Genomic DNA, 72,089 nt, shown 5'->3' on the forward strand with positions numbered 1-72,089 from the left:
AGAATAAAAGATCTAGGCTGGTGATGGGTAGTAAGGAGGGCACGTATTGCATGGTGCACTGGGTGTTATACGCAACTAATGAATCATGGAACTTTACATCAAAAACCAGGGATGTTCTGTATGGTGACTAACATAATATAATAAAAAAAATATTATTATAAAAAAATAAGTAAATATTGAACCAGTTTTTAAAAATAAATTTTTTTTTCAATTTTTCTGTATTAAAAGAATATCCACAAATAAAGTTAAATGGCACATGAAAAAAAAAAGAAGAAGAATAAAAGATCTAAAACTAGTGGCTTTCCCAAGTGGTGATTACAAAGAATCACAATCAAAAATCTGAGCATCAGGGGCGCCTGGGTGGCACAGCGGTTAGGCATCTGCCTTCGGCTCAGGGCGTGATCCCAGCGTTGTGGGATCAAGCCCCACATCAGGCTCCTCTGCTATGAGCCTGCTTCTTCCTCTCCCACTCCCCCTGCTTGTGTTCCCTCTCTCGCTGGCTGTCTCTATCTCTGTCATATAAATAAAAATCTTTAAAAAAAAAATCTGAGCATCAGACTTGGGAATTGGCTAATAAGAGAAGGGTAACCTAAAGTTGGGTTAAAAGTCTATGACATTCCCATTCTTTAGAGGACACAGCTGCTAAACTAGCAATTGTATTTAAACCTCAGAGAAGCAAAGAAGCCCCTGACCCAACTACACATAGTAGGCATCCTCAGCAGGCAATAGAGCCCAGAGGACCAGGCTCACACACTAGAGTACCTACAACAGTCACAGCTAGACCTTGAAGCCAGCAGCACCAGAGGCCTGCCACCACAGCAGTCATGGCCAGTCCTCTTAGCCACACAAAGCAGGAGCCAGCCCCACTCACCAGCATGGCTGTAAACATTGCAGCCAAGCCTTACAGACTGCTGTGCCAGGGGATATCCCCCCACGCCAGAAAAACACCAGCAAATCCACACCAATTATGACCTAACCACAACAGTAGGGTGCAGGCATCCCTCATTGGGGATACCCTGAAGGCACCTGGCTGAGGTGACCAGGAGTATTTGTGCTACTGGGCCCCACAGGACACCTTCTACATAAAGTAACTCCTTTAAGACCAGGAGACATAACTGACATATCTAACACAGAGAAACAAACATAGAGTTAGGCACAATGATGACACAGAGGAATCTGCTCCAAAAAGAAGAACAAAAAACCTTCAGAAAAAGAACTGAACAAAAAAGAGATAAGAAATCTACCTGACAAAGAGTTCAAAGTAATGGTAATAATGATGCTTATCAAACTCAGGAGGAAAATAGATGAACACCGTGAGAACTTCAACAGAGAGACAGAAAACATACAAAATAACCAATCAGAGGAATACAGAGAAAGTATACAATAACTGAAATGAAAAATACACTAGAAAAAATCGTAGCAAATTAGATAATACAGAAGAATGGATCAGCAACCTGGAAGACAGAGTAGCAGAAATCACAGCTGGAACAACAAAAAGAAAAATAATATTAAAAATAATAGTTTAAGGAATCTCTGAGACAACATGAAGCATACTGACATTCACATTATACGGGTCCCAGAAGGAGAAGAAAGGGACAGAAAACCACTTGAAGAAATAGCAGCTAAAAACATCCCTAACCTAATGAAGGAAACAGACATACAAGTCTAGGGATCACAGAGAGTCACAAATAAGATGAACCCAAAGAGACCAACACCAAAACTGATTATAATCAAAGAGTCAATAGGTAAAGATGAAGAGAGAATTTTAAAAGCAGAGAGGAAAAAAAAACTAGTTATGTACAAAATAACCCCCATAATAGTACACCTGTAACAATGGCTATTATCAAAAAGACAAGATATAACTAGTCCTGTAAGAATGCAGAAAAAAGAAAATGCTCATGCACTGTTGGGGGAAATGCAAAAAGGTAAAACCACTATGAAACACAGCATAGAGATTCACCAAAAAATTAAAAATAAAACTATGATAAGATCCAACAATTCTATGTCTGTGTATCTATCAGAAGACAATGAAAACACTAATTTGAAAAAGATACAAGCATCCTTGCGTTCACTGCAGCACTATTTACAATAGTCAAGATACAGAAGCAACCTAACTGTCCATCAACAGAGAAATAAAGAAGAAATATATAAAGATATTTATATATAGATATATATAGATACACACACACACACACACACACACACACACACACAATGAGATATTATTCACCCAGTAAAAAGATTGAAATCTTGTCATTTGCAACAGCATGGATAAACCTAGATGACTGTGCTAAGTGAAATAAGTCAGACACAAAGAGACAAATACTGTATCATTTCACTTATACATGGAATCTAAAAAACAAAACAAAACACAAACAGGATCATAGCTACAGAGAACAAACAAGTAGTTCCCAGAGGGGATTAGGCTGAGCAGGGAGGGATAATGGTTGAAATGGGAGAAAAAGATTAAAAGGCTAAACTTACAGTTATAAAATAAATAATCAAAGGTGATGAAAGTTACAGCATAGGGAATATAGTTAACAATATTGTAACAACTTTGTATGGTGACAGATGGTAGCTAGATTTACCCTAGTGATCACTTTAGAATGTATATAAATGTTCAAGAACTATGTCCACTGTATTAGCAGTTCACTATATTAGCACTGAAGTTAATATACTATTGTATGTCAATGATATCTGGATAACAAAATAAAATAAACTAGAGGAGGGGAGAGCAGAAGATATTCATGATGTTGGGGTGCTGTGAGATACTGTCCTTTAGACAAATGGAGGCACTAAGGGAAAGTCCAAATCAACGCTTTACAGGTTCAAGGAAGAAACCAGACCCAGATGTTGCCTGGTACTCTATCCTCAGTGCTACATGGGACATACCAAGGTAAGCCCTCAGAAAGGTTGCAAGAGCCAGGGACAGAAAATTACTATCTATCATGGATGCCTCCACGAGGCTAAGCACATGTTACACTATGCCCAGACTGCTGAAGACAGGGATGTGGGGCCACTTGGGAAGGGAGAACATATGTAATTCCTCTGGATCCTTGGAGACAATCCTGCACAAAGTTAATGTGTGTTTTTCTTCTTATTCTCTCCCCCCACCAAACACCAGAGATTTAGTGACAAAGCATCAGAGGGTACTCCCACGAGGGAAGAAAGGGTTGTAAGTATCTATAGCTTGGGAAGGATGGTAAGAATACATGCAAGGGAGCATTCAAATTTAAGAACCACTAGATTTTCTGTAATCAGACACATTTTCTGTATGTTGCCTCTTGGCAGTTTGTCTTCTTTTCCACAAATCATTCCAGGGAGCAGAATACACGAGACAAGACTTCAATGTCCTTCCCAGGTAAGAAGCGAACTTTGAGAATGCCTGATCAGAAGGTGTGAATATTTTATCTCAGACTGATAATTAGTCATCACTGGACACAACACTAAGAGAACTAACTTATCTTTGAGCTAAATTTTGAGGTATAGATAGATAGACAGACAGATAGATAATTTTCTACAGTGGAATCTTTCTTTACCCAGTCTGCTTGTGAGTCACATTCCCCTGACCTCAGGATATGAAATATCAGCCAAAGAACATGAAAATTCACTCCCTCTCTTTCACTTTACCTTCTCCATCTTTCTTTTCCCTAGAACTATTTACATTCAATTCAATGGTTTTGTATGCCTTTCTTAGCAAATGACGTGGAAAGAAGCATCTTGATTGAAAAGAATGGTTCTTTTTTAAATTCTTCATTTAAATTCAATTTAGCTAACATACACTGTATATTAGTTTCAAGGGTAGAATTTAGTGATTCATCGGTTGCATACAATACCCAGGGCTCATTACATCATCTGCCCTCCTTAATACCCATCTCCTAATTATTCCTTCCCCCCACCCACCTCCCCTCAAGCAACCCTCAGTTTGTTTCCTAGAGTTCAGCCTCTCTTATGATTTGCCTCCCTATTTTCATCTTATTTTATTTTTAAAAGGATAATTCTTCATCAACAACAAACTAGGTGAAACAGCTATTTCATGATTATCTAGATGTGCATTAGCCAAGGATAATCTTTATGAGAAGCTAACCTGAACCTGATTCATAGACTGCATCTGTGCTTCCTGTGAGTATCAGCCACAGAGCAGGGAGGAAGAAAAGGGAATCAAGCCTTCTCTCTGCCTCCTCCTCCTTCTCCCTCTCACCTTCAATCTGTTTTCTTTTCTTTTTTCAGATTTATTTATTTATTTATTTGAGAGCAAGAGAGATCATGTGCACTGTGGGGAGAGGCAGAAGGAGAAGGAGAGAGTCTTTAGCAGACTCCAGGCTGAGTGTGGAGCCTAATGTGGGGCTGGATCTCATGACCTGAGGCAAAACCAAGAGTCAGACTCTTAATCAACTGTGCCACCCAGGTGCACCCCCATTCAATCTGTTTTCTATAGATCTCTATCTCAAAGATTCTAAAAGAACAAGTGAAAATACACCTTTGGCTCTGATTTGTTCATATTCAGGAAGAAAAAACCATTAGGGTAAATGCTCTATTAGAACTGCTCATTCTCACTGTAAGAACCAGATGGAAAGATGCATGTCCTAGATGACATAAGAACCATTAACTGACAGGACCTTTCATCTGTAGGTGCATTCAAGTCCATGGGAATGTCCAACCTGACAAGACTCTCCGAATTCATCCTTGTAGGACTGTCCTCTCGTCCTGAGGACCAGAAGCCACTCTTTGTCCTCTTTCTTATCATGTACCTGGTCACCTTGGTGGGGAATCTGCTCATCGTCTTGGCTATCTGCTCTGATCCTAAACTCCAAAACCCCATGTATTTCTTCCTGAGCATCTTGTCCTTTGCTGATATCTGCTACACAACAGCCGTAGTCCCCAAGATGTTAGTGAACTTCTTATCAGAGACAAAGACCATCTCCTATGCTGAATGTCTGGCACAGATGTATTTCTTCCTGGTCTTTGGAAACATAGACAGTTATCTCCTGGCAGCTATGGCCATTGACCGCTATGTAGCCATTTGTAACCCTTTCCACTATGTCACTGTGATGAACCGCAGATGCTGTATGCTGCTAGTGGCCTCCTCCACAACTTTCTCCTGCCTCCACTCCCTCCTACACGTCCTCCTGGTCAATCGGCTCACCTTCTGTGCATCAAATGTTATTCAACATTTTTTCTGTGATGTCAACCCTGTTCTAAAACTGGCCTGTTCTTCTACCTTTGTCAATGAAGTTGTGGCCATGACAGAAGGGCTGGCCTCTGTGATGGCCCCATGTATCTGCATTGTCATCTCTTACCTAAGAATCCTCATTGCTGTCTTCAGTATTCCCTCTGCGGCTGGAAAATGCAAAGCCTTCTCCACCTGCAGCTCCCATCTCACTGTGGTGACTCTGTTTTATGGGAGTATTGGCTATGTCTATTTCCACCCTTTGTCCAGCTATACTGTCAAAGACCGAGTAGCAACAATCATCTATACTGTACTGACATCGATGTTGAATCCATTCATCTACAGCTTGAGAAACAAAGACATGAAACAGGGCTTAGAGAAGCTGATAAGCAGGATGAAGGCTCAAATGAATATGCTTTCTACTACACAAGCCAACAAAATCTGTGGATCCTGACTGCAAAGTGTGGGTGTGGGTGTGTGTGCTCATGTATACACACCTGCACAAACTCACAGGTGCACGCACATGCACAGACACACACCAGCATGTGAGAAAAAAATTTTTGGAAGAATATACTCTTTGCTCAATTGTAGCTGCACCCTGTACTTTTTCAACCTCTGGTGTCTGTCATACCATAGTTGACAGTACCTTCCATGTCTTGGTATGTATGCTACAATGTAGATCACCTCCCTATCTCCCTATTCCAGAAAATCATATTCCCTTTATTCCTCTATATTTATATGGAACCTCCCATGTTTCCTTCATTTATAAATTCATCCAAGTTTGGTCACTTGAATTACAAGAGAATTTTTGTACATTTACGTAGAAATCTACATATGTGCAAAAATGTTTTGCATTTAGAACCACCCTGTTCTACCTGAAATAGAAGTTTTTTAGCAAATGGTTGGGTGTGTGTGTGTGTGTGTGTGTGTGTGTGTGTGTGTGTATTACCTCCCTATTGGACTAGGAGATTCCGAGCTTCCCAACTGCAGAGTCTGTGTTCTCTGATCATGCCATGATACAACTATGTCCTTTTTATTAATTCTCCCAACAGCTGGATATCCTGGGCTCTGGAGTCATTAGATTCACAAAATCTGACACCAATCACATAACTATTAGTAAGCCAGCTCTATGCCTCCGTATGTGTTCTGTTCTCTACTCTTCCTGACTTTCATAAGTTGAGGTTGGATTAGCAAACAACGCTTCCCGAAACTCCTTGGCTGTGTGCTCCTCTCACTAAAGATGCCTGCATATCCATGTATTTTCTATTTGTTCCTTTTTTCAGAATGAAGGAAAACTTCTTCTATGTAATCAAAAATGTTTCCTATGGCCGCAGAAGACAGAGTGAAAAAACCAATGGATGTATGTATTATATGTTGGCTAATTGACCATAATTTTAAAAAAAGAAAAAAAAATCAATGGGTGTAAACTACTACTAGTAAGACACTTTTGGTTTACAAAGCCTCATAAAAAAGAGGTTCTCAATTCAGTTGGAAAAAGAAATACATAGGAAAGCAGTCAGATAAATTACTTTATGCTTAAGTAAAGAAATTGTGCTTTTTTTGTTAAAGATTTTATTTGACAGAGAGAGAGAGAGACAGCCAGCAAGAGAGGGAACACAAGCAGGGGGAGTGGGAGAGGAAGAAGCAGGCTCCCAGCGGCAGAGCCTGATGTGGGGCTTGATCCCGGAATGCCGGGATCACACCCTGAGCCAAAGGCAGACGTTTAACAACTGCGCCACCCAGGCGCCCCAGTAAAGAAATTGTTTTACACTTAAGAACAGCAACATAGTGAGATTCTCTCTCTATCCAGGTGTTTGCATTTTAGAGATGGAAATGTCTAAGTCAATGAAATTAATCTCTCATGGTATTTCAGACAAAAAATAGATGGATAATTTTAAAGGTTTTTTTTTAAAGATTTTTTTTAAGATTTTATTTATTTATTTGACAGAGAGAGATACAGCCAGCGAGAGAGGGAACACAAGCAGGGAGAGTGGGAGAGGAAGAAGCAGGCTCCCAGCGGAGGAGCCTGATGTGGGGCTCGATCCCAGAACGCCAGGATCACACCCTGAGCCAAAGGCAGACGCTTAATGACTGAGCCACCCAGGCGCCCCAATTTAAAGTTTTAAATAATAGACTAAGGAGTCTTTATATCCCTTTGATTTTGCCTCAGTCATCCCTAAGCTAGGGCAAGGGAGATCCTGGGTGAGGATATATTCCTCAATTTTATTCCTTTATTCCATGTGTGGCAAATTTAACTTCCATGCCAATTCTCAACAATTGATAAGGACATCCTGTCTTGCTGTAGTGAAAAAACTTGTATCAAACTCTGGGCTGAATACAGGAGGATGAATAAAGATTGATTACAGTGTCTGCTATGGCTGTGGGTGCAAGAAGTACTGGTACATATATAACAAGTGAATTTTCACAGGACTGTAAGCCTCAGGCCTTGGGCATCTGAAAATGGAATTTTATTTCTGTATCTTCATTTCTATAGTTCAATTTATTTTTGGTTTTGGGCCCTCAGTCTATCTCATTGTATCCCAATTCTGACTTTTCTTAACCCAGTGTAGTACTATCTCAGTGAATTTTTATTTCTAATTGAGCCTCATTCATTCATTTCCCACATCTCATGGATATCATTGCTCCTTCCAAGTCCCATTTCTAAACTCTCAGAACTCACACAGCTTCCCCTTGATGTCTTCAAAGACAACAGGATTTTTCTTGTTTGTTTTTTGCTTTGTTTTGTTTAGATTAGTCTGTACTTTGGTACTATGCTGATTCAGTTGCTGACATCTGACTTTTTCCCATTCATTTGTCACCATGGGTGATGGCTAGGCCTTGCTGATGAGATTGATGACTGGCCCACATGACTTCTTATGCTCTGTAATGATGATGCAACGGTGATACCAGCCTTGGCCAACATGAAGGGTTCTTGCCACAGCCCTTTGATATTAGTCTAGTCTCTCCGTCAACTTGGCTTCTGTTTCTGTCACTCATCTATTTGTTTTTTTTTATTTACATTCAATTAATTAACATATAGTGTATTATTAGTTTCAGAGGTAGAGTTCAGTGATTCATCAGTTGTATTTAACACCCAATGCTCATTACATCATGTGTCCTCCTTAATGCCCATGACTCATCGATTTGAATGAGCCACTCTAGGTCCTTAAAAAACAATTTAAATAACCTACAGGAAAATACTAAGGGCAATGTCCAGTCTCTGCTGTCTACAAATATAATGCCACCATTTTCTATTTCTCTTTTTAATTTTGAGAGCAAAAGGAGCACCAGTACAGCCCTCACATTGGGATCAGGGCACATGTCCAATCTACTGTCAGATTCAGACTTAAAGGACCTTGCAAGAGACTCTCTAGTGTTATCTAAATGTGTTCCATTGCTTTGATTTCTCCTTCAACTCTTCCCTGGGATATATGTGGATCCCAAGTGAGAGCTCAGAATTTGGTGCTTAACACATTGGGGTTTTAGACAGAATTGTGTTTCCTCATGATTTCATAAGTTGACATCCTAACCCCCTCATCTCAGAATGTGACTTATTTGGGGATAGGGTCTTTAAAGAGGTAATTAAGTTAAAATGATGTCATTCAGGTGGTCCCCAATCCAAGATGACTGGTGTCCTTATAGGAAGAGAAGATTAAAACACAGAAACAAACAGAGGTAAGATCTTGCAAAGATACAGATAGAAGACTGCAAGCCAAAAACAATGTCCTCAGAAGAAACCAACCCTACGAATACCTTGGCCTCAGACTTCCAGCTTCCAGAATTGTGAGAAAATAAATTTCCATTGCTTAAGTCATCAAATCTATGGCACTTTGTTATGGCAGCCCCAGAAAATTAATACAATATCTTTGATAATTCTGCTGCTGAGAACTGAAAAGTACTAGGGCTTTTGGGCAGCTCAGTTGGTTAAGCATCCAACTCTTGGGTTTGGCTCAAGTCATGATCTCAGCGTTTTGAGATCAAGCCCCATATCAGGCTCCTTGCTCTCTTCTTTTCCCTCTGCCCATCCCCCTGCTCGCTAGCTCGCTCTCTCTCTAAAAGAAACAAATTCTTTAGAACAAAAATAAATGAGAGTAAGTGGTGCTTAATCCCCCAATTTTTTTATGAAACAAAAGAAATTTAATTTCAGAATATTACATGAATAACAAAGAAAGACAATGCATATGATTGTTTCTTTACAGTTACATATATATATATATCTGATAATAATATAGTCAAACAAAAAACGGTGAAACAGTTAAGAAACCTTGTTTCTCTTGTTGAGCAAGCTCAGGGAGAACCAAGGGCGACCCCTGCTATGAAGGGCCCCAGGCGGGAGTGTTTATCCCAACAGGCTCTGCCAGTCTCCAAGCGTCTGGGGGGAGTGCTCAATGGCTCTTCAGCCCCCCTGGCTGTGGCCTGCACACTCCAATTTCCATGACAACCCAATCACTCAGGCTATTATGTACTCGCCTCCTCACTAGCCCCTCCACTGACTCTCCACTAGTGGAAAGATGTCGGTTGGATTTGGCTGTCTAGGTAAGCTAGCTTTTCTGTAGTAATCCCCAAATTTTTAATTCACAGTATCTGCTTGCCATAAATCTTTCATTTTGGCAATGAAATCTGTTTTCAAAACCTGAAGGTCTCTGATTCATGGATTATCTCGGAATAAAAAACTGGGAACATAACCTCTCGCTCAACTAGAAATTAAGACCAAGAACTCAACTAGTGAGAGATGAGGGTGAAAAAGTCAACATTACAACAAAAAGACAAGGGAACACTAATTAAACTGAAGTCTCAAGTAGGTAAAGAATTACTGTGACCCAGGATCTTAGAAAATGTCCCTGCCATTGGTCTCATGAGTTATGTGGGAAATCTGAGAGGGTCTTACCTTCCTGTTAAGCTCTGAAAGAGAAGAACCTGTGACAGCTCCTTTTTTTTTTAAAGATTTTATTTATTTATTTGACAGAGAGAGAGAGACGGCCAGCAAGAGAGGGAACACAAGCAGGGGCAGTGGGAGAGGAAGAAGCAGGCTCCCAGCAGAGAAGCCTGATGCGGGGCTCGATCCCAGAACGCTGGGATCATGCCAAGCTGAAGGCAGACACTTAACAACTGAGCCACCCAGGCGCCCCCCTGTGACAGCTCCTTATCCTGCCTTCTTCTAACACAGGTGAGGTCACACCTGAATAGACAGTATTCTCCCTAGTAAGATTTTACTTGACCTGACTTGAATTTAACTAAGTTGCTTTTCCATTTGTTTCTAACATTAATAACTAGAAGTCAACTCTCAACTACAGAGAACAAACTGATGGTTACCAGAGGAGAGGTGGGTGGGGTCATGGTTTCAATAGGTGATGGGGATTAAAGAGCACACTTCTGATGAGCACCGGGTGTTGTATGGAAGTGCTGAATCACTATATTGTATACCTGAAACTAATATTACACTGCATGTTAACTAACTGGAATTTCAATAAAAACTCTCAAAAAAGAAAAAAATAATTAGTGCACCACCTTAATTTACAAGAAAAACAAAGAAAGAAAATGACCTTAGATGCACTGCTAGGTCCACAAAAAAAGAAGGAACCAATTACAACCAAGACTCAAAAAGAAGTTAAAGAAATAGCAAATCATTCTTCATACAGTGTAACTACTGTACTGGCAACTTTATGTCATACAAAGGAAATATAACCGCTTTGTATGAGTATCTGCTTAGGGTTCCTCTCTCTACAGGAGATTTCAAACAAGATCATTTTGCTCAAAAGAAAAACTGTGGGTGTTTCAGGGGCTCAAAATTTTCCCCAGTACATTCTTGATGAGTTTTAAAGGAAGGATGAGTCATGAGATGAGATGAGGCTGGGGACTGTGAGGCTGAGGGTGCCTATGGGAATACCTCCATGCTGGGCTGGCCAAAGTGCACCTAGAAACAGGACTTCCACTGGGAAGTTAATCTATTATGCCAGAATAGCAGATAAGCTCCAAAGCCAAGGATGAAGTTTCTAATCCCTATATTCTAAAGAATGTTCTAGCACTGGCAATCCAGCCCCCACCCTTCAGGGCTTTTGGAAAGCAACTAGCACAAGCACCAACCACCAAACCTCCTACTTCCATTTTGCCATTTTTCCTTGGGCACCATTTTCATTAATAACCTCACAGAAAGAGGCAGCTGAGTCTTAGAGGGGAACCCAAATTTTCTTGAGTTCCCTGGCCATCATGCCTTCATAATTTCCATCATCTCAGGAGCTAACATTGACCTTTTGGGTACAGTTTTAATAAATTTAAAAATGCCAGCCAATATACACCAAGTTCTCATGGTAATGTGAAGATAACTAGCATAAATCAATCACCTATAATTCTGACTGATGGGAATTAATGACCTCATTTTAAAGAAGAGGAAACTGAAATTCAAAGAGGTGAAGTGACTTGCCCAAAGTCACCAGCAGCTAAGTGATAAACAGAACTCAAACTCAGAATTAACTAACTCTGCATCCCAAGTGCCTACCCAAACAGCATGGGTAGAAATGGGAGCAATCTGTGACCCCACCTTAACTTGTGTGAGGGTATCCTCAAGAACAGCCATAACTTTCCCCAGAATCCTTTCTGGGCTCCTATTCCAGAAGAGTTATGAACCAGATGACTAATGTTCTGACCAGGACACCAACACTTTTATTCTCAATGTACAGCAGTTTCTCTGACTACACAATGAAATGGGTGTGCCTGGGTAGTCTGTTTCTTTGACTAGGGACAGTGTTGTGATCAGCTGTGGCCATGGTTACATTGAGAATGACTTGATGTGCTGAGAGGCTCCAGGCTTAATTCCCAAGCAACCATTCACAAGAAGACAAACTTTTACCCCAGAACTCGATTTAATTGGGCTGTAAGAAGCTACCCTCAGTGGTTAATTAGCATCAAAGTAAGGGATCCTAGAGGTTCACCAGCAAGATCTCCCCAGAGTCTCATTAAGAAAGCTGAGATTGAACTTCATCCCTCTGAGGGAGCTTCTACCATGATAGTCATTCAGAAACTTTTCAGGCACAATGTCATTAAAGAGTTCTCCGGCTTTCCCCTGGGTTCCTATCAAGGGGCTACATTCTTCTCTGATTCTAGAAAGGTAATTGAGGATGCCATAACTTTAAGGCTTTGCCTCCTCCCATATGAGCCCATTCATGCAAGGGCAACATTAGAGGAGCTACTGAGTAACCAGTTTTAGGGGGAAACAATGTTTAAGCCAGTTCTAGCCAGAACTTTTTCCCTTATGTGCTTTGAAGAACATAAGCAAAATAAGTCAAGCAGAGAAAGACAATTATCATATGGTTTCACTCATTTATGGAACATAAGAAGTAGGAAGATCGGTAGGAGAAGAAAGGGAAGAAGAAAGGGGGGGTAAACAGAAGGGGGAATGAACCATGAGAGACTATGGACTCTGGGAAACTGAGAGCTTCAGAGGGGAGGGGGGTGGGGGAATGGGATAGGCTGGTGATGGGTATTAAGGAGGGCACGTATTGCATGGTGCACTAGGTGTTATATGCAAGTAATGAATCATGGAACTTTACATAAAAAACTAGGGATGTACTGTATGGTGACTAACATAATATAATAAAAAAATATTATTAAAAAAAAAAGAAGGAATCTACCAAAAAAAAAAAAAGAACACCATCCTTGAGGTATAAAAATCAACTCCCCCATTCCTTTTGGTATCCTAATTAAAGACCTTTGCAATAGTGTCTACCTTATCTAAAGCAGTGGTTCTCAGCCTCCTCTGCGCATGCAGCATCACCTGGGGAGCTTTCAAAAAATCCTGATGTCCAGGACCGCATCCCAGACCAATTAAATCAAAATCTCTACGATGTAACCCAGGTATCAGTGGTTTTAAAGCTCAGGTGATTCCAAAGAACAATCAAGGTTGTGAACCACTGATCTCTTTAGGGGACCCCAGCAGGCTTGTGAAATTTGGTACCGCCACTGTTAGGATTTCACAGCTTAGCAAATAAATGACCTTCTTCCTCTGTCTCCTAGCTATGTTTTTATATATCCCGGAGTATTTATTTAAGGTTTTTATATGTCAATATTTGATGCTAAGAGAGGATACAAAGAAGGCACTGTGTTAAAAATAGTTTAATTCTATTTTTTTCACCTTCCACATTTCTTTCCTTTTTTTAAATTTTCCTTCTTTTTTAATTTTTTATTATGTTATATTAGTCACCATACAGTACATCATTAATTTTTGATGTAGTGTTCCACGATTCATTGTTTGTGTATAACACCCAGTGCTCCATGCAATACGTGACCTCCTTAATACCAATCACCGGCCTAGCCCAATCCCCCACCCCACTTCCCTCTGAAACCCTGTTTGTTTCCCAGAGTCCATAGTCTCTCATAGTTCATTCCCCCTTCTGTTTACCCCCCATCATTCTTCCCTTCCTTCTTCCACCCATCTCCTTGCTATTCCTTATGTTCCATAAATGAGTGAAACCATATAATTGACTTTCTCTGCTTGAATTATTTCACTTAGCATAATCTCCTCCAGTCCTGTCCATGTTGCTGCAAATGTTGGGTAATCGTTCTTTCTGATGGCTGAGTAATATTCCATTGTATATATGGACCACATCTTCTTAATCCATTCATCTGTTGAAGGGCATCTCAGCTCCTTCCATGATTTAGCTATTGTGGACAATGCTGCTATGAACATTGGGGCATATGGACCTTCTCTTCACTACGTCTGTATCTTTGGGGTAAATACCCAGTAGTGCATTTGCTGGGTCCTAGGGTAGCTCAATTTTTTACTTTTTAAGGGACCTCCACACTGTTTCCCAAAGTGGCTGTACCAACTTGCATTCCCATTAACAGTGTAAGAGGGTTCCCCTTTCTCCACATCCTCTCCAACAATTGTTGTTTCTTGCCTTGTCAATTTTTTTTATTTTCTGAGGATACAGATGATACATGAATACAGTCTAGTTGTGAAATTTAAACAGAACTTATAATGTACAAACTGAAAATCCCTCCTGAGCTTTACCCACAAACCTGTTAGAGAAAGATATCTTGACATATGCAAATATAAAGATTAAGAGCACCTGTGATGAGTACCAGGTATTATATTGAAATATTGAATCACCATATTCTACTCCTGCAACTAATATTACACTAACATTAACTAAGGTGAATTTAAATTAAAACTTTTTTATCTGTTGAAGGGCATCAGATAAAAAAAAGTTTTAATTTAAATTCGAGGTATTTAATGTTAGTGTAATATTAGTTGATGAGCACTGTTATACGCAACTAATTGAATCATCGAACACTACATCAAAAACTAATAATGTACTATATGGTGGCTAACTGAACATAATAAAAAAACTTTAAAAATTTTTTTTAAATACTCCTTATTTTTTTCTATTTTATTTTATTTTATTATGTTATGTTAGTCACCATATAGTTCATCGTTAGTTTTTGATGTAGTGTTCCATGATTCATTGTTTGCATGTAACACCCAGTGCTCCATGCAATATGTGCCCTCCTTAATACCCATTACTGGGCTAACCAATCCCCCAACCGCCCTCCCCTCTGAAACCCTCAGATTGTTTCCCAGAGTCCATAGTCTCTCATGGTTCATCTTCCTTTCTGATTTCCCCCCTTCATTTTTCCCTTCCTTCTTCTAACGTCCTCCATGCTATTTCTTATGTTCTGCATATAAGTGAAACCATATGATAACTGTCTTTCTCTGCTTGACTTATTTCATTTAACATAATCCCCTCCAGTTCCATCCATGTTGCTGCAAATGTTGTGTAATCATCCTTTCTGATGGCTGAGTAATATTCCATTGAATATATGGACCACAACTTCTTTATCCTTTCGTCTGTTGAAGGGCATCTTGGCTCCTTCCAGAGTTTGGCTATCGTGGACATTGCTGCTATGAACATTGGGGTGCATGTAGCCCTTCTTTTCATTACATCTGCATCTTTGGGGTAAATACCCAGTAGTACTTAAACAATTCATGGAAACCAATGAGAACGAGAACACATCATTCCAAAACCTATGTGATACTGCAAAGGCAGTCCTAAGGGGAAAATATATAGCCATCCAAGCCTCACTCCAAAAAAAATCCTGAATACACAAACTAACTTTACATCTTAAAGAACTGGAGAAAGAACAAAAAATAAACCCTAAGCCATGCAGGAGAAGAGAAATAATTAAGATTAAAGCAGAGATCAATGAATTAGAAACCAGGAGCACAGAAGAGCAGATCAATGAAACTAGAAGCTGGTTCTTTGAAAGAATTAATAAGATCAATAAACCACTGGCTAGACTTACCCAAAAGAAAAAAGAAAGGACCCAAATTAATAAAATTATGAATGAAAGGGGAGAGATCACAACTAACACCAAGGAAATAGAAACAATTATTAGAAATTATTATCAGCAACTATAAGCCAATAAATTAAGCAACTGGAAGAAATGGATGCCTTTCTGGAAACCTATAAACTACCAAGAATGAAACAGGAAGAAATTGACAATCTGAGTAGACCAATAACCAGTAACGAAATTGAAGCAGTGATCAAAAACCTCCCAAAAAACATGAGTCCAGGGCCTGATGGATTCCCCAGGGATTGTACCAAACATTCAGAAAAGAAATAATACCTATTCTCTTGAAGCTGTTTCAAAAAATAGAAACAGAAGGAAAACTTCCAAACTCATTCTATGAGGCCAGCATTACCTTGATCCCAAAACCAGGCAAAGACCCCATCGTAAAAGAGAATAACAGACCGATATCCCTGATGAATATGGATGCCAAAATTCTGAACAAGATCCTAGCTAAAAGGATCCAACAGTACAGTAAAAGGATTATTCATCATGACCAGGTGGGATTTATCCCTGGGATGCAAGTGTGGTTCAAAATTCTCAAATCAATCAATGTGATAGAACACATTAATAAGAGAAGAGACAAGAACCATATGATCCTCTCAATTGATGCAGAAAAAGCATCTGACAAAATATAGCATCCTTTCCTGATTAAAACCCTTCACAGTGTAGGGATAGAGGGAACATTCCTCAATTTCATAAAAACCATCTATGAAAAGCCCACAGCGAATATCATTCTCAATGGGGAAAAGCTGAGAACCTTTCCCTTAAGATCAGGAACATGACAAGGATGCCCATTCTCACCACTGTTGTTCAACATAGTACTAGAAGTCCTTGCAACAGCAATCAGACAACAAAAAGAAATAAAAGGTATTCAAATTGGCAAAGAAGAAGTCAAACTCTCTCTCTTCGCAGATGATATAATACTTTATGAGACAAAAGTCTCATAACAAGTTTTAGAGTAGATTTGACATATTCCATAAAGACCCTTTTAGAATTTTGTGAGTCTATTGAATATATGTATTAATTTGGGGAAACTGACATTTTTACTATATTATCTTCCCATCCAGGAATATGGATTATGTGACCAACTGGTCACCCTCTACTACCTACTACTTATGGGTCTTTGCTATCAGTTTTCTTTGGGGAGAAATCATTCCTAGTGAGATTTTTTTATATCACAAAATTGTAAACAGAATACTTCTTCACTGTTCTAGAGGAGGCCCTGAGCCAGGATATTATCATTGCAGAACTTCAGACTGAGATAGCATGCATTTTGTTACAAAGGTAAATGACTGTCTTCATTGGACAGTATCATCTCTGTGGAGATTATTGATATTAGTTCCCCATAGAGTTGCTAAGTCTGGCAGCCCTACAGTCTTCTGCTGTGTCCAGAAGTATGTTGTTAGGGATTTAAACTCGAGAAAATGAGAACATGGAAAAAGGGTCTTTCCTCTGGGAAAGATAAATTTGCCATAAGATTATGCTCCAGGATAAGGAAAGAAAGGATCAGAAAGGAAGCCCCTCAAAAAAGAGTGCAGAGCCAATGGCATCCAGGGACAGCAAGACCAGCCGTCTACTTTTATAGTTTTCTCCCTTGCTATCTCTTTGTGTTACCTTCAAGTCTTGGTAGACAAAGCCTTGAACATTGTGTGTTTTGAAAAATGAGAGAGGATCTAGTCAAACTTTGCAGTGAAACAAATCAGAGCGAACAGCAACAGCAGAGATAAGCTCACGGGACAAGCAAGGGTATTCTGTATTGAGCATGGGGGCATGGTCCAGGACAGCTGACTTTTCTTCTTTTTTTTTTTTAAGTTTTTATTTTGATTCCAGTTAGTTAACATACAGTGTTACATTAGTTTCAGGTGTACAATAGAGTAATTCAACACTTCCATATGTCACCCTGTGAGAGGTGAGTTTTCAAGGGAGAAGCAACTCTCCTGAAGGATGAAGAACTTGTAAACGTTCAGGTTATATATGTTCTATCGCTACGATTCATGCAAAGCTCTCATTCTATGCCATAAATATAGAACAATGCTGTTCTCCCTCTTAAAAAATGAGTAAAATTGACATTACTCCATGTTAATTCTGTATATTTACATATCATGAGAAACCACTTAGAAAACACAGGCTGTCAGCAAGGGGACCCTTTGAAGGATGTAGACCAGAGAAGTAACCAAATAATTACCAAGTTGTTTGTAATTTAATATAGATCATTCTGGACGTCAGATGGGATTGTGATGGAAAGCTTCCATTTGTCCCTTTACGCCTCTCTCCACCCTGCTCTGTGCTCTCTGAGGCTGAGATATGTATCAAAAGATTCCTTTTCAAAAACTTAACAATAAGAAAATAAATTACCCCAGTAAAATAGGACAAAGATTTTAAAGGCACCTCACCAAAGAAAATACACAGATAGAAAATAAGCAAAGGAAATATGTCATCAGGGAAATACAAAATAAATAAAACCACAGTATGATACCACAACACATCCATTAGAATGGCCAAAATTCAAAACACTGACAATACCAAATGCTAACAAAAATGCAGAGTAACAAGAATTCTCATTCACTACTGGTGGAAGTTCAGAAGGTACAGACAGTCTGGCAGTTTCTTACAGAACTAAACATACTCTTACTATATGATCCAGCAATCACACACTTTGGTATTAACCAAAAGGAGCTGAACACTTACATCCACACAAAACCCCACACATGGATGTTTATAGTACCTCTATTCACAACTGCCAAACTTGGAAGCACCAAGGATGTTGCTACTGTCCTTCCTTCAGTAGGTGAATGAATAAATACACAGTGGTATGTCCAGACAATGAAATATCATTCAGTACAAAAAAGAAATGCACCAGCAAGATTGGAAAACACAGGGAGAAAACTTAAATGCATATTACTAAATGAAAGAAGCCAATCTGCAAAAGCTACATGCTATAGGATTCCAATATTTGGCATTCCAGAAAAGGAAAAACTATGGAGAGAGTAAAAGATCAGTGGATGCCAGGGCAAAGGTGGGAGAGAGGGATGAATGGGTGGAGCACCAAGCAGTTTAAGGCCAGTGAAACTATTCTCTATGATACCATAATGGTGTCAAGAGACATGTGTCAAAATGTACAACACCAAGAGTGAACCCTAATGTAAACTATGGATCTGAGTGACGATGATGTGTCAGAGGCGTTCATCAATTATGACAACTGTAGCACTCTGGTGGGGATGTTGATAATCGGGGGGTTTGGTGCATGTGTGGGGGCTGTGGCTATGTGGGAACTCTCTGTAACCATGTGATCAATATTGCTGTGAACTTATAACTGCTCTAAAAAAATTAAGACTATTACAGGGAAAAAATATTTAAAAAAAAGAAAATAAGTTGTGATTGCTATGCATTTATAGATGAGGACAATGTGGTTTAGTAAAGCTAAACAACTTGCCCAAATTCCCCCATTTAGTAATTAGTGAAACTGGGATATCTGCTTGAAGAAACTGAAGCAATAAAATGTTTAAGAAAGGCAAACCAAACCACACACACACACACACACACACAATGAGGCTCAAAAAGTTTAGTACCGCAAAAGCCACACAGCCTATAAAAGGCAGAGCCAGCATCTGAATCTATTCCAACTGGCTCCAGACCCACATCTTAATCCCTTTCCCAGAACACTACACCTGCACCTAGATACAGTCATGCATGCAGACACAGAACTTCGGAGATGTCAGACACCATCACCTCTCCTTCCAGGCAGGCACACATAAGCCTACACACAGACACACACGAGGAGCCCATGCATGAATAGAGAGCATGCATGAACAGAGAACACACATGTTCATGCACATACTTCACATATGTGTTCATGAAACACCTCCACCGCTGTTGCTGCACGGCCCTAATTCCCTTCCCGGGGACATGAGGCGACACCTCTAGAGCCCAGGTTCCCCAAGGCTCAGAGCACAGAGCTCAGTAAGGACATCAGTAATGTTCTTCTCTCCTGGGAAGACCACAGGGCCAACGCCTCCAGGGCTCTGGCATTCACAGAGGACAGACCCCTGGGTCTCCCTTTCCACCACCAATACCCACTGTACATAGGGAGAAGAGAGCACATTTCTGAAAGTAGGTCTGCACTTGCCCTGGCCTGCTCCCTCACAGACTCAGAGCCTGATCTTAACTCCCTGGCAGGCCCCCTAGCCTGGTTAGGACCCTGAATCTCCTCTGTCAGGCCCACAGGTAGGCAGGCTGAGGGATCTTTGGGAACAGAAACTGGGGGTCAACTATGATCTTCCTCCCTTTTCCTAATCCCGTCTTCTCTCCTCCATCTCAAAGAGAAGAGACAAGTGAACGAGAAAGCTAGGATAATGCAGGGGATAAGAACACACATTCTGAAGCTGGCCTCCACCACCTCCTAGCTGTGTGGACTTAGGCAAGTCACTTCAGTTCCTTGTACCTCACTTTCATTATCTGTAAAATGCGGTGTTGTGAAGACTAATTGACTTAATGTATGTAGAATTCCTAGAGCAGTGACTGGTACACATAAGCACTGTGTCACTGCTAGCTATTATGTTACCATGACTGAGAAAATCCATGGGAAGAGGCTGCAATGAAGTGGGTTTCTCGGGTAGGAGACATCTGAGTGAGGCACTCGGCTCAGTATAGGGATACAAGAGACTGGGTTTCAGCAAAAATTCCACTCTAAGTACTTCTGGTTCGTCAGATGGACACCAAAGGTATGTTGCGACTGACAGAAGACAATTATTTACAAAAAAGGAATTCCAGGGGGCATATTTCCAATGTCCACTTGCCTTGAAATCTAGAATTTAACAGCTGGAAATGGCTGGGTAAAATTCTAACCTGATACAGGAGTGAACACTGAACACTGCTGAAAAGAGAAGAACCACACCTGGAAAGAGCCCTGTGCGATCCCCAAGCAGACATATCTCTATACAAAGTTAAATATGGAAGGAATTCCTCACTCCATCCCTATAATCTTGCTTCAGAAGGCAACGGCACATGCTTAAACACACACACACACACACCACAACAAACACAAATATAAAGGAGATATATTTCTTTACAGACAATGGAATTATTCTATATGCATTGCTCTGCAACTTGCTTTTGTCACTTAACAAAATGTCAAGGACAGTAGTATTACCTTGATTATATAGCTTAGCAATGATTAGCTTCTGCTCTGCCATCAGACTGCCTGAACTAAAATCCCAGTTCTACCACTTACTAACTGTGGGATCTGGTGAGTTACTTCGCTAAATTCTATTCTTTTACTGAAAATATGGGTATTGTGCTAAGCAAAATAAGTCAGTGAGAGAAAGACAAATACCATAAGATTTCACTCATATGTGGAATTTAAGAAACAAAACAGCTGAACATAGGGGAAGGGAAGGAAAAATAAAATAAGATAAAAGTTGAGAGGGAAGCAAACCATAAGAGATGCTGAATTATAGGAAACAAACTGAGGGTTGCTGGAGGGGAGGTGGGTAGGGGGATGGGGTAATTGGGTGATGGGCATTAAGAAGGACACTTGATATAATGAGCGGTAGGTGTTATATGCAACTGATGAATCACTAAATTCTACCTCTGAATCTAATAAAAAAGAAAAAGAAGGATAATAATGGTGCCTGTCTAGGATTAGGGGAAAATAAAATCATAAGATACATGAAAAGCACTTACCTCAGGGTGGAATATACTGAGTACTAATAAATGTTGACTATCATTAGCCATCTTATTTCTTTAGAGGATGGGTGCTATTGAGTAATGAGAATGCACTATTAATTGTTTTCATAATTTGCGGATATTTAGGTTGTTTCCTCTGTTGGTTTTTTTTGTTTTTCTTTTCTCTTAATCTAGTATTATGAGTAATGTTACAAAAATGTGTGTATGTATCTTTATGCTACACATATATGAGTATTTTTAAAGGATAGATTTTTACTGGACAAAGAAATGTAGATTTTCGATTCTGATAGAGACTGCCGAAAAGCCTATACTGATTATCCTCTCATTACCAGTGTATGTGAGGGGTTTTTTTCCTTTTGAATATTGCTAAAAAAATTTTATTGACAATCCAATGAGTGAAAATTGTGTTTCAGTCTAATTTACATTTTCTGATTACCAACTAGGTTGGTATGTTTTCTTTGGTAAATGTGTTGTAGATATTTTAAGTCAATAGTTAATATTTAAGTTTTACTTATGATTTCTTTTGGTGTCATTTTCACATTTTTAAGCATAGTGTTTTGTCATTCTTGCCTCTACATTTTTTTCTCAAATGGAATGGCATCCACATCTAGAGACCACATAAATATGCCCTTTATTTTTGGCTAATACTTTAAGATTTGGATTTTTTAATTCTAGTTTGTGCATATGGGTTTTGTTTCTATGTGGTTAGGAAAAAATCTAGTCTTATTTTTTACAAAGGTTTAGCATGTCTATTGATTAAGATTATATATGCGTGTGTAAATATAGGCATACAGAATTCTTTATGTTGGTTCATTGATCGGTTTTTCTCTCTGTGTATGATTATCGTTTTTTTTTTTCATTATTACATACTTTGATTTTTAGTTAGAAAAACTCTCTGTTGGGGCACCTGGTGGCTCAGTCAGCTGAGCATCCAACTCTTGATTTTCGCTCAGGTCATGCTCTCAGGGTTGTGAGATGGAGCCCTATGTCAGACTCAGTGCTGGGCATGGAGCCTGCTTAAGATTTTCTTTCTCCCTCTCCCTCTGCCCCTCCCCCACTCGCTCTCAAAGAAAAGAAAAACCCTGTCATTATTCTAATTTTTTTCAAAATTGTCTTTCAGGCTATTTAATCCTCTAGATGAATTTCAGAATGACCTTCTCATGTCCTATTAAAAATGCCCTTGGGAGGGCACCTGGGAGGCTCAGTCAGTTAAGTGGCTGCCTTTGGCTCAAGTCATGATTCCAGAGTCCTGGGATGGAGCCCGGTTTCTGAGTGTGCCCAGGTGTCCCTGCTGAGCAGGGAGCCTGCTTCTCTCTCTCCTCCCACTCATGCTCTTGCTATCTCTGTCACTATCTCTGCCTCTCTCTCGCTCTCAAATAAATAAAATCTTTTTTAAAAAAATGCCCTTGGGTAAAGAAATGCTCTTGGGGTGTTATCACAGGTGCACTAAATTTTATTAATTCTAGAAGAATTTTCTTACAGCTTTATTGAGATAAAATTGACATATATAAGATTGTGTTTGTTAAAGGTCTATAACATGATTTGATATATGTTGTGCAATGATTCCCACAATATGATTAGTTAATATCTCCTTCACCCCACATAATTCCGTTTCTGGTTCTTTTATAAGAACATTTAAGAACTACTCTCTCAAACTGAATGTTGGTCAGGAGAGGCTGGGAGAGTGGGGGAATCCAGGAGATGTTTAAGGATACAATCTCGAAACCAGAAGATGAATAAATCCTGGAGATTTAACATGCAGCATAGTGATTACAGACAACAATAATGAATTATATATAAACCTCTCAGTTTCTAAGAGTGGTAGATCTTAATTGTTCCCATTACAAAAAAGAAATGATAATTATGTGGTGTGATAGAGGTGCTGGCTAATGCTATGTTGGTAGTCACACTGCAATTTAAGTGCATCAAATGAACACATTTTACAACTTAAGTTTACACAATGTCATATGTCAATTATATCTCAAAATAAATAATAAATACCTACTCTCTTAGCAAATATCAAGTACATAATACAAAATTGCTAACTTTTGTCACCATACTTTACATTAGATCTCCAGAACTTATTGACCTTACAAATGGAAATTTGTACCTTCTGTTTGACATGTACCCATTTCTCCCATCCTAGCCTCCTGTAACCACAATTGTACTGTTTCTATGAATTTGTCTTTTTTAGACTCGCAATAAAAAGAAGGAAATCCTGCCAATTACAACTTGGATGGAACTTGTGGGCATGATGCTAAACAGATAAAGACAGCTACTGTATAATGTACTTATATGTGCAATCTCAGAATTGGCACTTTTAGAAGTATAGTATCTCCATTTATGCAGACATCCTTCTGTGTTCTATTACACTTTCTGCAGAGAGATCTTTCTCATTTCTTTTTACTTTTTTCTATCAGATTTATTACCAAATATTTTTTAGACTTTCTTTTTTTTTGTGGAAGAAACAATGGTTTGTTTTTTTTTTAACATTTGTATTTATTTGAGAGAGAGAGAATGCACGAGCGGGGAGGGACAGAGGGAGTGGGAGGAAGAATCTAGCAGATGAATCCTCTTTTCCATCACAACAACTGCTGGCATTCTTTTGTCAAAAGTCCATCCATCAGGACTTCTCTATCCTGATTGGCCAAGGGGTTCTGCTTTGGTTGCCAGGGCCTCATTCAGCTAAATATGATATTCCTGAAATCTCATGGATATACTTTTTCTCATTCTCAAATATTTCCGTCTTCAATGCTCTGAGCAGCTCCTCAGATTTTACTTCTGTTGTTGTGAAGTCTTTGACACAGTCCAAATAGCAGCTTTCTGTAAGTTCATTGTAGGTTCCAAGAAATTCCTTAAACTGTTTGGTCTGATCAGATTCTGGTATTTGTGCTGCCATATGCTTTTGGTATGTTTATACCTTCCCTGATGCATGACTTTCCTTGTTGTTCTGGAAAATTAGTTCTCCAACCTTCGCTTGAATGTCTCCAATGAGGCTGGATTTCCTACTGGAGCACAGGCTCTCACGTCCTACACCAGCATGAGGCTGTGGGGCTGCACTACCAGTCGATGTAGGGACAGAGGGTCTGGGGCAAGGCAGACACTACAGGGGCTGGACGGTTAGACTTTCTTGCCATTTCCAATTGAAACCTTTTACTCCATTATATTTTTCTACTACAAGATAAATATGAATATTTGTATGATATCTTATATCTGGCCACTTTGATAAATCTTCATAGGTTTAAAAGTTCTCAGATGAGGGGCGCCTGGGTGGCACAGTCGTTAAGCGTCTGCCTTCGGCTCAGGGCGTGATCCCAGCGTTCTGGGATCGAGCCCCACATCAGGCTCCTCTGCTAGGAGCCTGCGTCTTCCTCTCCCACTCCCCCTGCTTGTGTTCCCTCTCTTGCTGGCTCTCTCTCTCTCTGTCAAATAAACAAATAAAATATTTAAAAAAAAAAAAGTTCTCAGATGAGTACCTTGGATTTTGCTAGATAGCCAAACAAGTCAGCTAAGAATAATGACAAGTTAAATATTATGCCTATTTCATTAATTTTGCTTTTTCACAGGCCTACACTACCATCTGAGCACTATAGCTTAATAGTGGTAACAGAGGCCATCCTTGCCTTGTCTTTCCCCTAATTGGTGGAACGGGATGCTTACATTCAAAGTTTTCTATTCTGGTAATATTTAAATGTTTAGAATGAGGGCTTCATACTTTTTTAGTCAAAATAAGTCATGTATGTAAAGCCATCCCCTGGATGAAGAAGAAAAAAAAAATCTAAAGAGTTGCTCAAGAAACAACCTAAATAGAATATGACCCTTACTGAAATTTTTTTTATCATGTTATGTTAGTCACCATACAGTACATCATTAGATTTTGATGTAGTGTTCCATGATTCATTGTTTGCATCTAACACCCAGTGCTCCTTACTGAAATTTTTAAGCAGATGTCTGTTTTTAAAGCACCATATTCTCAAATTTATATGCATTTTGTGCTAAATTTCTTTTTTTTCCTGTCCTTAAAATGTCCTTTGCCATGTATGCATATATCAGCTCATCTTGTTGTACACCTTAAATATATAAAATGTGGTCAATTATACCTCAATGAGGCTGGAGAAAAATGCTATTTTCACTTCCTAGTTAGACTGAAGTTGCAATTAAAGAAAATATCTTTATTTTAGACCTGGAGAAAACAATGATATACTTTTTTACTCCATTGCCAGTGTTATCCCTACTACTGCCACCAGCATATTTTTCTTAGCATTTTTATTTAATATGAGAGTAGAAGTGTTTAATAAATTTTGACACATCAAAAAAAGAATATTTAAAAAGAGAATTGAGAACACTCAGACAAATTAGGCTAACAGACTTTTTTCAAAGAAGAATTACTTCAGTACACAAGGGAAAACATTAGTTTCTCATGTAAAAAGCAACTTGAAATTTTCTTATTTTTCTCTTACTGGATTTTACGCACTCTTTTTCTAGAATGTCTTGAAGTAAATACAATTTAAAATCAGAAAAAATGTCAATGGGAATTTTTATAACCTGGAGATTAGGGAAGAAGGTGACTTGATGAAATTGCCCTTCACATCTCTCCAACTGCTTCTCCACACCCTGTCCACGAAGGCACAGACATGGAGATAAAGAACTACAGCAGTGACTCGGACTTTATCCTCCTGGGCATCTCCTCCAACCCTCAGCTACAGAAACCACTCCTTGCCATCTTCCTCATCATGTACCTGGTCACTGTGATGGGCAATTTACTCATCATTCTGGTTATCCACTCTGACTCCCGACTCCACACCCCTATGTACTTTTTCCTCAGCAACCTGTCCTTCACGGATATCTGCTTCACAACAGTCATTGTGCCCAAGATGCTGGCAAATTTACTATCAGAGACCAAGGCTATCTCCTTCGTGGGCTGCCTGGTCCAGATGTACTTCTTCATGGCATTTGCAAATACTGACAGTTACCTTCTGGCCTCGATGGCCATAGACCGGCTGGTGGCCATCTGCAACCCCTTCCACTATGATATGGTCATGAACCCACGGCATTGCCTCCTCATGCTGCTGGGTTCTTGCACCATCTCCCACCTGCACTCCCTGCTCCGGGTGCTACTCATGTCCCGCCTGTCCTTCTGTGCCTCCCATGTCATTAAGCACTTCTTTTGTGATACCCAGCCTGTGCTAAAGCTATCCTGCTCTGACACATCCTCCAGCCAGATTGTGGTCATGACCGAGACCCTGGCTGTCATTGCGACCCCCTTCCTGTGCATCCTCTTCTCCTACCTGCGAATCATCATCGCTGTGCTCAGAATTCCCTCGGCAGCTGGCAAGTGGAAGGCCTTCTCTACCTGTGGCTCCCACCTCACTGTAGTGGCCCTGTTCTATGGGAGTGTCATCTACATCTATTTTAGGCCCCTGTCCATGTACTCAGTGGTGAAGGACCGGGTAGCCACAGTCATGTACACAGTAGTGACACCCATGCTGAACCCCTTCATCTATAGCCTGAGGAACAAAGATATGAAGAGGGGTTTGGGGAAATTACGGGACAGAATTCACTCATAGAAAGAGCAAATAGGTGGAACACCTTAACTGGGAGATGACCTAAGAGATGATCACATCATCTTCCCCTCCTGCCCATTTTTCACATGGTGCCCAAATAGGTCAGAGAAGGTAGTGCTGGAAAGCAATAAGAGCCCTGACTAGAAGATAGAACACTTGGTTTCTACCAATGACCTTGACCAATTACATGTGCAATCCCAGGCCAAGTGCTGCTAGGGATCCACATTTCAGGGAAACTGTTCCTGCCATGTATATAAATAAAGCCATCTCGAAGTAAAATAAAGATATCTCCAAACACCTCTCTCATGGGCTTGACCTTGCCTAGTACTCAAGAAAGTACAAAGTCCTATTGGTTTTGAGAATAAGAAGATACACGAAGTCGGTAGGAAATTGGGAAAAACTTCTTGGAATAACGACCTAAGATTGTCCTTAAGGATGGATTGATTTCAACAGATCAAAGTTCAATACAGCAGGAAATGGGCAAAACATTCCAAATAGTGGGAACCACACAAAGAGGAGGAGACAGTAAACACTGGAATGTGTTTGAGGGACAGTGGAAAAGCCCTGTGAAGCTTGTTCAGTTTGAGAACAGAGAGAATAAGGCTGGGGAGATGGAAGAATCTACAAAGCAGATGTAGTGCCCACACCTACACCAGGTGTCCTCACAGTGAATTCTCAGCACTTGACTCCTTTCCCTTCCCCCTTGCTTCTGCCTTTGTCCACATGGCCATGATCCTCGCTGAAATGCCCTTTATATCCTGGAGAAAAGCCATGTGTGTCAGTCAGGATAAGCTAGGTTGTGCTGATGAAACAAACAATGTCAAAATCGTTGGACCTGAAACCAAAGATTTATTTCATATTGACACTGCATGTTCACCATTGAAAAGCATAGGGTGCTGCTCACTTTAAACACTCAGGGACCAAAGCTGATGGAGCACACCACTGTAAACCTTAATCATCACTCCATCAGAAGCTGAGGAAAACCTGAAGATTTTGCACTGCCATCTAAATACTCTGGTCTAGATGTGACTCACACCACTTGTGACCACTTACAACCCCTCTCAAACACAAGGGAACCAGGAGGCACAATTCAATAGTGCATCTGTCAAATGGAGACCACAATTACCAGATGCACAAATTTAAGACTATACACAACTCTAATAACACACAAATACACAAATGTGAATTTGTTGCTTAATCAATAGTACCTGATTATCAATTTCAATAACAAAAATAACATAAGATTCTATACTGTCTGGGAATCCTGCCTCATTTATTTCATCAAGTTTGAATAACCACCAGCTTTTATTAATCAGAAGCTTGCTGATGGCAGTTCAACTTGAATATCAGACATTTGGCCTTAACACCCTAACCAGAGGTGTATGGTGGCCTAATGGAACAAAGGGACACCTGGGGCCCCACATTAAGGTTCCTGCCATTGCTGTTACTGTGATTTGTCCAGTGATTGGAAAGCAACCAGCAACCCAAAAAAAAAAACAAAACAAAAACAAAACAAAACAACTCAAGCTGCCCTTGCCTTCATATTGTATGGGCATACCTGGCTTGCACCACTATCTCCCACTAGTCACTCAGCTTTTGGGATGCTGGCCTACAAAGCCTGTACTCTTTCTACTTCCTATATGTCTGTGCCATCATTTGAATCATGTATAATCAACCGCTTTAAAAATGAATAATGCCTGGCATATATGGAATATACAAATTCATTAATTACACCTTCCACTAACTTCTAAACATAAGTAAGTCATTTGGTTCCAGGAAACTAAACGTTTTTTTCTTTTTTTTTTTTAAGATTTTATTTATTTGACAGAGAGAGAGACAGCCAGCGAGAGAGGGAACACAAGCAGGGGGAGTGGGAGAGGAAGAAGCAGGCTCCCAGCAGAGGAGCCCGATGTGGGGCTTGATCCCAGGACCCTGGGATCATGCCCTGAGCCAAAGGCAGACGCTTAACAACTGAGCCACCCAGGCACCCTAAACATATTTTTTTCTGAGTCCCCTCTGCCATCAGTCCCAGACTCCTTTTTCTCAACAACACGTAGTCACTAAAAAATCAAGATCTTTTAGGTATAATTCTATAGGTAATCCATAAAGTACATGACAAGTGACCATGAGATAACACGTTAGGGTAGGTTACCAATCTGGCCCCCAGGTTAGTCCTAACCTTCTCAGTCACAGCTAGAGTACTGTCTCTGTCAGAATAGGAAGCACTTCCCACAAGATATCCTGCCACATTTCAGAAGGGTGAGCTGATGTTGGCAGGTAGTACTGAAAAACTTTAATCAAAGTTTTGCTATCCAAACAAAGGAGCCCAGGGTGAACTTGGAAATTTGTTATATAAACATCAGTAAGAATGAAATAAATTCCTTCTGAAAGTACATATAGTCAGAGCAAAGGTCTAAGCAGGCTTTCTGAACATCTGCCAAGTCAGGTGAAGTGCTTCTATGTGGCCCTTGGGAGTAGACCAGGAAACCCTTGACAGCTCTTCCTCCTACCATATAGATAGATAACGTGTGAGGCTGGTTGAATACAATAGTGGAATAATACTAGAAGCATGTCATTTGATGAGGAAACGGTGAAGGGAAATTTATTGGGTCCTTCTACTGCAAGCTCATTACATATATGAAAGTGTTGGAGATTTTGCACGATACTGAGCTAAGAAAAATTACTTCCTTGAACATATTTTGCCTGTTGATCAGAGTAAGTAACATAAACTAGGAGGGGTATGAAACATGAATGCTGAGAAGGACTTAGAGAAGAGTGCTGAATATTTCTGACATTGAAGAGTCCGATAGAGACGGTATTAGCAAAGAGGAAAGAAAAGGAGGAGTCCTATCATCCAAGAGAAGTTTCAAGAGATGAGGTTATGGATTTATTCCCCCCACACACAGCAGAAAATCTCCTCCCAGCCAACCAATCTCCTGCTGTCCACCAGCAGAACTTACACATGGAACAAGCAAATGAGCTAGTTAGGATGAACCTGGTGTTCAATGCTAAGTACAAACACCACCAAGCTTCTCCAGAGCCACTGCATTCCCTGGACAGGAGATATGTTCTGAAGGTCATTGTCTCTGGATGTATCAAGAATTTCAGACACATACCATAAAGAAATTCTTAGGGACATACCTAGAAACTCAGTTCATCTGAGTCAGAGTCCTACTATTCTGCATCATAGGTAACCCTGCTTTTCCTGCACAAAATGGAAATAATCAGGGTTTAATGGAACTGAGAACTTCAAAAGATGAAGGTGAAACTAGTCAGGTCCACATAGGCATAAAGAACCTGGGGACCTAGTCCCACTGCTTTTACCATGGTCAGCTCTCAGATCCCTGCCAGAAGGCCTTGTGATTTTTAGATTTCCCTAATCCAATCCGGCCACCACCAAGCCCCACCCTAACCCAACAAACAGCTGTCCCTTGTTAGGGAGGTGGGAGAGCTACTACTTAAATCAGAGGCAGCCTAGGAGTCAGAAACCAGGTAAGGAACCATAAGAAGGGCTCCCACTCCAACCTCAACCTAACAGTGACTATGGCAAGTCTTGGGTTTTTGTTGTTGTTGTTGTTGTTGTTGTTGTTGTTGTTGTTGTTGTTTGTACAGATTTTTTTTAAATTTTTTTTATGTTAGTCACCATACAGTACCTCATTAGTTTTTGATGTAGTGTTCCATGATTCATTGTTTGCGTATAACACCCAGTGCTCCATGCAATATATGCCCTCCTTAATACCCATCACCGGCCTAGCCCAATCCCCCTGAAACCCTCAGTTTGTTTCCCAGAGTCCGTAGTCTCTCATGGTTCATTCCCCCTTCTGTTTACCCCCCCTTCATTCTTCCCTTCCTTCTCCTACCAATCTCCCTGCTATTCCTTATGTTCCATAAATGAGTGAAACCATTTGACAGTTGTCTTTCTCTGCTTGACTTATTTCACTTAGCATAATCTCCTCCAGTCCTGTCCATGTTGGGTAATCGTTCTTTCTGATGGCTGAGTAATGTTCCATTGTATATATGGACCACATCTTCTTTATTATGGCAAGTCTTGTAAAGTGGAAGACAGTACCCATACACAGGACCCTTCTGGAGCCACTATAAAGCTGGGAACCTGGGATAGAGGCCAGGCTTCTGAACTGAAGCACCATACACAACACAGAAGACTGCATCAGGTGGCAGAATAAGATTTTCACATCCCCCATGTAACAGTAAAATCATCTCCAGCTATTTTTGAATATATATCTTCAGTAGCTGAGTGGATAAACAGTGGTATATCCAGACAATGAAATATTATTCAGTACAAACAAGAAATGAGCTATCAAATCTGAAAAACACATAGAAGACCTTAAATGTATATTACTTAATGAAAGAAGTCAATCTGAAAGGCTCAATGTTATATGATTCCAATTTATGACATTCTGGAAAAGGAAAAGTGATGGAAACAGTAAAGGATCAGTGATTGCCAGGTGGAAGGGAGGAATGAATAGGTGGAACACCAAAGATGTTAGGGCCACAGAAACTATTCCTACGATGCTATAATGTTGTCAATACACATTTGTCAAAACCCACAGAATGTACACCACCAAGAATGAATCCTACTGTATGCTATGGATTTGCGTGATGATGATGTGTCAGTGGAGTTCATCAATTATGATAACTGTAGCACTCTGGTGGGGCTGTTGATAATTATGGGGTTTGTGAATGTATGAGGGTTGCAAGTATGCAGGAATACTCTGTACTATGTAATTAATTTTGCTGTGGCATTGTAATTGCTCTAAAAAAATTAAGTCCATTAAAGGAAAAAATGTTTAAAGAATATCAGGAAACAATCAACAAAACCCAGAAAAGGAATAATCCAATTAGAAAACAGGCAGAAATCAGGGAAATTCGAATCAAAACCACATTGAGATACCACCTTACACCAGTTAGAATGGCAAAAATTAACAAGGCAGGAAGCAACAAATGTTGGAGAGGATGTGGAGAAAGGAGAACCCTCTTACACTGTTGGTGGGAATGCAAGTCGGTACAGCAACTCTGGAAAACAGTATGGAGGCTCCTCAAGATGTTAAAAATAGAGCTACCCTATGACCCAGCAATTGCACTACTGGGTATTTACCCCAAAGATAAAAATGTAGTGAAAAGAAGGGGCACCTACACCCCGGTGTTCATAACAGCAACGTCCACAATACCCAAACTGTGGAAGGAGCCGAGATGCCCTTCAACAGATGAATGGATAAAGAATATGTGGTTTATATATACAATGGAGTATTACTCAGCCATCAGAAAGGATGAATACCCACCATTTGGATCGACGTGAATGGAACTGGAGGAGATAATGCTAAGTAAAATAAGTCAAGCAGAGAAAGACAATTATCATATGGTTTCACTCATATGTGGAACGTAAGGAATAGCATGGAGGACACTAGGGGAAGGAACGGAAAACTGAAGAGGGGAAATCAGAGGGGAAGATGAACCATGAGAGACTATGGACTCTGGGAAACAAACCAAGGGTTTCAGAGGGGAGGGTGGTGGGGGGATGGGTATTAAGAAGGGCATGTGTTGTAATGAGCACTGGGTGATAGACGCAAATAATGAATCATGGAACACTACATCAAAACTAATGATGTACTATATGGTGACATACATACATAAAATTATACTAGAAAAAAAGAAAGAAAATGGGCAGAAGACATAAACAGACATTTTTCCAAAGACGATATACAGATGGCCAACAAACAGATGAACAGATGCTCAACATCACTGATTTTCAGAGAAAAACAAATGAAAGTACAATGAGATATCGCCTCACACTGGTCAGAACGGTTATAATCAACAACATAAGAAACAATAGGTGCTGGTGACAATGTGGAGAAAGGGAACCCTGTTGTACTGCTGGTGGGAATGCAAACTGGTGCAGTCACTCTGAAAAACAGTATGGAGGTTCCTCAAAAATTTAAAAATAGAACTACCCCATGATCTAGCAATTGCACTACTAGGTATTTACCCAAAGAATACAAAGGGATACAGGCACCCTGATGTCTATAGCAGCATTATCAACAGTACCCAAAATATGGAAACACCCCAAGTGTCCATCCACTGATGAATGGATAAAGAAAAGGTGGTATACACACATATATACATACACATATACATACATACACACACACACACACATATATATATCTATGATGGAATATTACTCAGCCATCAAAAAGAATGAAATATTTCTATTTGCAACAATATGGATGGAGCTAGAGAGTATTATGCTAAGTGAAAGAAGTCAGTCAGAGAAACAAATACCATATGATTTCACTCATGTGTAGAACTTAAAAAACCAAACAAATGTGCAAAGGAAAACAGAGAGAATCAAACCAAGAAACAGACACTTAACTACTATAGAGAACAAACCGATGGTTACCATGGGGGGGGGGATGGGGGAAACAGGTGTTGGGGATTACAGGGAACATTTGTGGTGATGAGCACAGGGTGTTGTATGGAAGTGCTGAATCACTATATCGTATACCTGAAACTAATATTACAATGTATACTAATTAACTGGAATTCAAATAATCACTTAAAAAGTATCTGTCTAAAGTTGCAAAAGCTCACACAGCCTATAGGAGTGAGAGCCAGCGTCTGAATCTATTCCAACTGGCTCCAGACCCACATCTTAATCCCTTTCCCAGAACACTACACCTGCACCTAGATACAGTCATGCATGCAGACACAGAACTTCGGAGATGTCAGACACCATCGCCTCTCCTTCTAGGCAGGCACACATAAGCCTACACACAGACATGCACAAGAAGCCCACACATGAATAGAGAGCACGCATGTGTGCATGAACTTACATGTTTGTGTCCATGCTTCACATAACTGTGCATGAAAACCTCCACCCCTGTTGCTGCACAGCCCTAATTCCCTTCCCGGGGACATGAGGCGACACCTCTAGAGCCCGGGTTCCCACCAAGCTCCTGAACACAGAGCTCAGTAAGGACATCAGTAATGTTCTTCTCTCCTGGGAAGACCGCAGGGCCAATGCCTCCAGGGCTCTGGCATTCACAGAGGACAGACCCCTGGGTCTCCCTTTCCACCACCAACACCCACTGTACATAGGGAGAAGAGAGCACATTTCTGAAAGTAGGTCTGCACTTGCCCTGGCCTGCTCCCTCACAGACTCAGAGCCTGATCTTAACTCCCTGGCAGGCCCCCTAGCCTGGTCAGGACCCTGAATCTCCTCTGTCAGGCCCACAGGTAGGCAGGCTGAGGGATCTTTGGGAACAGAAACTGGGGGTCAACTATGATCTTCCTCCCTTTTCCTAATCCTATCTTCTCTCCTCCATCTCAAAAGCCAACAGATTTCACCTCTCTCTCTCTTTTTTTTCTCTTTTTACCATATATCGCACATTTCTGGAGAACATGCTCTGTGCAAGTCACTGGTCCCTTCCTTTAAGGGGCACGGCTCACATCATGCAAACCAAGAGCCTCAGAGTGACCTCCTCCAAGAAACTAGGGCAGCGGGAAAACCAGTGAATGAGAAAGCTAGCATAATGCAGGGGATGAGAGCACACATTCTCAAGCTGGACTCCAACACCTTCTAGCTGTGTGGACTCAGGTAAGTCACTTCAATTCCTTGTGCCTCCCTTCCCTTATCTGTGAAAAGGGGTGTTGCAAAAACTAAATGATTTATGTATGTCAAGTTCGTAAAACAGTGTCTGGCACATATAAGCACCATGTCACTGCTAGCTATTCTGTTACCATGACTGAGAATAGCCACAGGAAGAGATGCAGTGAAGTGGTTGTCTCCAATAGGAGACATCTGAGTGAGGCACTGCCAGCTCGGCAGAGGGACACAACAGACTGGGTTTCAGCAAAAGTCCCACTTTCCCACTTTAAGCACTTCTGGTCCGTCAGAGGGATCCCAAAGGTATGTTGAGACAGACTGAATTCACAAAAAAAGAATCCAGTGGGCATATTTCCAACGTCCTCTTGCCTTGGAATCTATGATTTAACAGCTGGCAATGGCTGGGTTAAGCTCTAATCTGATACAGGACTGAAAGCTAGGCATAAAGGAGAGATTTCAGAGAACTGAAAAGACAAGGGCCATGCCTGGAAAGGGCTCTGCAGGATCCCAAAGCAGGACGGATCTGTTCAAGATGCTCTGTATCTGTTCGTCCCTCTGCTGGAAGTGGGAAGAAAGAGTCAGAGAGAAGCTGGGTTCTAAGCACCTGACCCAGGAGAGACTCTAAGTCAGGTACTGATGCTGCAAAAGGAAAGAGCTACTGTTTTCTCAGAATCTGGCAGAGCTGAGGTCCAAAGTCCCCTGCAACCATTCTTCTCTGAAGGCAAGGAAGAGGGGCGAGCACACGGCTTCATGGAATCGGAGGCAGTAAGGGCAGTAGGAAAGAAGGAAATTGAAAGATTCCAGTGGACGGGCACAAAGGAGGGAGGAGGAGAACTGGGTCACAGGAGGCATGAGGCACTGGGAAGTAAGAGGACTTCTGTAGTAGAGGATATGCCAGCTTCATTCTGGACCACATGTGCATGGTGTGGCAAACAGGTATGATAGCATCATTTAGCACAGATAAAACACAATTTGAAACCAAACCTACCTGGGTGTGAGTCTCAGCAATGCCACTTATCAGCTGCGTGGCTCTCTGAATTTCAGTCCCTTTTTCTATCAAAGGGGGAAAGCAATGCTTCTAACAACATAGTGCTAGTGTGAGGAGTCAATGGACAAGTGCTAAGCCCAGAACCTTCCCAAGAAAGGGTAGCTGATTTTTTTCTAGTTGAGTCAGTTCCCAACTGTCCTTGCTCATTCAGGAGCAGGTGCTTGCATGATGGGCAGCTTTCACCAGCACATTACACACCAAGCACTTTTATTTCCTGCTTAGGAAGGGCATGCTCTGCTTCCAGTTTGTAGCCCCCAGTGTGATGTGGTTTGGCAGCTAGGAGAAGAGCCCTGCATCAGTGGTGAGCAAGCATGAAGGGAACACCAACCTGAGATGACGGATGCCCACAAAGTGGGAAATTCCAATAGAGGAAGTTCTGAAGTAGAGAAAGAGTTTCTATTTCCCATCTAACAGGGAAGGGAGTATATACTTTTTAAGGTGGGCTAGTGTAATTTAAAAGTCTTGGAAAAATGTTCAAAATCATTAGCCATCAGGGAAATTCAAATCAAAACCACACTGAGATACCACCTTATGCCAGTTAGAATGGCAAAAATTGACAAGACAGGAAACAACAAATGTTGGAGAGGATGTGGAGAAAGGGGATCCCTCTTACATTGTTGGTGGGAATGCAAGTTGGTACAGCCACTCTGGAAAACAGTGTGGAGGTCCCATAAAAAGTTAAAAATAGAGCTACCCTATGATCCAGCAATTGCACTACTGGGTATTTACCCCAAAGATACAGATGTAGTGAAGAGAAGGGCCATATGCACCCCAATGTTCATAGCAGCATTGTCCACAATAGCTAAATTGTGGAAGGAGCCGAGATGCCTTTCAGCAGATGACTGGATTAAGAAGATGTGGTCCATATATACAATGGAATATTACTCAGCCATCAGAAAGAACGATTACCCAACATTTGCAGCAACATGGACGGACTGTAGGAGATTATGCTAAGTGAAATAAGTCAAGCAGAGAAAGACAGTTATCATATGGTTTCACTCATTTATGAAACATAAGAAATAGGAAGATCGGTAGGAGAAGGAAGGGAAGAATGAAGGGGGAGTAAACAAGGGGGAATGGAACCATGAGAGACTGTGGATTCTGGGAAACAAACTGAGGGCTTCAGAGGGGAGGGGGGTGGGGGAATGGGATAGGCTGGTGATGNGGTGATGGGTATTAAGGAGGGCACGTATTGCATGGTGCACTGGGTGTTATACACATAATGAATCATGGAACATTACATCAAAAACTAAGGATATACTGTATGGTGACTAACATAATAAAAAATTATTATAAAAAATAAATAAATAAAAATAAAAGTCTTAGAAAGACCCTAAGTCCGCCCTGGTCCTTCCCACCACTAACTGAGGACCAGAGTCATCATTAAAATGTCATTTCTTGGGGTGTCTGGGTGGCTCAGTCCATGAAGCAACTGACTCTGGGTTTCAGCTGAGGTCATGATCTGAGGATCAAGGGATGGAGCCCCAGGATGGGCTCGGTGCTCAGCAGGGAGTCGGCTTGAGATTCTCGCGCTGCTCCTCCTCTCTCTCTCTCTCAGATACCTAAATAAATCTAAAATAAAATAAAATAAAATAAAATGTCATGAGCAATCATACTAACTACCTGTAGAAAGCTTCACCAAGCTCTTTTACTCAACTATCTTTTTTTGGCCAGGAACATAAAACGTTTTATTACTAACCATAATAACTTTCATTTACATGGTGCTATACCATGTAAATGTGTTTGCACACATCATCTCATTTACACAATAGGAAGGTGGTGAAACACTGTATGTAAATTAATAATACAAACTTAAGGCACAGAATCCAATAACGTTATAATAATTGTGCTTTTGAAAGAAATCAAAGGCCTTTCATTTTTACTCTCAAATTGTGAATCAAAACCCCATGCTGATTCTTAATTCATCACAAGAGCTGTGATAAAGCCTCATCCGACCTCCCCCTGAGGGGGGTCAGGCAAAACCAGCCCCGACGGGACAGGGAGGCGAAACTTTTTTTTTTTTTAAGATTTATTTATTTATTTTAGTGGGGTAAAGGAAGAGGTAGAGAGAGAATCTCAAGCAGACTCCACACAAAGCACGGAGCTCAATGTGGGAATCAATCTCACCACCCTGAGATCGTGACCTGAACTGAAACCAAGAGTTGGAGGCTCAACTGACAAGCTACCCAGGTGCCGCCCCCCCACCTTTTTTTAAAGATTTATAGGCTAAACTTTTGAAAGAAGGCACAGGCACTTCATTTCCAAGTTCTACTACAATAATTATTAACACCGCATTTTCACCTCAAAATCTCAGGATACAGAAGATGGTAATTATCTGGCACTAGATAGCACGAGTATCCCTCCACTAACTGTCCTCTGGGGACAGCAAACAAGTACGGCAAGTAAGTGGAGCTGACTTTCGTCTATGAGACTCACAGACATAAAACACAGAGACTGCTCAACCAACCACAGTCAAAATCACTGAATTCTTTCCAGGTCTACCTTTGAAAGTATTCAGGGACTGCCAAATAGGCAGGGTCCTCTTATCATTACCTATGTAGGTAAATCTGTGACAGGCTGTGGGGTACCTATTCTTTTCTTCCTCTCCCTCTTAAACTCCTCCTCTTCCTCCCCCTCCCCTACCCCCTCCCATTTCCTTCCCCCTCCTCCCTTCCTTTACCCCTCCTCTTCCCCTTCTCCTTTTTTTTACACCCTTATTGAAGTATAATTGATATAGCAAAAAAACTGCACATATTTAATGCAATTTCATGTGAGGCTATCACAGGTATATGCGTATGTCAAGGGGCACTGGAGTGTCCAGGTGACAGGAGTAGGCAGGACAGAATGTAGAACCAGCACATCTTATTGACAGCTTTAAGGAGATGAAGCAACTTACCCAAGGCATAAGAAAATATACAATTTTATCTGATTCAGCTCAGTGGGTAGGGGGTTAACTACTGCCCCAGAGAAATATTGCCTAGATCAGGAGAATTCCAGGTACAAGCCCAAAAAGGATCAGAAGCCCTTCACCACCAGGGAAAATGATGTCCCAGCAGTGAGGCTGAAAGACACGGTGAAGGAGATGGAGAAAGAGTCCAGAGAGTCAAATGAACACATTGCCCCATAGTGGGATGAAGGTTATGTGTCTCGGATTCGGAGTGTCTATTAAAATGTTCAGTGTTCATAAACTCCAACTCTGCATTCTACATCTCAGGATGTATTCCATACCAAAGAAACTGCCTCATGAGTGCAAACATACACACACACACACACACACACACACACACACACAAATACCCACTGTAACACCAACTGTGGGGAGAAAAGCATTACGGATACACTTACTGTATATAGTATTTGTCTAGATCTATGCAGAGAAAAAAAACTTTGACATATGCACACAGCTCTACTTCTGTGAAAACTGGAATTATAGGGAAATTTCACCTTCTTAATTATATAATTAATATAAAGAAACATGTGTAGAGTATTTTTAAATACGGACAATAAAATAAAAAGTTAAATATGGAAGGAACTCCCCAGTGCATGTCTTCAATTTCACTTCAGGAGGAAGCCACACACAAGTAAACACACAAACCACAACAAACACAACATAAAATATTTTCTTTACAAAAACAGGGTTATTCTCTATGTATCCTTCTGCAACCTGCTTTCTCACTTAACAAAATATCAGGGACAGCAGTGTAAGCTTGATAATACAGCTTAGCAACATACAGCTTCTGCTCTGCCATCAGACTGCCTGAGTTAAAATCCCAGCTCTACCACTTACTAACAGTGGGATCTAGTCAGTTACTTACCTTTACTAAATTCTACTTTTTGTGTCTAAAATCGGGATAATAACACTGCTTATCTCCTAGGATTTGGAGAAAATAAAATGATAAAGACACGCCAAGCACTCAGCTCAGTAGTGTGACATACACTGAATGCTAATAAATGTTGGCTGACGTGCTCCATAGTACTTGTTTAGACACTGTGCAATATTGTATAAAGAGAACGCAGTATAAATTGCTTTAAAAATTCACTTATTGTGGATAGTTAGGATGTTTCTCTGAGGAATGTTTGTTTGTTTTCTTTCTTTCTCTTTTAATTTTTTATTTAAATTCAATTTAGTGAACATATACTGTATTATTAGTTTCAGGGATAGAATTTAGTGTTTGTTTATATTGTTCTGTTTGGCATTAAAGTAATGCTAAAATAAAAAGATGTACATATCTTTGTGTTACTCTATCTACAGGGTATATTTCTGTGAGTGGAACAATTCGATAAACAAATGTATATTCAATTCTGATAGAGATTGCCAAAATCCTACAGTGATTACCCTCTCATTATCAGTATATGTGAGGTTCTTTTTCTCTTTGGATAATGTAAAAAAAAAAAAACTATTGACAATCTGAAGGTGAAAATTATATTTCAGTCTAATGTATATTTTCTGGTTACTAAGGAAGCCACGCATTTTCTCTATGGCTTTTCAGAAATGTGTTGCAGACATTTTCTTCGAGTCTTTAGTATATAGTTTAGCTTTACATATTACCTCTTTTGGTATAATTTTCATATTTTTGAGTACGGTATTTTGTCATTATGCCTCTACATTTTTTCTTCCTTGGAATGGCATTCCTGTCCTGAGACCATAAATATATACTGCTTTTGAGCTAATACTTACTTTATGGTTTGGATATCTTTACTTTCAGTTTGTTCATTCCTATGGGATTTATTTCTATGTGTGTTAGATAGAAATCTACTTTAACTTTTCTAAAGTTGCAGCCAATTGCCATAAATATCAAATATCTGATTTAATAGTTCATCCATTTTTCATTGCTATGAAATAAACATATTATGTGAAATTGCTCATAGTTCAAGATCCAAATACAGGTCTAAATACAGGTATAAAGAATTCTTTATGTTGACCCCTCATTTGTTTTTCTCTGTGTGTTCCATTATCTTACTGTTTTTCATTATTACATGCTTTGAGTTGTGGTTAGAAAACTTCTGTTGTTATTCTAATTTTTTCAAAATTATCTTGTCTTTCTGTAGCCATTTCCTCCTCTAGATGAGTTTTACAATGACCTTCTCAACTTCCATTAAAAATGACCTTCTCAGCTTCCATTAAAAATGCCCTTGGGATATAATAAAAAAAATGCCCTTGGGTATCGTTATAGGCACACTGAATGTTATTAATTGAGGAAACTGACTTCTTTTTCCAGCTTTTCCCAGCTATAATGGACATGTAACATTGTGTAACTTTACGGTGTACAACATGATGACTTCATACACGTACATATTCTGAAATGATTGCCACAGAACGGTTAGTTAAGACCTCCATCACCTCCCAAAATGACCGTATCTTTTAATGTGTGGTTTTTATCCATGATAGTGGTAAGAAAGAGTCTTACATTCAAAGTTTTCAATTCCAATAATACATGAATGTTGAGAATGAGGATTTCATAGTTTTTTAATCAAAAAATTAATATATACTTTAATATTTAACCACAGTAATGTAAGCTATTCATGGTAGTATTTCTATTTTCACTGGCATCCCTGAACCAAAACCTTAAGTATCCAGATCATATTAGCCAAACAAAAACGCTTAAATAAACATGGAAGCATGAAGCAGGTTTTGCTCTGAAGACTTAAGCAAGGCTTATCTAATTTCTGTGGATACCAAGGACTACCAATGACAATGTTATTTATCCTATCCCCATTACCACAGCCACCACCTCTGCTCCTATGAGTAGGACAGAATCCTTATGAAAGGACATCATTCATGGATATGCCTTCTATGAAAGTATCCTGACTCAAGTTGGGACCCAATAGCCTCTTCCCCTGCCACGTGAAGGGGAAAAAAAAGAGGATAAGCAGTTGGTCAAGAAACAACCTAAGAAGAATATTTAAAAAGAGAATTGAGAAGAACTCACACACACAGTAGGCTACTAGAAGTTCCTAAGACACGTGGGATAAACCTTTAGTTCCTTACTGAGAAAGCAGCTTAGAATTTTCTTTATTTTTTCCATGTCGGATTTTACTCTCCCTTCCCAATAGTTTCTTAAAGTAAATGTTCTTTAAAATTCTAACAAAGCAGAGGGATTTTTTTTAATAGGTTGGAGATTAGGGAAGAAGGTGACTTGATGAAATTGCCCTTCACATCTCTCCAACTGCTTCTCCACACCCTGTCCACGAAGGCACAGACATGGGAGACAAAGAACTACAGCAGTGACTCGGGCTATATCCTCCTGGGCATCTCCTCCAACCCTCAGCTACAGAAACCACTCTTTGCCATCTTCCTCATCATGTACCTGGTCACTGTGATGGGCAATTTACTCATCATTCTGGTTATCCACTCTGACTCCCGACTCCACACCCCTATGTACTTTTTCCTCAGCAACCTGTCCTTCACGGATATCTGCTTCACAACAGTCATTGTGCCCAAGATGCTGGCAAATTTACTATCAGAGACCAAGGCTATCTCCTTCGTGGGCTGCCTGGTCCAGATGTACTTCTTCATAGCCTGTGGGAACACGGACAGTTACCTTCTGGCCTCGATGGCCATAGACCGGCTGGTGGCCATCTGCAACCCCTTCCACTATGATATGGTCATGAACCCACGGCATTGCCTCCTCATGCTGCTGGGTTCTTGCACCATCTCCCACCTGCACTCCCTGCTCCGGGTGCTACTCATGTCCCGCCTGTCCTTCTGTGCCTCCCATGTCATTAAGCACTTCTTTTGTGATACCCAGCCTGTGCTAAAGCTATCCTGCTCTGACACATCCTCCAGCCAGATTGTGGTCATGACCGAGACCCTGGCTGTCATTGCGACCCCCTTCCTGTGCATCCTCTTCTCCTACCTGCGAATCATCATCGCTGTGCTCAGAATTCCCTCGGCAGCTGGCAAGTGGAAGGCCTTCTCTACCTGTGGCTCCCACCTCACTGTAGTGGCCCTGTTCTATGGGAGTNTTTGAGGGACAGTGGAAAAGCCCTGTGAAGCTTGTTCAGTTTGAGAACAGAGAGAATAAGGCTGGGGAGATGGAAGAATCTACAAAGCAGATGTAGTGCCCACACCTACACCAGGTGTCCTCACAGTGAATTCTCAGCACTTGACTCCTTTCCCTTCCCCCTTGCTTCTGCCTTTGTCCACATGGCCATGATCCTCGCTGAAATGCCCTTTATATCCTGGAGAAAAGCCATGTGTGTCAGTCAGGATAAGCTAGGTTGTGCTGATGAAACAAACAATGTCAAAATCGTTGGACCTGAAACCAAAGATTTATTTCATATTGACACTGCATGTTCACCATTGAAAAGCATAGGGTGCTGCTCACTTTAAACACTCAGGGACCAAAGCTGACGGAGCAGACACCACTGTAAACCTTAATCATCACTCCATCAGAAGCTGAGGAAAACCTGAAGATTTTGCACTGCCATCTAAATACTCTGGTCTAGATGTGATTCACATCACTTGCGATAATTCATTGTCAACAAGTAATCTCCCTGAAGTTCACACTAAAGGGAATTCTAGATAACAAGAGAAAATGAGTTGTACCTGGGTTGCTCAGTTGGATAAGCAACTGCCTTCAGCTCAGGTCATGATCTCGGGAGTCTGGGATGGAGCCCCACATTGGGCTCCTTGCTTAGGGGGGAGTCTGCTTCTCCCTCTTCTTCTGCTCCTCTGCCTACTTGTGCTGTCTCACTCTTACTCTTTCTCAAATAAATAAATAAATAAAATATTTTTTAAAAAAAGACCAGGAGATATATGTTGTGGTGAAAGTGTTACAATTCTGTCCCCCAGGTTAGTCCTAACCTTCTCAACCACAGGTAGAGTGCTGTCTATCACAGTAGGAGGCACTTTCCATAAGATATGCTACCACCCTTCAGAAAGAGGGAGCTGATGAGCAGATAGTATCAAAGGACTTTAATCAAAGTTTTGCTATCCAAACAAAAGGGCCCAGGGTGAACTATGATACACTGTATGTTAATTAATTGAATTTAAATAAAATAAAATTTTTTTAAAAAGAAAGTGCAGGGGCACCTGGCTGGCTCAGTCAGTTAAACATCTGTCTTCAGCTCAGGTCATGATTCCAGGGTCCTGGGATCCAGCCCCACATTTTGCTTCCTGCTTAGTGGGGAATCTGCTTCTCCCTCTCCTTCTGCCCCTCCCCCCTGCTTGTGAGCTCTATCTCAAATTAATAAATAAAATCTTAAAAAAAAAAAAGAAGGTACAAAGGATCCCAAATAGCAAAACAATCTTGAGAATATAAAACAAAGTAGAATGCTCACAATTCATGATTCTGAAATATATTACAAATCAACAATATCAAAACAGTATGGTTCTGGTGTAAAGACTAATGAAACAGAATAGAAAGCTCAGACATAAACTCAAGTCCATACAGTCAACTAATTTTAAACAAAGGCATCAAGATTTTACAATGAGGAAAAGGTAGTTTCTTTTTTTTTTTAATTTTATTTATTTAACAGAGAGAGAGAGCCAGCCAGTGAGAGAGGGAACACAAGCAGGGGGAGTGGGAGAGGAAGAAGCAGGCTCCCAGGGGAGCAGGGACCCTGATGTGGGGCTCGATCCCAGGGACCCTGGGATCACGCCCTGAGCCAAAGGCAGATGCTTAACAACTCAGCCACCCAGGTGCCCAACAACGTAGTCTCTTCAACAAGTGATGTTACAAAAACTAGATATCCACTGGAAAAGAATGAAATTGGACCCTTTTCTTACACTACTCACTAAAACCAACTTGAAATTGATTAAAGACTTAAATGTAGGTCTTGAAACCATAAAACTCTTACAGAAAACTTACAGAAAAAGCTCTTTGACATTGGTGTTGGCAGTGATTTCTTAGATGTGACACCAAAAGCACAGACAACAAAAACAAAACTAGACAAGTCAGAATGTGTCAAACTAAAAAGCTTCTACAAAGCAAACAAAACAATCAGAGTGAAAAAAAAAAGCCACTAGGGAATAGCAGAAAATACTTTCAAAACATATCTGATCATCTATTAGGTTAAGAGATTAGCCCATTATAAAATATATTGTGGGGAAATAGTATTTTCCTACAATTCATTAGAAAAGAAACAACCTAATTTTTTTTAAATAAATNATTATAAAATATATTGTGGGGAAATAGTATTTTCCTACAATTCATTAGAAAAGAAACAACCTAATTTTTTTTTAAATAAATAATTTTTTTTTTTAAGATTTTTTATTTATTTATAAGACAGAGATAGAGACAGCCAGCGAGAGAGGGAACACAAGCAGGGGGAGTGGGAGAGGAAGAAGCAGGCTCATAGCAGAGGAGCCTGACGTGGGGCTCGATCCCATAACGCCGGGATCACGCCCTGAGCCGAAGGCAGACGCTTAACCGCTCTGCCACCCAGGCGCCCCAACAACCTAATTTTTTTTAATGATTTTTTTTATTATATTATGTTAGTCACCATACAGTACATCCCCGGATTCCTATGTAAAGTTCAATGCTTCATTAGTTGCGTATAACACCCAGTGCACCATGCAACACGTGCCTAATTTTAAAATAGCTATGGCAGCATTGTCCAAAATAGCTGAATTGTGGAAGGAGCTGAGATGCCCTTCAACAGATGACTGGATTAAGAAGATGTGGTCCATTTATACAATGGAATATTACTCAGCCATCAGAAAGAACGATTACACAACATTTGCAGCAACATGGACGGGACTGGAGGAGATTATGCTAAGTGAAATAAGTCAACCAGAGAAAGACAATTATCATGTGGTTTCTCTCATTTATGGAACATGAGAAATAGGAAGATCGGTAGAAGAAGGAAGGGAAGAATGAAGGGGAGATAAACAGAAGGAGGAATGAACCACGAGAGACTGTGGACTCTGAAAAAGAAACTGAGGGCTTCAGAGGGGAGGAGGGTGGGGATTGGGATAGGCTGGTGATGGGTATTAAGGAGGGCACATATTGCGTGGTGCACTGGGTGTTATATGCAAATAATGAATCATGGAACACTACATCAAAAACTAAGGATATATTGTATGGTGACTAACATAACATAATAAAAAATTATTTAAATAAATAAGTAAATAAAAATAAGAGCTATGGATTTGAATAGCATTTCTCCAAAGAAGACATACAAATGGCCAACAAGTATATGAAAAGATGCTCAAGATTGTTAACTTAATACCGCGGAACTACACATTTTAAAATGGTAAGTTTTATGTTCTGTATAGTTGACAACTTAAAAGAGGTTTTTTTAATGAATGGATTGATAGGTGTGGCTGTATCAGCACCAGCTTATCAGCAAAGAGGAGTCATTTAATGTGAAGACCTGGACTCTTCGCTTGACTCTATGCATTCTCCCACATCTTGGGAGAAGCCCCAGGCTTTCTCCATGCATTTGCCTCTTTTCTCCTTAGAAATCACTAGAATAACAAGTGACTAATTATCTGGAGATCCAAGAAAAACACTGGTAGGGCAGCCTGATTTTCCTTGGTTTCTACTGAGAGGTCTCTACTTCTCTCCCAGACACAGTGTTTAATGAGTTCCCTGGGGTTGGTGCCTGGGGAGGCTGCCTACATGAGGTAGGGTGAGGTCTCATACAGGACAGTCAGATAGTTCTAAGCACACACCTTATCCCTTAACATCTGATGCAACTGAAGCAGTAAGGTGGTGGATGACTGGGGATGAAAGAAAGAATCATGATTCCGGTGCCTGGGGCTACACTGAGGAGTCACCCCTCTGGAGGAAGCAAAAAAGCAGCAACTTCAGTTGCTGATAACCTTATCTCTAGACTGAAGTAACAATCACACATGCCCCACACACCCAACATTGCAGGTCTTGACTCAACCTCTCACCAGAAGCTGGGGCTTTTTCCTTTTCTTGGCCTGATATGAACATTCCTTCTATGCTCCAAACCCTCCATTCCTCTGCTAGACATCAGGACCAACAAGGCTGAGGAGAAGGTGCTTGGATCTTCCAAAGGCCACTGGAGCTTACCAACCCTTACCTGAGTAAGTAACTGGTATCCCCAACCATACCCCACCTAGATGTTTCTAACCGGGAGTGTCAGAAACCTACAAATACATTCATTTTTACAGAGAAGGAAAATGAGCTGCCCAATTACATGCAACATGTTAATGCCACAGGTAGGACTACAAGCCAGGTCATGTGACCCTTACCACCCTGCCTCCATTACTTTTTGTCTCAGACTCCTCCATGTGCCTCTGTTTCTCTTCTCCATTCACAAAAAAATGGAAGGATTTGTGATGAATGTGTGAGACTCCAAGCAAAGAGACTGACATTTTCAGAGGAATTGTGTAGCTGCTTGGATGCTGGGGGTAAAAGTTCAGCCTCTGTCATCCCAGCCTGGCTTCATAGTGTCCCCAAAGCCAGTCTTGCACTAAAGAGAACCCACATCAGTGGCCTTACCCCAACTTCAGAGTAGCAGGGGACAAAGGCTGTGGGAAAGGCTGAAACAAGAAAAGGTAAGGGAGGAGAAAATTCCTAAGACCTGGGCCGTCATACCAGCTCTGCTGTGAATTCATGGTGCAGTATTAAATGACCAACTTCCATGTGCTATATATACGCAATGAAATATTACTCGGCCATAAAGAAGAATGAGATCTTGCCATCTGTGACATGGATGGACCTAGAGGGTAATACACTAAATGAAATACATCGACAGAGAAAGACAAATACCAGATGATTTCACTTACATGTGGAATCTAAGAAGCAAAACAAACAAACAAAAAAGCAGAAAAATACTTATAAATACAGAGAACAAAGTGATGATTACCAGAGGGGAGGGGAGTTGGGCAAAGAGCCAAATGGGTGAAAGGGAGTAGGAGATACAGGTTTCCAGTTATGGAATGAATAAGTCATGAGGATGAAAGGCACAGCCTAGGGAACACAGTCAATGGTACTGTAATAGCAATGTAACTGGTGACAGATGGTAGCTACACTTACTGTGAGCATAGCATGGTGTATAGGGTTTTTGAATCACTATGTTGTGCACCTGAAACTATTGTAACATTGTGTGACAATTATACTTCAATATAATAAATACATAAATGACCAGCTTCCTTCTTTGGGTTTCAATTGGCCCTCTGCAAATTGATCTTGTAGATTAGAATTTCAGTTTTGACACTTTTCTTTAGCACTGAGAGCATGTCTTCAAAATCATCCTTTTTTTAAAATCTGTAAAACACATGAAAGCAGAATTTTTCTGGGTAAAGAGGAAGATCCTGGGACTCCTTAGTCTCTATTCACACTCTACCTCGCTGGTGACAGGTCTGTCACATGGGAGTGTTGGTCATGGTATGGAGGAAGAGGGTGACTGGAGATGAGGGAAAACTTGAGGCTGTGTCCTGGAGGGGTTAGGCCAGAGGAGGCAGGAGATAGTTGACATGGAAAAGTGAAGACGCAGGCAGACATGGTCCCTGTCTTCAAACACCTGTAGGGATAACTTGGTATCTGTTGACCTCTGTGTCCCCAGGACCTACCATGAGTGCTGGCCTACCATGACTCAAAAAGTACTTACTGAATACTTAACAAATCAAAAACTCCACAAGTAAAAGAAGAGCAAAATTGTGGTCACTTGTTACAACTGAAATCAGTTAAGAAAGGATATTGGAAGTATGAGGTTTAGAATTCTTGACTCTTGGCTTTAATACCAAAAAAGGTAACTATAGCTCAATATAACTCCATGGATAAAAATTGGAAAGCAGTGAGTTTCCTGTCACTAGATGTAGTCAAGCTGGATGACCACCATCAGGGCTACTGCAAGTTTCCTGCCCTGTGGTGGTTTGGAAGTGATGATTGCTGAGTTTTCTTCTGACTCAGGTTATTTAGATCTCTACGTATTTCTTCGGGCACTTTCTGAACATTAATTATGCGCCAGTTTCCTAAGGCTTACACACACAAATCCATTAAATAATCTCAAAGAACAGAAATAATTACAGCTGGGATTTATCAGGAGTTTATTCTGTCCCACTTATATTATTAACTGATTTCATATGCATATTATGAGAATCCTCATAACTGTCTAGAGGCAAATCCTACTATATAATTCTTGTTTCCTAAATCAGAAAATTAAGGTTTAAGGTTAAGCAGCTTGCCCCAAGTCACTCTCCCAAAATCGGGTGAGGCTAGGGCTTGAGCCCAGGACTGTCTGATGAGTCCTCAATCCTAGCCACAAGGCTACTCAGTGGAGTTTGCTGCTGGACCCAACCCAGTCACACCCCACATGGTCCTGAGATTAAGAGGTCCTGTTACACTCTCCTCAATCCCCTCTCTGCTGTCGTTACTTGGCTTCCTTTTAAAAAAAAAAATNCTAGCCACAAGGCTACTCAGTGGAGTTTGCTGCTGGACCCAACCCAGTCACACCCCACATGGTCCTGAGATTAAGAGGTCCTGTTACACTCTCCTCAATCCCCTCTCTGCTGTCGTTACTTGGCTTCCTTTTAAAAAAAAAATTTTAGGGGCGCCTGGGTGGCTCAGTTGTTAAGCGTCTGCCTTCGGCTCAGGGCATGATCCTGGCGTTCTGGGATCAAGCCCCACATCAGGCTTCTCCGCTATGAGCCTGCTTCTTCCTCTCCCACTCCCCCTGCTTGTGTTCCCTCTCTCGCTGGCTGTCTCTATCTCTGTCAAATAAATAAATAAAATCATTTTTTAAAAAAATAAAAATTTAAAAAAATTTTAAAAAAATTTTAGTGAGAACACTTAATGTGAGGTTTATCCTCAACAAATATTTAAGTGTACAACACATAATTATTGACTATAAATCCCATGTTGTAAAACAGATCTTTAGAGCGTATTCATCTTGCTTAACAGAAACTTTATGTCCATTGATTGTAACTCCTCATTGCCCCCTGCCCCTACCTCTGGAAACCACCATTTCCCTTTCTGACTCTATGGATTTGACTATTTAAGATATATCATGTAAGTGGAATTACAAAGTATTTTTTCTTCTGTGGCTGCCTTTTTTTGCTTAGCCTAAGTTCCTTAAAATTCTTCCACATTGTCACATCTGGCAGAATTTCCTTCAATTTTAAGGCTGAACAGTATTTCATTGGTAGATATATAACACATTCCACTCATCTGTCAACAGACAGTGAAGTTGTTTCCACACCTTGGCCGTTATGAATAATGCTGTAATGAACATAAAGTGCTAATATCTCTTCAAAATAGTTATTTCAATTTTTTTGGCTATATACCCAGAAGTGGAATTGCTGGAGCATACGGTAATTCTATTTTTTAAATTCTTGAACCTCCATACAGGTTTTCCATAATGGCTGTGCTAATTTACATTCCCACCAAAAACGTAGAAGGGTTCCTTTTCTCCACATCCTTGCCAATACTTGTTGTCTTTTGTTTGTTTGACAATAGCCATTATCCCTGATAATGAGTGATGTTGAGCATCTTTTCATATACCTGTTGGCCATTTGCATATCTTCTTTGGAAAAATGTCTATTCAAGTCCTTAACCCATATTTTCACTGGGTTATTAGGTTTCTTACTATTGAGTTGTAGGAGTTCAATCATTTGCTTCTTAATTGGAAACTTCTTGGGCAAGGCCCTTGATACTACCTCACACACGCACCTACGCCATCATCACGCCCCCTTGCCTCTTGCTGTCCTCTTCATTTTCTCCCGCTGTCTCAGCTCAGAAGCAGCCTGCCTTGGAACCAAGGAGGATGCACAGAGATAGTCATAGGAATGAGGGTGCTGTAGCAAACCAGTCTCTTGCCCCACATCAAAAGACATGAGTAAGTCCAAATACTGGATGAAGAAATGTCATCTGGCTTTGCTGAGCTATTTGAAACCATAAATGAAATAAGTCAATCAGAGAAAGACAAATATCAGATGATTTCACTCATATGTGAAATTTAAAAAGCAAAACAGAGGATCATAGGGGAAGGGAGGGAAAAATAAAACAAGACGAAATCAGAGACAGACAAACCATAAGTGACTCTTTTAACTATAGGAAACAAACTGAGGGTTGCTGGAGGGGAGGCGGAGTGGGGGGATGGGGGTAACTGGGTGACAGGCATTAAGGAGGGCACTTGATGTGATAAGCACTGGGTGTTATATACAACTGATGAATCACTGAATTCTACCTCTGCAACTAATCATACACAATGTTAATTAACTGAATTTAAATAAAATTTTAAAAAAACAATATTCACCTTAAAAACAGCAACAACAACAACAAACCACTCTCAGTGACCTGGTTGTGGGAAGACTGTCAGCATTATCCATCACTTACCCATCACTGCTGCAGAAAACACTCTACAAAGCAGGAAACCCACTGGAATCTCTGTCCGTTCCACTTCTCTGACCAGGAAATTCTAATATTGCCTGTCTGGCACCTCTCCAGAAGCTAGGACGTTACTCTCCTTTCTATGATCACCTTAACCATTTCACACACACTTACTTCCTCACTTTTTTTTGTCTTAACTAGCTAGACCAGGTAGTATATATTAAATATGAGGATTATTATTTTCCATTCTCATATATTACTTTACATATTATTTATACAATTACCAATGATACAGCACCTGCTCATTTACAAACCACTTTTCAGATGTGTTCCTTCATTTGATGCCCACAACATTCTGATGGAAATGCTGTTGTACCTCTCTCGTTTTTCCATGAGAAAAATAAGAAAGGCACAAAGATCTTCCAAGGGAAACAGCTGGTAAGTAACTACACCAGGACTAAAACCAAATCCTGGACTGTTTCCACTAATTCTCCTGATCCAAAGTATCTAATTCTGGCCACCTATGCAACATGCCCCATCATTGAAGTTGCTGTCAAAGTTGTCCATTCTGAGTTTATACTGTTAGCAAATACATAACAGACAGAGAGGTAATATAGCATAATGGCAAAGAACAAGACCCTAAGGCCAAACTGCTTGGGTTGGAAATACAGCCACTTACTAATAATATGATCTTGAGCAAGTTACTGAGCAGTCTCTAATAAATCTACAGTTCGGTTTCCTCATCTGTATACTGTCAGAGTTCTTATATGGATTAATCATGATACAGTATCTAGCACATGTAAATACTCTCAATGTGTTCAGTATTTGCATATAGCACCTGCTACATGGATATGGTGGTGAGCTGGGGATACAGTGTTTAACAGCCAGATGGGTCCCTGCCCTCCCTGAAGTGGTAGCCTGGGCCTCCCCGAGTTAATGGTGTCTCTCTGTGCCCTTCCTAGTAGGAGAAATCATTTGGTCCTAAGTTCCAAGCACTTGGGAGAAAAAAAGATACTTCAGAAGCCCATGCTTCTGTATCTTAGAAAAATGCCTAGAGAGATGCAGACAATATGGGTCCTTTCCAACATTGCAAAGTATTTTATTTCCGTGCTTTAAACGGGGGGGGGAAAATCATTGGTACTCAGTGCTCTTGAGTATAGACTTCCTCTCACTCATCTTCCCTTACCTGTTTCTCCCTTTACCTGGAATCACTGATGCACATCTGCAAATCTCTCCCTGAGTTCTGCTCTGGCACTAATCCTGACCCTAGGCAAGGTGAACATTAGGAGCCCAAGGCCAGGAACATAGTGACTGACTCAGGATCAAGTCATTCTGGCCAAGAGCCAGGTTTTGATCCTAAGGACGAATGGCAGGTAATGGATTTCTGATTGTGGCCCACAGCAGCCAAGTTTCTGCCTTTGTAACTGCTGAGCAGAGCCACAATTCCTTCCAAACTGGATCCTGCTTTGTTCCTTCTGTATCTTGCTTCTCTGCACCTATTTCGAAGGTAAGAATCCAGTTCCTGAAGCCCAGAACTTTGCTATCTAGTCCTTCAGTATTGTCTGCACCTTTTATATAATTCTCATGCTCAGACAAGCACCTATGACTCTACTCCACCCTAATCTACTGTCAGGATATGCACCTGTTACTCCTGTTAGGACTTTCTTAATGCCACCCACTTGCATGCAATAAGGAGGGAACATACTGCATGGTGCACTGGGTGTTATACACAAGTAATGAATCATGGAACTTTACATCAAAAACTAGGGATGTACTGTATGGTGACTAACATAATATAATTTTTTAAATATTTTTAAAAAATAAAAAATAATTAAAAAAATAAAAAATGAAAAATAAAAAGTAAAAAGTAAACAAACAAACAAAAGTTTAACCAAACCAGACAGAAGCCCTCCCACTGTCAGAAAGTAGTCTGCCCTCATGCCATATAGTTTCACCTCCTGGGGGATTGTAGCCTTTCCAGTTTCATGACACTCCTGATAGGTTATTCCAACACCCAAACCCATTCTGCAAGCTTTTCCCAAAGAGGTTGGAGCTAAGAATACGTCCTCTAGGATATATATCTGTCTTTTCTTCAGGGAGAAGTTAAGATCTTCTGATATCCATTTTTAGAAGCCAAACAGAGAAATCCTGGCCAAAACAGAATAGTCTGAGGAGGTAAATTTCATCATTTCTGCCTTCACGATGAAGAAATGAAAGTTCAGGAGGTGACTTTGTGCTCTGTGTAAATCAGTGACAGAGGCAGAATGGAAAGCCAGAAAGCTGTGACACCAAAATCCATACTCCCATCAACTATACCAGCCACTCATAGGAAGTTATAGCAACTGGAGACTCCAACCTAGGACACGTGCCTAAAATTCCTTTATATTTTCTACTTGCAGGATAACAATGTCAAGGGGAAACCAGAGTCACATCACTGAATTCCTCCTCCTGGGACTGACCAGTGACCCCAAAGAGCAGGGGTGGCTCTTTGCCAGCTTCCTCGTCATGTATCTGGTCAACGTGGCTGGCAACTCACTCATCATTGCAGCCATCTGGGGGGATGCCCACCTCCATACTCCCATGTACTTCTTCCTCTCCAACCTATCTTTTGTGGACATCTGCTTTACAAATGTCATTGTGCCAAGGATGCTAGCAAACATGTTGAGCAAGAACAAGAAGGTTCCCTTTGCCCAGTGTCTCACACAGATGTATTTCTTTGTGACCTGTGCAATCACTGACAGCTTCCTCCTGGCTGCCATGGCTATTGACCGCTACATGGCCATCTGTAACCCGCTGCATTACACCACAACCATGAGCCCCCGGCGCTGTCTCCTGCTGGTGATGGCATCCTGGGTGCTGTCCCACCTCCACTCACTCACCCACACGATTCTCATGGCCCGCCTAACCTTCTGTGGGCCCAACGTCATCCACCACTTTTTCTGTGACGTCCAGCCACTGCTGACACTCTCCTGCTCTGACACCTCCATCAATGAGCTTTTGGCCTTCACAGAGGGCTCCTTTGTGATCATGAGTCCCTTCATCTTGATCATTGTCTCTTATGTTTTTATCACCCGTGCTGTTCTGAGGGTCCCTTCCAGGGGAGGCAGGTACAAGGTCTTCTCCACCTGTGGATCCCACCTCACGGTTGTGGCACTATTCTATGGGACTGCCATTTCTGTGTACATTCGCCCTTCATCCACCTACTCAGTGACAAAGGACCGTGTGGTCACTGTTATTTATACAGTGGTAATCCCCATGCTGAACCCTTTTATCTACAGTCTTAGAAACAAGGACATGAAACGAGCCTTGGGAAAGCTGACTAGGAGAAAAGAATAGAATACGAATATTCAGCTCCCTCTAGGAGTTTACTCATTGATCCAATAATTAAAGGTTAAGCACCTATGACCTGTAGGTACTACGTTTAATTCTGTGAGAAAGCAAAATAAATCATCACTTCTGTCCTCAAAAATACTTATAGTCTAGTTATCAGAAAGGAAAAGACTGCCAACAGCTTACTGTAATCAGAATTTGACTTTCTTTTTCATAAAATTAAATATAATAATGATAAATATCTTAATAGATTATAAAATAATTCCCCAACTCCTCCCTCTTCTTTTATCTATTCCTTTTTATAATCTCTAGTTCATGAATCTTATGTAAATTACCAGTGTAAGCCAATATGTTTAGCCATAAAAAAATAAGGAAGAAATGCTTCTCAATGTGTATTTTCAATGGTTTAGTCATATGGTTTAATGTTCCTACCAAATAAGTCATCAATTCTACACATGGTTCCCTTGGACCTGCACAGATTTGCTTAGTAAAATACAATACAAATATAAATATAATAAAGCTCTAACCACTCTATAGCCGTTTACTTCATGGTCTAAGGGGGTAATGGACTAACCTGGAGTGGTAAAAAAGCTCTAGAATTCTAAGTCAAGAAACCCTAAATTAGGTCACAACTTGGCCTTCCCAGTTTTGTAAAGAAGGTTATCACTCTAAGTCTCATTTCCTTCAATGACAAAATAGGCATCTGTGTGGAGTCGATCCTAGAAAGGGGAGTCAGATACAAAAATGGGTGATGAGAGTATCCTCAAGGAGGGGTGATTTGGTGTGTCCTGAATCCAAGTAGCGTGAAGAGGGCAAACCTGTTGGGAGCCTAGCTTTTGAAGATGCAGTGGATTCCAGGATTGGAACAGAGAAAGAATAAGATGATCCTGGAACATCTTGTGATTGAATGCAAGAAAGTGCCTGGAAAATGGTGGGAACATATCAAAAGGACATAGAAGCAATAAATTATAACTCACTGAATAAAGTAAGAAACATGAGTCCATACCAATACAGGTAAATGAACAGATGGGAAGAATTTTGATGAGGAATGGGATAGTTAGATCATTTCATAAAATATTTGTTGCTAAGAGGAAAAGTAACTTCACAAAGAAGTCTGTCAGAGGCCACTTTAATCAAGTAATCAAAATGAACATCAACATTAATGGGACAATTCAAAATCACGTACCACCTGATAAAATGCAAAGAGGAGAATAAAATATCACTTCTATGATATTCCTGCCAAACATGGATAGCCTGAACCTAGTCATGAAGAAGAAAAAATAAACCAGATTGAGGGACATTCTAGAAAACAAGTGCCCCATAATATTCAAAGATGTCAAGTGTATGAAAGTCAACGAAAGTTGGCGGGATTATGCCAGACCGAGGGAAACAAGTTAAATGTAATACAGGATTCTGAACTGGATATTTTTATTATTCCTTTTGCTATGAAGACATTATGGGGACAAGCAGTGAAACCTGATGTGGTAGATATGGTAATATATTAATGTTAATTTCCTGATTTCCTGATTTTAATGGTTTTATTGTGGTTACAGAGGAGAAAGTCTTTGTAGGAAATACATACTAAGGAAGGGAGATATGTCACCAGACTGTTAGCTTAATCTTAAATGTTTTGTGTCATAATTGCATTTTTCTGTAATTCTGAGATTGTTTCAAAATTTTAAACAATACTTTAATCCACTAAAGATCTTCAATGTCACAAGAATGTCAAACCTAGTGACCATTTCTGAAGAAAATGAAATATTGAGATACATATTATCATTGTCATAAAAATTTATTTCCATGAAATAAAGATGTGGTAAATATTTTACAGCAAATTATTGTATCCTATCAATTTTGCATAGTAATAAAACTTTCAGTTATTTTAAGTTCAATCATTTTATTCATTTACATAGTGTGTTGGATTGACTTATCAACTTTCCAAGGACTCTAGAACTATATTTCCCAGAATTCCCTTCTCTCTATGGTTCTGGGATAAAGTTTGCCAATAAAGGAGGTTGTATGATATTTGGAACACAGAAGTGAAGTGGAAGGCACTGTTCCCTGGAACTGAATGCAGCTAAATGTGTGGACACACTAAGAATTTATAATAGCTCCTCAACAAACACATAAAACCACCTGCTTTGCAACTGCAGACTAAGACACTTGGTGGGAACTTATCAGAGATTCTCAAGAGTTATGGCATCTTTGAGACAAGCCTTTGAGAACCACCTGCTTTGTCAAAAACAAGACAACAGGCCCAAAATGGAGTCATTTATTCTAAGTCTTGTGTCACCAAACGGGGGTTAACTTAATTACGATTTTGGCTCTCCCAGAAATGGAATCTTACATCAGTCAACCAGGAATCACCTGATCAGCACTGGTTAGGTAATACACCAGAGAGATCCCTGCCATCCCCTAAAGGAAAGCAACTTTGCACTAACTGACCCACTTTTTACTTTTTTTTCTTCTCTTTCTTTTTTTTGAAAGAGAGTTGACACACAATGTAACATTAGTGTCACCTTTTTGTCTAGTGTAACTTCCTGGTTCCTGTTCCCTTCTGCCTATACAAGTCTTTCATCTTGTACAGCTCCTCAGAGCTTGTTTCTATCTGCTAGATTGAGTGCTGCCCAATCTGAATTGATTTTTGCTCAAATAAATTTAAAATTTTAATATGTCTCCACTTATTTTTATTTTTTTAAGTTTTTATTTAAATTATAGTTAGTAAAACAGGCTAAGCCACTCCGGAAATCAGTATGTAGATTCCTCAAAAAGTTAAAAACAGAACTATCCTATGATCCAGCAATTGTACTACTAGGTATTTATCCATAGAATATAAAAATACTAAGGCAAAGGGATACAGGCACCCTCGTGTTTATAGCGGCATTATCTACAATAGCCAAATCATGGAAACAGCCCACTTGTTCATCCACTGATGAATGGATAAATATATATATATTTATTATATATTACTCAGCCATCAAAAAGAATGAAATCTTGTCATTTGATATGACATGGATGGAGCTAGATAGTATAATGCTAAGTGAAATAATTTGGTCAGGGAAAGACAAATACCATACGATTTCACTCACGTCTCAGTTTATTTTTAACAGGTGCTTCCGGCCAAGATCTTCATGTCAGTTTCTTTTACCTCTAGCAAAAGCTTCTCTGACCTACATAGGGTCCTCTCATTTTTTCAACAATTCTGTAAGCCTCAAATTATATTTTACTTATTATATCAGGAACACTGAGTTCCATGTTTTGATACACATTTGATACAATTTTTAGTACCAAAGATGGCACAAAAAAACCAGAAACTTAAATATGAGAATCTGGAATTGGTTATCCAATCTATTTAGATCTGAAGGTAATAATGACCTCCTTGGTAGTGGAAAATGGGACACAGTTAACCCATGGAGTCCATTAGCGCCACTGTTACAATCACTTGGGAGACCAAGCAGCCTTAGCAATAGAACATTATAATAGAAAGAAAGAGTATAAAAAGAGTGGAGTGGACTAACTGCTTCAGAATATAGCAGAGAACTTTGAGAAAGAATATGACAAGCTCAACATTTTATTTTTTTTTCAAAAGATTTTTTTTATTTTATTATTATATTATGTTAGTCACCATACAGTACATCCCCGGATTCCAATGCAAAGTTCGATGCTTCATTAGTTGCGTATAACACACAGTGTACCATGCAATATGTGCCCTCCTTACTACCCATCACCAGTCTATCCCATTCCCCCACCCCCCTCCCCTCTGAAGTCTTCAGTTTGCTTCTCATAGTCCATAGTCTCTCATGTTTCATTCCCCCTTCTGATTACCCCCCCTTTCTTTATCCCTTTCTTCCCCTACTGATCATCCTAGTTCTTATGTTCCCTAGGCGAGAGAAACCATATGATAATTGTCTTTCTCTGCTTGACTTATTTCACTTAGCATTATCTCCTCCAGTGCCGTCCATGTTGCAGCAAATGTTGAGAATTCGTTCTTTCTGATAGCTGAGTAATATTCCATTGTATATATGGACCACAGCTTCTTAATCCAGTCATCTGTTGAAGGGCATCTCGGCTCCTTCCATGATTTGGCTATTGTGGACAATGCAGCTATGAACATTGGGGTGCATATGGCCCTTCTCTTTACTACGTCTGTATATTTGGGGTAAACACCCAGTAGTGCGACGGCTGGGTCATAGGGTAGCTCAATTTTCAACTTTTTAAGGGACCTCCACACTGTTTTCCAGAGTGGCTGTACCAACTTGCATTCCCACCAACAATGTAGGAGGGATCCCCTTTCTCCACATCCTCTCCAACAATTGTTGTTTCTTGCCTTGTCTATCTTTGCCATTCTAACTGGCGTAAGGTGGTATCTCAGTGTGGTTTTGATTTGAATTTCCCTGATGGCTAATGATTTTGAACATTTTTTCATGTGTCTGTTAGCCATTTGTATGTCTTCATTGGAAAAGTGTCTGTTCATATCTTCTGCCCATTTTATGATTTGTTTATTTGTTTCTCGTGTATTGAGTTTGAGAAGTTCTTTGTAGATCTTGGATACCAGTCCTTTATCTGTGGTGTCCTTTGCAAATATATTCTCCCANGCTTCTGCACAGCCAAGGAAACAGTCAAAAAAACTAAGAGACAGCCCACGGAATGGGAGAATATATTTGCAAAGGACACCACAGATAAAGGACTGGTATCCAAGATCTACAAAGAACTTCTCAAACTCAATACACGAGAAACAAATAAACAAATCATAAAATGGGCAGNCAACATTTTATATTTCAAGCTCAAGACATGAGCAGAAAGCTAAAAGCTTTGATGATTTTCCTGATTAAAAAAAAATCCCTTCTTTCTTCTGTCACAGGATCAAGATTTATAAAAAGCAAACCCAGAATCTTACCCTGTAGGTGACTGGATTATAATGCAAATCAACAGGCTAGATGGGTGATGGGGATTAAAGAGGGCACTTATTGTGATGAGTACTGGGTGTTGTATGTAAGTGATGAATCACTAACGTCTACTCCAGAAACCAATTTTGCACTGTATGTTAACTAACAAAATTTAAATAAAAAGAAAAAAACACAAAAACAAACAAACAAAACAATGCAAATCAAATTTACAGCCTTGTCATTTATGTTAAAGTCAGGGCATTTCTTGGGAAAGAATGATTTCCTGAAAATTGGAATGGGAAAATTTTGGTCGATGGTGATGAATCGGAGTACTTGGAAGCCCCAAATGTCTGAGCCTCCTTTGCCACTTATACATAGTCTTTTCTCCTCTCTCTGGGGAAGTTATCTGCCCCTTGCCATAACAGGCTGGAATAATTCCTCCTGAGACAGTCCTCAAGGTAAGCATGGTTACTATACTGGTTAAGAGAGATCAAAAATCAGAATGCATATATGCCGATGACCTATAAAGTCATCAGCAGCAGCTAATTAATTATGGTGTCACTAGGACTAAAATAGATAGTAGCCCACTAAAGTCTTACCTGTTTTGTATAAGAAAAAACCTCAAGGTCTGGTAAACCAAGAACTAACTTAAATCATACAATATAACTTAAATCATAGCTCCTCACCAATTCCAACTCTTGAGCCAGGTCATAGACCCAGGGCCAAAAAAACAAAAGTATATTATAAATCTTCCAAGGAGCCTTCCCCAGAGAGACCTATAGCCATATACCAGGTTTACCGTGCATTGGAAAAGGAAATACCTGGATTGTAGGAAATGACTAGATGCTGTCTCTTAACTGACATTAATTCCCCCAAATCCAAAACACCACTGTGGCTGACTGTCAGAGTGAGGCTTATGAAGGTCAGGTTGGTGATCATTGTATTTTAGATACAATTAAGTTTTAGATCAGATCCATCTCACAGTAAACCCAACTGAAGGTGAAAACAGGATTCACCAACATTGAGGGAGAAAAATATTGTTTAGTGGTTGTGGTAGGCTGAAAAATGGCTTCTGAGGGTATCTAAGTCCTTCCTAATTCTCAGAACCTATGAATATGTTAACTTATACGGCGCAAGGCATTTTGCAGGTGTGATCAAGTTAAGGATTCTGAGATGGGACGATTATTCTGGATTATGCAGGTGGGCCCACTGTGAACACAAAAGTCCTTATACGAAGGATACAGGAGGATCAGACAGAGAAGTAGGTGTGAGGATGGAACCAAGAGATTGGAGTGATCTGAGAAAGGGCCACGAGCTGAGGAATGCAGGTGACCTCTAAAAACTGAAAAAGGTAAGGAAAGAGACTCTCCACAGAAGCCTCCAGAAGGAACACAGCCCTGCTGACACTATAAATTTGGACTTCTGACTTCTCAAACTATAAGAGAATATATCTGAGTTATTTTAAACCACTGAGTTTGTGGTGTTTTGTTATAGCAGCAACGGAAAATTAATACAGTCGTCAAGAGCATGGGCTCTGGTTAAACAGCTCTGAGTTTGAATCCTAGCTCTACCAGTTAACAGCTCTTCGATCTAAGGAAAGTCACTTCACTCTGAACTTTCTTCACAAGTAATATGGGTAAAATACCCAAAATGATTCAGGCAAGAGTCATTAACCTGAAGCTAAGCTAAAACCATTAAGTAGAAGGTTGCTGGGGGAAAAGGGGGTAGCCAAACTGTCTCAATCTCACCCCACTGATTACTTACTAATTTATAAAGGAGGAATTTTGCATGTACAATGATAGATCTGCTGGTTACTGTCTTAACGAAGTAATCAAACTCACATGAACACTAGGAGAGCCCGACATTGGGTTCCTACTGATGTGATGTAGCAAGAGCCACACAAGATCTCCTGTGAAGTATTCTGGTCAAATGTTTAACCTAGGGGCACCTGGGTGACTCAGTCGGTTAAGCATCTGCCTTCGGCTCAGATCAAGATCTCAGGGTCCTAGGATTGAGCCCCATGTCAGGCTCCCTGCTCAGTGGGGAGTCTGCTTCTCCTTCTCCCTCTTACCCCCCCTTCATGTTCTCTCTCTCAAATAAATAAAATCTTTAAAAAACATGTTTAACCTAAGTTGAATCATGTGCAAAAAATCAGACAAACAGAGAATTTGCAACATTCTGCAAGGCGACTGGGCTGGACTCTTTAAGAAGAGACGTCATCAGGAAAAACAAACAAACATAAGTGGGAATGTTGTCCTCTTGTTGGAAGAGACAAAAGAAACAGAACAATCCAATGCAATGCATTCACCTTGACCAGAGTCCAGATAGGAAAACTTGGACCCTTGCATACTGGATGACATGTAGAATTTGTGTTCACTTTCTTGGTTACAATTGTTTTGGGGTTCATGGGAGATGCCTGCTGATGTACCTAAAGGGGAAATGGTATGTTGCCTTCAACTTACTCTCAATAGCCCACAAAAAATAAATTGGCAATAGAAAGGAATGAAACAAATGTGCCAAAAGCTTAACAACCGGTGGATCTGTGTGAAGGATATATGAGTGTTTGTTGTAATATTCTTTCCATTTTTATGTGAATTTGAAATTTTTCCACATAAAAATTTGGAAACAAAAACATAAGTTAGATCATATCACTCCTCTGCTCAAAACCCCACAATAACTCAATGGCTTTACAATGCACTCAGAGAAAGAAGCAAGTCCTTCTAACAGCCTATCAGATTCTACGTGTTCTGGCCTCCCCATACCTCTCTGCCTTCTCACCCTACTGGCCCCTTCTCTTTTTTCAGATTTTACTTAAATTCAAGTTAGTTAACATATAGTGTATTATTAGTTTCAGAGGTAGAGTTGAGTGATTCATCAGCTGCGTATAACACCCAGTGCTCATTACATCACCTGCCCTCCTTAATGTCCATCACACAGTTACCCCATACCCCCACCCACTGCCCACCCAGCTACCCTGTTTGTTCCCTATAGTTAAGAGTCTCTTATGGCTTGCCTCCCTCTCTGTTTTTGTCTTAGTTTTCCTTCCCTTCCCCTATGTTCATCTGTTTTGTTTCTTAAATTACACATGTGAGTGAAATCATATGGTATTTGTCTTTCTCTGACTGACTTATTTCACTTAACATAATACACTCTACTCCCATCCATATTGCTGCAAATAGCAAGATTTCATTCTTTTTGATGTCTGAGTAATATTCCACTATGTATATATACTACATCTTCATCCATTCATCAGTCAGTGAACATCTGGGCTCTTTCCACAGTTTGGCTATTGTGGACAGTGCTGCTCTAAACATTGGGGTGCATATCCCCAATGTTCATAGCAGCACTGTCCACAATAGCTAAATCGTGGAAGGAACTGAGATGCCCTTCAACAGATGACTGGATTAAGAAGATGTGGTCCATATATACAATGGACAATATTACTCAGCCATCAAAAAGAACAATTTCTCAACATTTGCTGCAACGTGGATGGCACTGGAGGAGATAATGCTAAGTGAAATAAGTCAAGCAGAGAAAGACAATTATCATATGGCTTCACTCATTTATGGAACATAAGAAGTAGAAGGATCGGTAGGAGAAGAAAGGGATAAAGAAAGGGGAGGTAAACAGAAGGGGGAATGAACCATGAGAGACTATGGACTCAAGGAAACAAACTGAGGGCTTCAGAGGGGAAGGGGGTGGGGGAATGGGATAGGCTGGTGATTGGGTAGTAAGGAGGGCACGTATTGCATGGTGCACTGGGTGTTATACACAACGGATGAATGACGGAACTTTACATCAAAAACCAGGGATGTACTGTATGGTAACTAACATAATATAATAAAAAATATTATTATAATTTTAAAAAATCATTTGAGTAAAAAGGGGCACAAGAATATGCTTGGATGATGACAATTTCTGTCTTGATTGTGGTGGTGCTTATATGATTGTATACATTTTTAAAACTCAGAACTCTGCACAAAAAAAGAATGAATTTACTGTATGTAAGTTGTACCTCAATAAAAAATAAAATAAGGGAAAAAATAAATATAAAAAATCTTAAAAAATAAATAGAATAAAGTAAAATAAATAAATAAATAAATAAACAAACAAACATTGGGGTGCATAAATAGTAGGATAAATACCTAGTAGTGCAATTGCTGGGTCATAGGGTAGCTCTATTTTTAATTTTTTAAGGAACCTCCATACTGTCTTCCAGAGTGGCTGCACCAGTTTGCATACTCACCAGGAGTGTAAGAGGGTTCCCCTTTCTCTGCATCCTTGCCAACACCTGTTGTTTCCTGAGTTGTTAATTTTAGCCATTCTGACCAGTGTAAAGTGGTATCTCATTGTGGTTTGGATTTATATTTCCCTGATGATGAGTGACATTGAGCATTTTTTCATGTGTCTGTTAGCCATTTGTATGTCTCCTTTGGAGAAATGTCTGTTCATGTTCTATTCCTATTTCTTGACTTCCTATTTCTTTTTTTTATTTTTGGGGTGTTGAGTTTTATAAGTTCTTTATAGATTTTGGATACTTCTTTTGGCCCCCTTCTTCACCTACTTCCCTCCAAAAACACTGATCTCTGGTGTTCCTTAAATAAACATGGATGGCTTCCATCTCAGGCCCTTTGAATTCACTATTTCTGCTGTCTGAAATGCTTTTTCTGCAGATACTCACACACATCAACACTTCTGTCTCTCTCTAAATTCAGATCTTTTTCAAATGACACTCAAAAGCCTTGGCTTTTTCCTCCTGTGAGCACAGCTATTCCACATTTCCCAGGCTTTCTTAGAGTTAAATATGGCCAAGGAACTGAGTTCTAGCCAAAGGAATATAGGTGGGAAAAATGCACATCACTTTTCAGCCTGGCTCGTTACTGACACTGAGTAAATAACATGTGCTTGATAATCATGAGATGAGCCTTGACTGGTAATGTCACAACCGTAGAATTGTGCGAAGCTGGTCGAAGGGTATAAAGTTTCAGTGATGAGAGATGAATAAATTCTTGAGATCTAATTTAGGGCATAGTGACTACAGTTAATGATACTGTATCGTACATTTGAAATTTGCTAAGAGGGTAGATCTTAAGTGTTCTCACCAGACACACAAAAATGGTAACTATGTGAGGTGATGAGTCTGTCAATTAGCTTGAGTGTGGCAATCATTTCACCATGCATACATATATCAAAACATCAAGTAGTATACCTTAAATATATACAATTGGTATTTGTCAACTATACCTCAATAAAGCTGAGAAATAAGAATTGTTTGAAATCATTTTTCTGAGTTGAAGTGAATTATAATACCTGACAAATGATTAAAAACTTTAGCTCATAAACACTGAAGTGTTCATTAGACTCCAGATGTGTCTGTCATTCTCCTTGGCAAATAAGTTGTAAACCAGATGAATGAGAGGTCAAAAGGAGACTAGAGCAGCTGGTCCTGCAAAGCTAGGAGAAGGAGAATGTTTACAATGGGTGAGGAGCCGAGTACTTGTCATCACAGGGTACAAGGAAGAGAATAAGGCTAGAACAATCCCAAGCACCTGAACAAATCCTGGTGCTGCCTAAAGATGGATAGGGCAGAAGTGAGCTTTTCACCACAGGGGTGAACCAGAAAATGATGGATGATATGATAGAAAATTAATTGTCAAAGAGTGACCAGTGATATTTAAGATCTCACCCACTATGAATGCTTTACTACTCTAGACTAGAACAAGGGCTGAATATGCCGAGATTCACTAAGGGAAACAAAAGAGCCAAAACATGTAGCCTATTCATAGCCTCCCTGTTACTAGACCTTCCCAAGAATACTACTTGCCTGAATTGTGACCCATTATCTGTCACCTCCAAATACTTTATCTGCCCTGATAGCCTCCCATGATCACACCCTGCTTGTCCACGCAAGCATGGACTCTGCTCAAGTATGTGTCTCCTCTGTCTAGATCCATCTCTCTACTACTCTGAGTTTCTCAAAGTTCTCTGTATAACTTGGATTCACATTTGGCTGAAAGTAATGGAAAACATGACCACAATGGCTTAATCAATTGGGCGGGGAGTGTTTATATCCTACCCCCCCCCCAGAGATCAGAGGAGATGGCTGCTAGCATTAGGTCCATGCCTCAGTGATGTCAGATACGGTACATGACTCAATCTCTTGACTCTTCATTTGATGGCTACTTCAGATCCAACTAAAATAGTTAAAGGCAATAAAAAAGAGAAAGGGAAGGGATAGCAATGTATGACTTATGCTTACATCTTCTCATTGCCTGAGACTGACTCCTCCAGCTGAAATACTGGCTGAAAATCCAATGTATAATTTTTACAGCCTGTATTCTAAAGGTAGGTAAGGAGAAGGGGGATTGGATTGGGTACTGGGTGAACTGCTTCATCCCACTCTGATGTGTCCTGCCCTCCAAGAGTTGGTAATCTATCAAGGAAAATGAAGCAAGAACACAAATAAAAACATACCAGATAGAAAGGGAGTGTCCATGTGACTGTGGAAAAGCCAGCACTACATGAATCAAAGGAAATACCAAATGAGTCATATTTAAAGGTGAGTAACTATGGCAAGCTTTCACAGCAGAGGAAGGCTAGACTTGGAAGACAAAATTTTCCAAGAAAGCAAAGATGGAGAGGCTAGGTGGATTAGTGCCAGGTGAATGGCACGTGCAAATCCACATGGCAATTGGGTGCAAAGAATGGCAAGAAGTCAAGGATGGCTATGGCTTCAGGAAGTACTAATAGGTGATGAAAAATAGGAATAGGACTAGCTCATGGAAAGCTATGAATGGCAAGCTAAGGAGTTGAATTATTTTCAATAAATATAGCAAGCCTAACATTCCAGCTTCATCTCTGGTCACTCCAACATATTCATTCTAAACTCGAGTCACATGACTATTTTCAGATCCCCAGACATAGTATGTCTGCCTGCAAGGTGGTCCCTCTGCCATCAAAGTTCTTCCACAATTGACTCTTTGGCCATCTTTTACTTACACTTTCAGGAATCAGCTCAAGTGTCATTTCTACTCTAAATGCTTTTCTCAACCCATCTCTAACCCCCAGCTTCACCCGACCATAATTCAATGCTCATTCTTCCCTACCCTTAAGACTCCTACATATTCCTATTGTATAAGACTGATCACTCCATGTTGTAATGACATGTCTCTTTCCCCTCTAGAATGTATGAATAAGGACTCACCTGGTGTGACTGATTTCTTTATTCTAGCATCTAATATAGTACTGAATGAGTAAATGAACTGAAGGTTTTAATCAAAGGAGCAACATAACTAAATACAAAACCACTTTCAGAGTACTTTCTGGCTTTCTCATCCTGAGAAGCTGATGATACAATGGCTGCATTATATCAGATATGGTACGAGTCCCTCTTTAAGTCCCTCTGTTTGCTGTTCCTGGGCTTAATATATTCCTTTATCTGAAGTCTTAAAACACTTTATAAACATAATTATTGTTTTGGTAGCACAGCAACAAGAATTTATTCTGGTTTGGAATTACTTTTGAAATTCTTCACAAAAATTTTAAAAAGAAATATTATCCTTGTATATTACTTATTACTTCAACAGATGGTTTTGAATGCCCACTATGGGCCAGACTCTGTGCTAGATGTTGAGGGGATGCACTGGTATACTAAAAAGAGGATACGGCCCTACCTCTCAATGAGCCATTTCATCAGTAGAGGAAGAGTTTGGTCAGGATTACCAGAATGGAGGGAAAAGTAGATAAATTTGCAGGACATCTGAAGATGGTCTAGCACCTTAAAGGTGAAAATGAGAGGAAGCCATCAAAGACATTCGTAGCTGTAGTCTCCACATAACAAAGTAGAATACGTGTGGAATACAGGAGTGAGAGAACCCTGAATTTGAACTGCAGCACTTCCTAGTTATGGGACTTTGAGGAAGTTATTTAATAAGACTGAGCCTCACTTTTCCCTCATCTGCAAAAACAAGAACACTGCACTTGAAGAGTTACCAAAAAAAGACATATAAAATGTTACATAAGCATTTGATAAATTTATTATTATTATTATTATATGAATATATTCTTGACTTTATTTAATTCTCCAGGCAACCCGCTCTGCCATACAGGTACTAAAATCTAGATGACAAACCTAAAATTCAGAGAGGCTAAGAGTTTGCTCCAAATCATGACTACTCACTGAGCTGACTAGAACCCAAGAATCTTCACTCAAGATCCTTTCCATGGCACCACACATCATTCCCCAGCATCCCAGGGATGGCCCCAAGTCCAAGCCTTCTCCATTTACCTACCTCAATCTCCTCAAAATTACAATGGTAACAAGCCACTAATTATGTGAGATTCAAAGAAACTTGTCACCCTGGAATGCAGAGATTCCTTAGTCTCTACTGTTTTCCCCAAGGCTTCCTTCTTAATGAGCTCCCCTGGGGGCAGTGGATGGAAACACTGTCTGCCTCCTTGGGGTGATTTATGTGAAAGGCAATCACCTCCTTCCAGGTCTTCACCCTTCCTCATCATTTGAGTAAATTGGCAGATGCCAGTGATGGTAGCTGGGGATGGGAGAAAGCCTTGGGTTCCAGATGCCTGAGGCTACACTGAAAGACTACTTCTCTAAAGGAAGAGAAGTGTCTGAGACGACAATCACACTCACAACATTCAGGGTGTAGTGAGTTCTGTCAGCTCCCACACCAAGCCCGGATCTTGTCCTTCCTCACTTGATATGAAAGCTCTATCTCACCAGTCCGCATGTCCCCATTAATCACCAAGGCCAGTAAGGCTGAGGAGAAGATGCCTGGACTCTTGAATGGCCACCCTAGAGGTCACCGGCCCTTTTCTGAGTAAGTAGCTGTTATCTTCCACCCCATCCTTATGCCCAAATCCTACAAACCCTGGAGCATTAGAAACTAAGAAATCATTTTGTATGACATCCTACATCCTCTTTTTACAAGGACAAAATCCGAGACTCAGCACAGCTGAAACCACAAATCAGGTCAAATACCTAAGCTTCCAATGCCATGGTCTCCACACCCCTCTATTTCTCCTTCTCCATTTAATTAACACAGGAAAGATTTTTTAGTGGCGAGTAAGACCTCCAGGAAAGAAGTTCTGCACTTGGAATAAAACTGATGTAGCTGTTCTGATGCTGTCAGGGAGACCCAGCCTGGCCCCCAGCTGTCCTCAAAGCCAGGTCTGCTGAGGAAGACTCCAGATTCTATGGCCTTACCCTGACCCCTGAACACCTTCAGAATAGCATGGGCCATGAGCTGACACAGGAGAGTGGTAAGGGAGACTGTGGTATTGGGTAAATCATTTGTTCTCTGGGCCTCAAGTTTTCCCTACATAAAATGAGTACACTGTTTTCAACTACATCTTCATAATATTTCTTATGCGGTAATTCAATGTGTAAAACACATCGATAGCCGAATTGCTCTGATTAGAAAAAGAAATCCAGGGGCGCCTGGGTGGCTCAGTCATTAAGCGTCTGCCTTTGGCTTAGGGCGTGACCGCAAGGTTCTGGAGTCTGCCTTTGGCTCAGGGTGTGATCCCAGAGTCCTGGGATCGAGCCCTGCATCGGGCTCCCTGCTCCGCTGGGCGCCTGCTTCTTCCTCTCCCACTCCCCCTGCTTGTGTTCCCTCTCTCGCTGGCTGTCTCTCTATGGCAAATAAATAAATAAATAAAATCTTAAAAAAAAAAAAAAAGGAAAGAAAGAAAAAGAAAAAGAAATCCAGAGAACCTCCCATTCAGCCTTCCCCTCAGCTTCCTGATCCCTCTTGGGGTGGCCCGAGTCCCCAGAGAAGCAGTTTGGAAACTTACAAAATGGGTAAATTGTAAGTTCACTTCCATCTCCAACAACCTAGAATTTTATAAATGTCCCCCAGGAATTTACATTCTAAAAGGAAATACTTGACCATCGCACAGGGAGCTTTAGCCATGCCAGCCAGAAGCTTAAAAAGGCGACTGTAGATGGTGGGATGACTTAATACCAAGTCCAGTTGGGTAAGGATTGGAAGGAACTGGGGGAATTTCAGCCAGAGAAGAAACCTGGGGACATGGTCATTGTTTTCAAACATCAGAAGGGCTATCATGGTATCTGATTCTTCTGTGCTCCCAAAGCTTAGGTTATCTCTTGGCTCTTGGTGAAAATTTGTTAAGTGAATTATAAACCAACCCATCAACCCATGAAAGAAAAGCATACCTAATATCATTAACGAAGAGAAAAGCCAGCTAACAGGATGCTGGTACTGCCAGGTTTAGCAGAATGCTTGGCTCTTGCATTTCAATCCAAGATGTATGGACTTATCCAATTAGGATTGCAAAGGGACAAGAGGCATAATTTAGGAAACAGCGGACTCCATTTACTGGCAATATTTTAGAGGGATGACCTGTCATCTGTGTTTCTGATAGGTTCACGCTCTGAGTAGAAAGGAAGAGAAATCCCTGAGTTTTATTTAAGACTTGATATTCTTTTTCTTATTCACAGACTTCAAATGCAAAGGGTTGAATTAAACACATACCCCCAGTTCATGGACTACTGCCAACACTAGGCCCCTCTTCCTTTTGTTTGCTTCCTCACTCACTCATGAACATTTATACCCACTCCCCACTGCTGCCCTCCTCCATTCTAATATGCTTAGTGTTCAACTTTTTGTATGGATATCCTTGTTATTTCATTGCATTTTTAAATTATTTTTGAGCTGCACAATGTGATGTATTGATCTACGTACACATCATGAAGTGATTACCGTTTGTTGCATTTTTAATTTATATAAAACATTCTTGTGTTATAGATCTCATTCGTTTTCTTACTTTTTCACTCAGATTATGTTTTTTAAAGTCTATCAGTGTGGCTATGAGTAATTCTAGTATGCCATTTCTAGACAGCTGTTCTATACCCACGGTGTGCTCCTATCCACATTTACCAGCCTAGTGACGGACATCCAGGCTGCTGCAAACTCCCCGTTACTGCAGACATATCCTCCTCCATAAGCTTTTATTTGCCTGTGTACCAATCTCTCTGGGATCCATCTAGGAGCAGGATTGCAGGGCCATGGGATATTCATTAACTTGACTAAATCATGCCAGTTTGTTCTTTGAGCATTGTTTTTACAAGTTTATTGTTTTACATGTACAGGTTTTACATTCCAATGAGCAGTGCCCAAGGATCCCTACATGGCCATATCCCTTTGCAAGAGCTGCCTATATTCTCCTTTTTAATGTTTGCCAGGCTAACAAATGTAAAGTGAAATCTCATTGTCTATTTTGCCATTTCTCTGATAACCAACGGATTTGAACGTTTCTTCATAGGCTTATTGGCCTTTTTGGCTTTCTTGCTCATTTTTCTATTGAGATTTATAGATTTCTCTTTCTGATGTGAAAGTGATTATTGCCTATTCCACCTATTAGTACCTTACTTGTTATACATTGCAAATATCATCTCCCAGCCTTTCATATGTCTGTTACCTTTATTCATAATTATGCTACAATTTATTTTTGCCTTTTTTAAGGACAAGTGTCTTATTTAAGACTTTTTTCCCCTCTAGCTCATAGATATTCTCCTACGGTTTTTTTCCATTAACTTTACAGATTCATGCGTTACCACAGATAAGCCATAATCCAACTGATTCCACCTTTATACATGATATTAGATAGCAATTTTTCTTATAATTTTCAAAATAATAAGCCAATGTTCCCAATACTTCCAAACATTCTATCCTTTATCCCACTGGTTTTTAGTACCACCATTTTTCTGTATTAAGTTGTTATATAAATACAGGTCTCTCTCTGAGCTATCTAGTTTTTCCCATTGGTCTTTTACCTATTCTTGCACCCAAACCACACTGTTTTATTATTAGGAATGTTTGTTATTCTTAATCTCTAATAAGACAAATGCCCTCTTTTTACTTTCTATTTTCAAGTATGACTTACTTCCTGATCTTTATTGTTATATGTAAATTTGAGACTAAATTTATCAATGACTTCAAAAAATCCAACAGATATTTTGATGGAGATTAAATTAAACTTATAGATTAACGTGGGAAATAACATCTTTGTAATATTATTCATTCCATCCAAGAAGATGGATTTCTCGCCACTCATTTTAATCATCTATAAGTCCTTTATTAGACTTTGTTTCCACATAGTAGTTTCGTGTATTCTTGGATAAATTAATTCCTAGAGCTTTAGAGTTTGTGTTGCAATCATGAATAACATCTTATGTATTACTACATATTCTGATTGGTTATTTCTAGTCTATTCTATTGGTTATTTATATTCTATTCCAAAGAGATGCTATTGATTTTTTATATTGCTCATGTACCCAGCCACTCTGCTGGACTCACTTAATTGGTTCTAATAGTTTGTTAATTGATTCTATTCTTTTTTCCAAGATGATCCTATCTTCTTTAAATAATGAAAGTTTTATTTTTTTCCCTTCCATCCCTTTACCACCTTTTTCTTTTCCTATAGTGTTAGACAAAATTTCCAATACTATGGTTAACATTTGTGGTGATAATGGATATCCTAATCTTGTTCCTCATCTTAAAAAGAATATTTCTAAGGTTTATCCATTTAGTGTAGGGTTTGGGTATAGAAAGCTTTTACCAAATTAAGAATATCCCCTCTTCCTAGTTATCAAACAGAGGTCATTGTAGACAGATGTTGAACTCTGCAAAATGTTCTGTTTCAATGAAAATTGTCATGTAATATTATTCTCCTTTCTTCTATTAATGTGAAGAAGTATGCCAACAGAGTTTTGTGAAATCTCCATCACTGGGCCAAATCCCACTTGTTCATGACGTAATATTTTGAGTGCTATCTTGGATTCATTTAACAATTGCTTTATTTAAAATTTTACATATTTAAGATTATATACGAAAACAAAATGGACTTGTAGTTTTCCTTTCTTATTCTGGTTTTGGACTCAGTATTGCACTAATCTTATAAAATGGGCCAGGAGGTCACCCTCTTCCCTCCGTTTACTAGTTTCTGGGATAATTTGCATAAAATAGAATTAGCTATTTGGTAGAACTTAACTTAAAGCCATTTGAGCCAGGTATTTTTTGAAAGGGAAGGTTTTTGACCACCATTTATAATTTCTCAATAATTGATTAGTCTATTCAAATAATTCTTGTACATTTTGTATGTTTCTAGAAGAATGTACTCCTTTCATTTAAATTTTCCATTAA

General features: G+C 40.0%; 5 protein-coding genes and 1 pseudogene across 5 annotated transcripts in view; 5 read left to right on the forward strand and 1 right to left on the reverse strand.

Annotated features, from left to right (window-relative positions):
* Positions 1-4,625: 4,625 nt before the first annotated feature.
* On the forward strand, positions 4,626-5,624 carry LOC100463619 (olfactory receptor 1L3-like). Its single transcript, XM_002930728.3, has one exon. It carries the CDS (start codon positions 4,647-4,649, stop codon positions 5,622-5,624), a length of 978 nt encoding a protein of 325 aa, XP_002930774.2. The 5' UTR covers positions 4,626-4,646.
* An 18,212-nt stretch (positions 5,625-23,836) lies between these two features.
* LOC109488592 lies at positions 23,837-24,101 on the reverse strand (annotated as a pseudogene).
* Positions 24,102-25,744: 1,643 nt separating this feature from the next.
* LOC100483805 (olfactory receptor 1L6) lies at positions 25,745-26,769 on the forward strand. Its single transcript, XM_002930724.4, has one exon. It carries the CDS (start codon positions 25,837-25,839, stop codon positions 26,767-26,769), a length of 933 nt encoding a protein of 310 aa, XP_002930770.2. The 5' UTR covers positions 25,745-25,836.
* Positions 26,770-40,741: 13,972 nt separating this feature from the next.
* LOC100483556 (olfactory receptor 1L6-like) lies at positions 40,742-45,072 on the forward strand (the record flags this gene model as incomplete). The annotated part of the gene is made up of 3 exons (XM_034663726.1): positions 40,742-40,758; positions 41,530-42,401; positions 45,062-45,072. Coding segments are annotated over exons 1-3 (900 nt in total), but the record flags the coding sequence as incomplete, so codon positions are not given.
* An 8,023-nt stretch (positions 45,073-53,095) lies between these two features.
* Positions 53,096-54,025, forward strand: LOC100483309 (olfactory receptor 1L6-like). Its single transcript, XM_002930722.4, has one exon. The coding sequence runs from the start codon at positions 53,096-53,098 to the stop codon at positions 54,023-54,025; it is 930 nt and encodes a 309-aa protein (XP_002930768.1).
* A 13,625-nt stretch (positions 54,026-67,650) lies between these two features.
* Positions 67,651-72,089, forward strand: part of LOC100484569 (olfactory receptor 1L4) — an 8,405-nt gene continuing 3,966 nt past the window's right edge. The window contains exon 1 of the mRNA XM_011217582.2: positions 67,651-67,742. Coding sequence (XP_011215884.2) covers positions 67,651-67,742 — 92 coding nt within the window. The remainder of the gene's footprint in view (positions 67,743-72,089) is intronic.

The sequence above is a fragment of the Ailuropoda melanoleuca genome, chromosome 7 (genome assembly GCF_002007445.2).
Source record: "Ailuropoda melanoleuca isolate Jingjing chromosome 7, ASM200744v2, whole genome shotgun sequence".
Lineage (NCBI taxonomy): Eukaryota > Metazoa > Chordata > Mammalia > Carnivora > Ursidae > Ailuropoda > Ailuropoda melanoleuca.

Coding starts and splice junctions, on each gene's coding strand:
- LOC100463619 (XM_002930728.3), top strand. CDS start 4,647: ATGGGAATGTCCAACCTGACAAGACTCTCCGAATTCATCCTTGTAGGA.
- LOC100483309 (XM_002930722.4), top strand. CDS start 53,096: ATGTCAAGGGGAAACCAGAGTCACATCACTGAATTCCTCCTCCTGGGA.
- LOC100483805 (XM_002930724.4), top strand. CDS start 25,837: ATGGAGATAAAGAACTACAGCAGTGACTCGGACTTTATCCTCCTGGGC.